Below are 72,089 nucleotides of genomic sequence, written 5' to 3' on the forward strand. Positions count from 1 at the left end.
CCCCCGTCCTGCACATCTGGGCAGGGTGGCAACAACCCACGGAAGTACCTCAGCCACCCAGTCCATGGGTCCAGTAGTCACCACACCCACTAGTGGAGGGAAAGGATCCCAGGCACATGTCCTGAGGGTGAAGGAGCCTGCACCAGGCAGCCTCAAGGGTAGGAAGCCTGAACCAGCTGCTGCCAGGAAGACCAAGGAGCCTGCCCCAACTGCTGCCAGGAAGACTAAGGAGCGTGCCCCAGCTGCTGCAAGGAAGACGAAGGAGCCAGCACCAGCAGGCAGGAAGGGCAAGGGGACCTGGGGCAGGGACTCTGATGGAGGCCCCACCACCAACCATGGTTGTGCAGCCATCCGGGGCTGGAGCCTCCCCGCACCAGCAGCAGCACCACCTCCACCAGTGGGCAGCCATACAAGGCTGCAGGGGATGGGCTGGAGCCTCCCCCCACCAGCAGCAGTAGTACCACCTCCACCAGTGGGCAGACAACCAAGGCTGCAGGGGATGGACTGGAGCCTCCCCCACCAGCAGCAGCATCACCACCACCAGTGGGCACTCTTCCGAGGCTGCAGGGGATGGGATGGAGCCTCCCCCCACCTGCAACAGCAGCACCACCACCACCAGTGAGTAGCCAACCGAGGCTGCAGGGTATGAGCTGGAGCCCCACCAGCAGCAGCAGCACCACCACCACCACCACCAGTGGGCCGCCATCCGAGGCTGCAGGGGATGTGCTGGAGCCTCCCCCCACAGGCAGCAGCACCACCACCAACAAGAGTGGGCATCCAACTGAGGCTGCAGGGGATGGGGCTGGAGCCTCCCTCCACCAGCAACAGCACCACCACCACTACCACGACTGAGCAGCCATCACCGCCGGCGGACGGTATGTAGTCCTGCCTCCATGGGCTGCTGTGCGGCCTGCCCCCTGCAAATCCGGTGGGTATGACACCCACCTGAGAAACTGTGACCTTGCACTCCCCAGGATCAAGAGCACAGGGCATGATGCCCCCTCCAGAACCAGTGGGTAAGACACCCACCAACCCCAGCCTCCCCAGGATCAAGAGCACAGGGCACGATGCCCCCTCCAGAACCAGTGGGTAAGACACCCACCAACCCCAGCCTCCCCAGGATCAACAGCACAGGGCACGATGCCCCCTCCAGTGCCAGTGGGAAAGTCATCCACTTGAGAGACTGTAGCCTTGCACTCCCCAGGATCAAGCACAGGGCATGTTGCCCCCTCCAGAGCCAGTTGGAAAGTCACCCACTTGAGAGATTGTGGCCTTGCACTCCCCAGGACCAAGCACAGGGCATGATGCCCCCTCCAGAACCAGTGGTCTTGTTTCATCTCCTGGCTGAGGTGCCCCCCCTGCAGTGTTCTCTCCATGTTGATGCAGGTGACAAGTGGGGCCTTGGACTTTGGCCTCTGGCCCTGTGGCCCACGCAAACGGGGCACTGTACAGTGTCCCTTGAACTGTACAATTGTAAATATCTGTTGCATTGCATGATTCTTATTTATACTGTGTCAATCTTATTACACTCACTTTAGTAAATTCATTTTGTCCTTGCATTATTCAGCCGATTTAGGGGGAGTAACTTGTTTTCTTGTGCATCTGGTTGTGTGTATGGTGTGTGAATGTCAAGTGTGTATGGTGCATGTGTGTCACTCTCTTTTTCCTTCCCCCTCCCTTTTGTGCTAGGCCGCTGTACTCACCATTGTCGTCTTCGCCGTTGTTGGTGTTTGTGGTGGAGCAGCACGTAGATGAGCAGGTGGAAGAAATGCAGCTCAGGCTCCATGGTGGAGTGGTTGTTACCTGTGTCTCCAATGGTGAGTCCTTTCCCTTCTGTGCAGTGTTTCCGCCAGGCTTTTGATGTTGTTGGTACTGTCCCGGAAAAGGTGGCTGATTAGCATGTCTTAATATGGTGGGTGGAACATTGACTTCCACCAAGCTAAAAGCGGCAACTGCGGTGGTGCCTGTTGTTTCCACCCTGGCGGTCGGTGTGATAAAGTGGCTGTCTATCTGAGTTCTGTCCCCCATGGTCATAATTTGGCGGTAATTATCGCCAGCCTGTTGGAGACATTACTGCCAATTTTATACCAACCGCCAGGTTTGTAATGAGGGCCATGGTCTGTATGCTCACACATATCTACATTGTAAAAGCTGGGTATAAAACACTTAACTAAGGAACACAATGCTCTGCATTGTAGCCTTACCTCTATGTCAATACAGTGTATGATGACTTTCTTGAGACAGTTCTCAGTCGTGACCACTCTTTACATTGTAAAAGCAACCCTATGTCCTGTACAACCATGTTATAACAGGTTTCTAGTTGTCTATGGTAGAGTTTCATGAAAGACTGCCTCTTTTTCATAAACAACTATACAGCCTCAATCCTTCAGTTCTAAGGCAGCATTGTCTCTTTGCAGAGACAGTAGTTGTCAATGCCTCTAGTGATATTCTCACCCTTCTTAACCGGCTTTTTATCTACAGAAATGGACTGTTTGGGTTTGCTAACAGCTTCATCTATACGGGCATCTCTATAAAGAATAAATGCTTTGTGGAGAAGGTTGTACATAGATACTAGGCCATGTCCAATGAAATTATAACTGGGTTGTGATTCTCTGTGTAAGATTTTTCTGTAAAGTCTCCTTCTTCTCAAACACCTCTATACAGAGTGAGTGAGAAATCCTAGCTGCTGTATTATATGGGGTTACAAACAGCACAGCAAGTTATTTGATGGTGTTGCTGAACAAAGTAAATGGTGTGTTTAAAAGGACTTATACCAATACTAGGCACTCTGCTACCACGTTTTAACAGTCTGAAGTTTGATTATGGTAGAATTTGACGTAAGAGTAAATCTTTCTAATACAATTCTATACAGAGTGAATGGCTCACTTTTATGGCAGAGTTTCCTCTCTACTAACATTACTGTACAGGGTAAAAGCTGGTTACAAAAAAGCTTTTGTAAGTAACTCACCCATCTACAAAGACCTTTTTCCCTGATTGAACACAGTGTATGGATGGGTTTACAAACAACAGACTCTCTACTAATATCTCTAAAAAGAATGAATGGTCAGAGAACAATATTTTGGAGAAGCAATAGGCCCGATGGTAGCAAATTTTAACAGGCTATAGATTGTGTATAGTGCAGTCTGATGAAAGACTGACTCTTTCACACACAACTATGGCCTCTCTGCTAACACCTCTCTACAGGGTAAATGCTGAGTGTGAAAGACTTAAGTAAACAGCCCATCTCTCTGTAGAGTCCTTTTCTCCGAGTGAACAGGATGTATGATTGAGCTTACAAAGATCACCCTCTCTAGTGACAACTCTCAAAAGAGTAAAGGAGTGCCAGTAGAAGGTTTCAGAGAAACACTAGTCCCTGCGCTACCACATTTTAAGAGAGTGCTGATTGAGTATGGTAAAGTTAGATAAAGTAAACCTTTCTGATACAATTCTATACAGAGTGAACAGCCCACTTTTATGACAACACACCCTCTCAACTGGTACCACTATAAAGGATAAAGGGTGGGTGTAAAAGATTTTTAGTGAGTGGCTCACCCCTCCAGAAAGACATTTTCTCTGAGTGAACATAGTTTACCGACAGCAAGCTTTCTTTTGAAAACATACATTTTCTACTGACACCTCTACATGGTAAACAGTGGGCATGAAAGGCTTTAGTAAAGAACTCATCTTCCTATAAAGGCCATTTCTCACAGTAAACATGGCGTTGATTCAGTTTTCAAAGAGCAATCTGTCTACTGACACCTCTGAAAAGGGCAAAGGATCTGTATGGAAAGCTCTAAGAAAGTACTAAGCCTTCTATTATCACACGTGAAGAGGGTGCAGATTCTGGACAGTAGATTTTGATGAAGGATAGGCTGCTTCTCTTATGACGTATACAGGGTGAAAGCTTTGTTTTTTTGACAACTTAGCATATTTGCTGAGGTATCTCCACATGAGAAATGCTGGGTGTGAAAGGCTTTAGTAAGGAACTCATCCCTCTATTAAGACCTTTTCTCTGAGTGAATAGGATGTGTGATTGGTTTTACAAATACAACCCTCTGTAGTGACAGCTCTGAACAGAATAAAAGGTGTGTGTAGAACGTTTCAGAGAAACACTAGGCCCTATGCTACCTCAATTTGACAAAGTATGTGTTTTGGTGGTGTCTGTTGCGTGTGTGAGTGTGGGCATTTGCATGTCTTGGGGCTGGGAGGTGGAGGTGGAGGTGTTGGGTGATGGAATAGTGGATGTGTGTGTCTGTTGAGGTGGTGTCTGTGGGTATGCTTTAGTGGTGAATATGTGTGTTTCTGTTGGGGTGATGTCTGCAGGTATGGTGGATGTGGTGGATGTCTATGTGTCTGTTGGGGTGGTGTCTGCAGATATGTGGTGGATGTCAGGGTGGTGTCTGTTGGGATGGTGGGTGTGGTGGATGTGTTGCTGCCTGTTGTGGTGGGGCCTGTGTGTATGCTTGATGTGGTGTGTGTGGGACAGTGATGGTGGTGGGGTGTCTGACAATGTGGTGGCTAATGTTGTGGGTATAGGTGTCTGTTGAGTGCCTACATGCCAGTGTGTCTTGTGATGTTTGTTTTTATGTGTGCTGCTTTTGTGTGTTGAGGTGGGTGTGTACAGATCTGTATGTGTACTTAGAATACGTAGGGCTAATGGGGGATTTGAATTTGGAAGAGGGAGATGGAGTGGGACGGGAGGTAGGGGGTAACTGGCTGCCGTCAGTGTGGAGGCCAAAGCCTGAAACAATCTCTGTAGGCCAGGCACTGCACTATGAAGGTCTAACAGGAATTAGTGTGTCTACACAGTTGGGTTGTTAACACCTTGATGGCATTTACAATGGCAGTGTGACCCACAGAGGAAACATGCCTCCTTAATCAGGGCAGCATGGGTAACAGGGGCTGGGGCAGAGGTGCCTGCAGCAAAAGAGATAATCACCCTCTTAGGTGAGTGGGCACGGCAAACTGGGTGGGGAGCAACAGACAGGGTGGTAATAGAACTGGGGGGCAGACAAAGATGGTACAGGGATATATCCGATGGGTCAGCTACCACCAGGCAGTATCCACTTGAGGAAAAGTCCAATGATGATGAAGATGTAGTTTTGATCTTCCCCGTGGCACTCCCCTCAACCTCCTGGCCACTGCGTCCCTCTGTGTTGGGGGTGACTTGGCCCAAGGTCCAGTGGCCAGACGCTTCTCCACTCGGCTGTGCCCTCTCTTCTTCGCTTCAATGGGCTGATGCTGCAAATACAAAGAGAAATATGAACATCACATGTCCATAATCAAACTTGAACAACAAGTGGCCCGACATGTACTTTATCAAATGCTGCATGCCATCTGAACTGTCAACAGTTGCCCACAGTAAATTCAGGATCTCAGACAGATGCAATTGCATGGCTGAAGTTGTGAAATCACAGTAACCATTGAACAAGCAGGAGACAACATCACTTTCAATGCTTTGCTTCGTGTAGCATACAACACTTACAAAGTGTCATACAATAGTAGGCAAATGCCAACTGCATTCCCACAAACCCCACACAAGGTCATGCAGAAATGTATTTGTCACATACATAACAACACAACAATAACAAATGATATTCCCAGGACCTGTTATTGCTGACAAAAGGTGACATGGAAATACTCATGTCACCCTGGAAACATATCAACAATGCTTACATCACCAAGTGAAATATATCCCAGTGGAGTCATAGAGGTAGTACTAACGTTGGTCAGATATGCCACATATTTGGCATGGCAATGTACACTGTAGACAAAATGTTGAAACTGTCAGGGAGGTCAGTCTCTAAAATCCACAACAAAATGAATCAGAAAGTCCCAGGGAAATCACCACTAATGTCTGGCACCCCTTACAATGACATACTCTGACTGCATCAGTAGATGCCATTCGTCTTTGGATGTTGGAAAGGCACAGAGATTTGCAAGTAGTTGTAGAAGGCCCTCAATATGTTTCCCAATGGACGGCTATATCATTGTCTCCATTCTTGTCATGAAAACCTATATGTCTGTAGATGAACGGTTGTGCCCAAACACGTGTGCCAACATAACTGCAAGTCACTCCATGATGCATGTCAACAGTCAAGTTACAAACATTCCTCATTTCAAATGTGCAAAGCACTTTGCTACATTACTCTACACCAATAGCATGGAAATGTACATTGTGTGTAAAAACTCTAGGCCTACCCGTTATGTCTCCCATTGCTACTGCAGTTGAACGTGCCAAATGGCATGCTATGACAGATGGGGGTATGTGTCAGGGAAGGATCAATGGTGACACACTCCTGTCTGTGTCACCACATGAAATGTAGCCCATTTGTAAATGTCCTATTCCACACACAGGTTGGCATACACATACATGTGAGCGAACAGAGAAATTGTCCCATCAACAGCTTAGAAATGTTTTACAAAAGAGAAAGGGACACATGCTAACATGTAGGCACAATGAATAATGGTAACATTGATGACATGTAAATCATGTCAATGGACATTCCCCACTAACCAAGGGAAAGTATTGATCTATAGCTGCACCCCAAAAATATCTATGCACTGTCACATGAATGATGACCATCTTCACATTGCCAACATTAATGAGGCACCAGCACCTGTCATTTGCTGAAGACAACTAGCCTCTGGTTGGCAGAAGCCAATATACTCATTTCACCAGATATATGGTTGATGACAGTGATCCATCACTACCTTTCTTTTACCCTGTAACAATGATGAGTAGTGCCCTGTTGCATAGAATTCGCACCCACTACAAAAACAAACAGTATTTGATTGATCAATGTACACAGCCATATGTTGTTCCTGGGGAGCAAATTGGTTTGTGTCTTAGGTCCCTGGGCCAATAGGCAAGGCATATCCGTATGCACCACACGATATGTCTATACAAACAATCACTCATCTACTGTTGTTGTGTAGCCATTTTAGTTATAGCTCCATGCACATTATTTTAACATACTAGGCCTGCCGCTGTACACTTTAACTTACATTTATTTTATTTGGCTGTGCTTTATTATTGTTATAATAGCCACTTTTACGGTATTGTTTTATTTCTCTCTATCTAACAGTTTTTGCCTAGGCCAGCACTCTGTTCCCAAACAAGTCATTCTTGCACACTATGTGCTTCTTCCAAGGCTGCAGCAAGATAGGTTGCCGGTGAACGTGGTATAAGTTTAGTCTCTGACATTCATAGAAAATACACATCCTTACGTAGGGACATTTTCTTAGAAGATCAGCTGTTTTATTATAAAAACACTGCCTTGTCCCTTACACGTTAGAAGGAGATTCCAGCCAGAGAACCACTACTGTATGCTGATTGCTGCATGCTTCACTACAGCTGTCTTTACAGACTTCAGGCCTTTTCTCAGGTATGGGGGATGATGTCCTCCAAAGGGAACCTGAAGGGCAGAATTAGAGCTGAACACGCTGTGCTCTATCATAGCCTAAGTAGGAATTAGTCTGTTGACTCTAGTGACATTATAGTAGCATTATTTTTATGTTTCACTCTCCTTGTCACAATTTTAATCTTGTCATGCTGTATCATCCTGGTTATTGCAGTTCACGCTTTGCTATCTAAGATGCAGTCGCTTTAACACCACTTATACACCTCACCCTGCAGTAGCAAATTCAGCAGGAGCCGAGGTTCGTCGCCTATATACTGAACTGACAGCGATATACAGACGATTAGTACAGTTTGTAATGCAAACATTAAATACAAACCCAGCACGTGCTGCTCCTGTGCAACCACATGCAGTGACGCCAGGTATTAACCCTGCGACTGTACATTCAATTATGGGTAAAGTACCCACCAAACGAGAGGACACTCTGCTATGGTGAGTTCAAAAAATAAATGTACTGGAAGCGGTATTTCCCCATATGGGACCTTAGGATAAACATAGAATTCTTACGATGTGCTTGCCATTTAGGATGGTCCCCACAGTAGATAACTGTAATACCTGGGGCACGGTATTTGCCATGCTCTATACTACCGCACACAGTACACCGACACTTACTAATTTACCAGAAGTGTTGAAGCAATCAAGATGATTACAGAGCTGCTCTGGGCCTGGACTTGGGGATGCAATTAATGGGCAATTTTGCCACAGTATCCTCCATTATTTTAAGTAGTTTTAAAGGGGAAGCAGCCGCACTGCCAGTGCGCATGCAGCTCCGTGATGCTCCTCAACAGGATCAGGAACGCGAGCTGCCCAAGATTATCGCAGAGACCTATTCTAGTATTGGTCGAGATAGTCTAGGGGCCAGACCAACTAAACCACAATTTCAGGGCAAATCTAATAAAGATTTTTCCAAGCAAGCTCCTAAGGGTAATAAGAAACACCGGGATAAAAAACAACAGACTCCTAAAAAAGAAAGGGGAGTATCTCCACATATGGAGACCCCGCAGAATAGATATAATATCCGAAATAGAGATAATATTAAAAAGTCTGATAGATATCAATATACTGATACACACCAATCTCATTCCTTTCAGGACTCATCGGAAAAATGCAGTGAGAGAGGTGGGCGATCAGAGCAAAGAACAGAGTACGTGAAACCGAGACAGGAATCACAATGCTCTTCAGAGGTTTCTGTAAAAAAGGAAGAGAAACCTCTCCAACAAAAACCCCAATTTCAAAAGAAAAAAGTGGCAGCAGTTGCAATACGACATGCCGCTCAAGAAGAGGGTCCTCTTGAAGAACAGGAAGTGGGCACTAGCGCTGCTAGACAGCGCGGCAGAGGTCACCATAGTTCGCCGGAGTCTTCTAGAGCATCTGGAGGTGAAAGCAACTGCGGACATGCGAGCCTCCATACCAGATAGGGTATATAAAGTAACATTACAGTTAGAAGGAGACATTGAATGCACAATAGATGCAATCTTTTGGGATCACGTGGTAAATATATATGATATCTTGTTGGCCAAACAAGATTGGCCACCTGAATTTGTTCGTACCTGCCCATATGGGGAAGAGGTCATTAAACCTTCTTTCTTGCCCCTTGTTCCGGAGGAACTCGCTGAATCCTACGCCATCAATTGGGCATTGGCGCAGGCACCTGTGTTATATCGCACCCATGTAGGATGGGATAAAGAATCCCCCTACCATGTAATACCTATTAAAAATCAACCTTACCCTTAAGCTCAGTATCCAATAAAACATGATGCTAAAGCACCCGTGAGAGAAAACCTCACACAACTAGAGTACCAGGGTGTAATTGAACCCTGTGTCTCCCCGATAAATAATCCTTTATTCCCAGTAGCTAAACCGGACCACTCATACAGAATAGTCTTAGACTACAGACATTTAAACAGTCATTCACGCACATATGCTATACAAAACTCACATAGCACAGCACTAATGAACAACATAGTGCGAAAATAATATAAAACAACACTGGACATTTCCAACGGCTTTTTCTGCCAGAATATAGCACCTGAGAGTAGACACTTAACAATTTTCAGTGCAACAGGTTCACAGAAAAATTCTGTTATTTACCTCAGGGGTACACGAACAGCCCAGGACTGTTCGTACCTCGTGTGACAGAAATTTAGCATGAAGCATTGTCCTATGTAGATGATATCTATATGACGGATGATGAATTACTACAACATTTAAGACGGGTAGCCCGCATTGTTGTGGGAATTGCTGAATTTGGCTACAAATTCAACTTAAAAAAAGAAAATTGCCTTCCTCAGCGTCCTATATCTGGGATGTGAGCTATTGAGTTAAGGGAAGAGCCTAGCGCCACAATTATTTGAAAAATGCGCACAATTGCAACCTCCAAATATGATTTAAAAACTCCAATCTCTATTGGGTTTCCTACATTTTGGCAGAACTTACATTCCAGATTATGCGTCACGCATAAAACCCTTATATGACTTAATATGTCCTGACTTTTCAAGTAAATTTTGGACAGTCGAACACACACTCATTCTCAGAGACTTGCAGACAGACATGCTTGCAGCACAACATCTACACACAAGGGACAACAAAACACACTTGGTCATCAGAGTAATTGCTGGTGCCACTGGTTTCACCTTTAATGAGGGTGAGACAGTCCTGATTGCCTGCAAATCACACTTGTACTCAGCAGCAGAACAACGCTTTGCTCCCAGTGAGAAAATTCTCACTGCTGTTCAAATGGCTGTCATTAAAGAAAGACCTCTAGCCCAGGGCAAATGCATTATTGTTCTTTCTCCCATCCCAGCCCTAAAGGCTGTCACAAAAGCCAGCGTTCCTAACACAAAGGCATTACATCCACGTTGGATTCAATGGGCCACATCTTTGACAGCCCCTGATGTAGACTACATTTTTGACCCAAAATTACAAACTCAAGAATTTGTGCAGTATGAACTGGAATACCCAGTTCCAGCAAACACACTGCCTATTGAAAAATATCATGGAGTCATGTACACCGATGGCTCTGCTCAACCTGCAATAGGCACAAAGCACCAATACTCCGCTGCTTGCGCAGTCATAAGTGGCTACATGGAGGATAATAAATGTTGTCCCCTACATACATTTACGCAAACTCTAGGGGATTGCACAGCACAACTAGAAGAGCTGAAAGCTCTGGTGATGGCATTGGAACATTTGGATCCTGCACAGCACACGCTGACTGTTTGTGATTTGTACTATTGTGTCCAGTCATTCAATGAATACCTGCATTATTGGTGCCAGAATGGATTCAGAGATTCTAAGGGCAACACCATTAAACACAGATTACTTTGGGGGAAAGTAGCGGATCGGAAGGAAACACTACCAAATGTCCAAGTTGTACATACACTTGGACACCAGCGCATTGGAATTGCACATGGCTGGGAATAAACTGGCTGATGGAGCTGCAAAGTCAGCAGTTGCTACGGCTACTGTTGCTGCAGTAACCCGCTCAGGAGCGAAACCAGACACAGACATATGGGCTGCCGTAAAAGCTACGGCTGATGGTATGCCCCATCCAAAAGCATTCCCTGCTAAATATATTTACCGAATGGGGGGCTGCCTAAACACTGAAGTGAAAATACTATGCATAGGGGTTTGAGAACTTCCCAATAAAGATATAAGACCAGAGTTGATTAAAGCAGCGCATGAGGGGGCAGCATCTGCCCATGCTGGTGTCGCGGCTACAATATCATTGCTATAAGCCATTGTTGGTGGCCAGGCCTATACAAGGAGGCCAAGCAGTATGTCCTTTGTTGTGACATCTGCCAACAAATCAAAGTTTCCACTGCTAAGCGCCCACCGCAGAAACCCCTTCTAATTTCTAACAAACCTTTACAATGTGTGTACTTGGACCATTGCTGTCCCCTAACACCGGATAGTGCATACAAATACATCCAAGTCGCTGTTGACTCCTGCTCCAGATTTCTATGGATGTGGCCACAACGCTCGGCTGACACTCAGACTGTTATTAAAGATTTGTGTGTCTTTATCAGTACATATGCATTTGCGGCTTTCCACTCGGACCAGGGCCCTACTTTTGCCTCAAGGGCTTTCAGGGACGCCATGGCTTCATTGGGGGTCCAATTCCAGTACACGTCTCCATTTCATCCCGGGGGAAATAGTGTTGTGGAACGATAAACTGTGATTGAAAGCAATCCTTAACAGCCAGAGTCTTAGGTACAGGTCGTAGCTGGCTTGATCACCTGTATGGAGTCCAGAGAGCACTTAACAATCTGCCTAGAAGGTCCCTGAGGGGTCGTACCTCATATGAGTGTCTCTTCGGAACTCAAATGTATGTTCCAGATCTTGATGGTCCTGTCATGGAGGCGGCAGAAACACCTTTTGACATAAATGAACGTGTCACTGTTTTACAGGAATTACAACAGTTCTGTGATGACAACTCTTCTACAAGTGCTGCCTCCATAGGAATTAAGGATGTACCTGTAACTCCTACCGGCTGGATTCCTAGAGTGGGGGATCTAGTACGTGAAAAAGTTGCTGTGAAAAAGGAATTTGGCCCTTCTTATCGTGCACCGGTCCTAGTTTTGTGAATACACAGGACCAGAACTGTCATTCTACCACCGTTGGCTGTTGCCAAAGAAAATCGTTTTGTCTCTATGGACAAAGTCAAACTACACCATGTGGCCAATCCTGCACAGCAGACCAAAAGGAACAGCAAGTAGTTAAGGCCATAGAGTCATTTTTTGCATGGGAACGCCTAGCTTGCATCTCATTATGGCATGGTAGGTCTCCACGTCCAAAAAATGTCTTTAACTCCATAAATGTGGCGCTAGATGGGTCTAGCACCAAAGTACAAATATGGAGTTAGTTTTGCACCGAATTAAAGTAAAGAAAAATGATGCTAATTTGGTGCAAACAGAGTATAAATATGCCCCTTAATGTTTTACTGACATGTCCTGGCGGGTGGTTATTGTGGCCAATAGATACCAATGGGTGACACAAACGTTTCATCAACTCCTCTGGGGGTTTTAGAACTAGTAGGCCGGACCCTCGCTATATATCATCAGAACATGCTGGTATAGGAACAACATACAGTGTAGGGAAACTATGCCAGCAATGGTTAAAGACTTCCTCAATAGATGCGGTTAGAGAACACTTCAGTCTTCTGTCTAATAACACCGACTTACAGGCCTTCTTGTTAGGCACCAGAAAACAACGCAGGAAATGTTTCTTAGTGAAGTATATAATGACATTTGGAAGCTTTCACAACAAGAAGCTGCTGCTGGTTAAGGCAAATAGACCAGGAAAATGTAAAGAAGGCATTAGCTGCTGTAGATAATGGAATTAAAACCCTATCTGACCAGATATATACCTTAAATAACATTTTCTCTTCTGCTATAGACATTATATAAACAGATATGTCTTCCTTACATCATGGACAGAGTCAGCTAAGGTCCAATATGCAGTTGGGTTGGGTACTTCAAACACTGAAGGCAAGTTGCGTTCCCTGGCAATATGTCAGCGAGAGGGACATATTTTCTTCTTTTAATTTAATGCAACAACAACAACTAATGGCTAAGAAAGAAGTGACTAATTGTTGTGTATTGCTAAACTAGTGTTGGGCTCGTGGGTTGGTGAGTCGAATGGGGGGCTCGTGGGTAGAATGTGGTGTGTGGAATGTGGCCTCGGGGTATGGAATGCGGGAGGTGTGGCCAGAGAGAGAAGGCGATTGGAGTGGTGCTGGGGACATACTATGAAGGTGGTTCTTTGTTTATCCTGAAATAAACGTGAAGTTCAATCATACCTTGTGCGACATCGTCTTTGAGACCACAACATAATTTTGGCGACGAGGATGGGATTCTCCGAACCACCTCCGAACCTACGCACAGTGTTTGTGAACCTGCTGGAGGCGGACGCAACACCATCAACAGATCTCCTGTGAAGGTGAGACCGATTCCGACGCCGCATTTCATCTTTGGAACGATTCATGGAGCAATTTTTGGGATGTGGCCTCCTCTGAGGACAGACTGTACGCGACCCTCTGTTGGAGCTCTGATTTAATTTTATACGCGCTTTAAGACTTATTTGGCATATAGCGCGCGCAACTTCTACATATTTTGTTTACATTCATTCCCCTGCCGCGAGCGCTTTCACGCTCCATTACACCTCGCATCACGCGCTCTACTGTTGTTAGCGCGCCCTCTCTTGTAACTGCCTGCGCGGAGTTTGTTTGTTTAACAGCGCGCTCCTTCAAGGACATCTATTACAACTAAGGACGGTTCGACATCTGGCTTTAGCGGAATATTAAACTTACCACAGTTATTTTGGAATCTCTTGGTGGATATTTACTCGTTCTAAGGTCAAATAAAAAAAAAAAAAGGGAAAGGAAGGTGAACTTCCTTTAGAAAACGGACTGGTGGTTCAAATATTGCTAATGAGAAGGCTGCAGCTATCGGCTGTACTTGCATTTTTTTTTTTTTCTGTTTTCATGATTCTTTGCGTTCCATTATTCAAGTTTTGTATGTTTTTCTATTTCAACAACTTTATTGTTCCTGCTCAGGCTACGTACAATAATTCTGACCTATTATTGTCCAGAACTGTCAGAAGTTTCTGAGAGTGTTATCTATACTCTTTTGTTTACTTTGACGAACAAATTTTAATCGAAACTATGCAATCGGTCTCTGCTCCTCCTCCATTTCTAGAAACACCTGGTGAACCACCGGTGTCTTGGTCTCAATGGTTTGATGCTTTTGAAACTTATTTAGGAGCTATTGGGGCATCACGATATAGACCTGAAAGGAAAAAGTTTTTATTATTACATTCGCTGGGATTTGAAGGCCGAGAGACTTTGAAACACCTTCCTGAAATTGAAGTGACAGAAAATGAAGAATTGGATGAATATCAGGAAACAGTAAAAAAACTTATTTTGAGATTTGACAAACAGCCTAGTCTTGTTGTTTTGCGCCACAAATTCTTCAAGAGGGTCCAGCTACAAAGTGAATCGATTGATGAATTTGTTAGTGCGCTTCGTAAGTTGTGTGCACAATGTCAATTTGGTGCATTCCGTGATCAACTAGTCAGGGACCAACTCATTGGGAATTGTTATGACAGACATATTCAACAAAGACTACTAACGATGGGGGATCCTTCACTTGAGGATGTAATAAAGCAGGCAAAGAGCATTGAGCTGGCTCAAGCTTCTCTTAAAGAACTTTCGTATCAACGCAAGGAAGAAGAGAAAGTTTGTGTCAATGTCGTCTCCTCACGCAAAGATCTCAAGACCAGCAATATTCAGTTTTTCAAACGCAGCAATATTTGTTTCAGATGCGGGAATGTTCCACATTTGAAAGACTCTAAAGGCTGTCCTGCTAAGAATGTTGTCTGTCACAAATGCGGCCGGACGGGCCACTTTGCTAGAGTGTGTCAGAGTTTCAAGAGTGACAAGAATGTTAAGATCAGCAGTTTGACTGATGCCAGTGAGGGGTCTAATCAATGTTTGGAAAACGAATTCCGTGACATGATTGTGGTTGTCACAGATGAACAAATCTTATCGAATGATCTTGAGAAGTGTGTGGACCCATATGTGGATATTCGTGTGGGGGGTAGAACACTTCATTTACTTGTGGATTCTGGTGCACGCATTACTATGATAACTTTAGACTTGTTTAGGAGAACATGGGGTCATAGGAAACTGTTTCCACCTGACAGAGCTCCTGTTTCCTATGAAGGAAGGAGGATTGAGTTGGAAGGTTTCATCAAAGATGTTTTAGAGTTCAAGGGGCGCAAGATCCGTGGTAAGGTGTATGTAGCTGTCAAGGGTCTTAATATTTTAGGGTGGTTCCACCAAGGCCTCTTTGGTATGGTATTGAGACCAGGTACCACCGAGCAGGTAATGGTGGTTAGAGACCATTGTGACATGAATTTGTCTACTCTTTATTCGATGTTCCCTAGTGTATTTGAAAAAAAATTAGGATGTATCAAAGGGTTTAAGCATGCTATCAAAGTTCAAAATAATGCTATACCCATAAAGCACAAGTTAAGAGCGATCCCATTCAGTCTGAGGGAGGACCTTAGATCACAATTGGAAAAGTTACAATCCTCTGGTGTAATTGAACCGGTTGAATCTAGTTTATGGTTGTCTCCCATTGTGGTTGCTCGTAAACGCAATGGTGAGATGCGCTTATGTATTGACTTAAGGAGTCTCAACAAAGAGATTTGTGTAGATTCCTTTCCTTTACCTAGGATTAGTGATCTGCTTGAGAAACTTAGTGGCGCGGTCTGGTTTTCAAAAATTTACTTGGCCTCGGATTACCACCAGGTTGTCCTTGAAGAGGACTCAAGGCATTTAACAGCTTTCAACACTCCATTTGGTACTTTCCAATGTCGTAGAATGCCCTTCGGTCTTGCTTCGGCTGCTTCAGTTTTCCAACGTATCAAGTCACATCTGCTGAAAGATGTTGAGGGTGTACTGGTATTTCAGGATGATGTATTGATTTTTGCCAAACAGTTACTAGATCACAACACAGTGCTTAAGATGGTATTACAAAATTTTGAGGAGAATGGGGTTGTTGTAAAAGAGGACAAGTGTGAATTTTGGAGAAAAGAGATTGAATTTTTAGGACACGTTGTTTCATCGGAGGGAGTCAAACCGAGACCTGGGCTAGTGGATGCTGTTCGCCATTGTCTTCCCCCTAAAAATAAGGATGAGCTACGCTCTTTTGTAGGATTGTGTGAATTTTATTCTAGGTTTATCCCAAATTATGCCTCCAAGATGAAATGTTTGTCAAATATGTTGAAGAAGAGTGTTGAATTCAAATGGGACAAGGACTGTCAGGACACGTTTGAGTTGGTAAAATCCGAAATGACTGATGCCAAAGCATTACGTTCCTATGATCCTGCATTAACATGTAAGATTATGGTTGATGCCAGCAAATATGGATTAGGGGCAGTTCTAGTCCAGGACACGGAACATGGTGAAGTCACCATCAGCTATGCTTCTAGAGTTTTGAGGGAGGCTGAAGTGAATTATTCGGTAATAGAGAAAGAGTTGTTGGCTTGTGTCTGGGCAAGTGAAAAATTTAGGAGTTATATATGGGGCAGAAGATTTGTCATTGTGACGGATCATAAACCTTTATTATACATTCTCAGTGGGGATAAAAGCAACTACACTACCCCACGTATTGCCCTTCTTACCACTAAGTTGTTGCAGTATAATATAGAGGTTAAGTTTTTGCCGGGGAAGCTCAATGTGAGAGCAGATTTTCTTTCTAGATTACCTATGGATGAGCTGGAAGATGTTGACTCTGAGGATGATAGAGAGGATTGTTTTATTGCATCTGTGGATCTGCCAATGTCCAGAGCCTATAACAAAACTGATTGGGAGGTGGCCTTTGCAAAGGATCCCATTTTGACCCAGGTTAAAGGGTTTGTAGTCAATGGGTGGCCAAGAGAAAAGAATGTTCCCTTACCGTTGCAACCATTTTGTAAAGTTGCGAGTGAGATCTCAATAGAAGATCAGATACTGTTGAGGGGTGAAAGGTGTATTCCTCCGCATGATTTACGTTCTGGTCTGATTAATTTAGCACATGAAGGACACTTTGGAGTGACTATGACAAAAAGGAGGTTAAGGGAGAGTTATTGGTGGCCATCTATGGATAAAGAGGTTGATATGGTGGTCAAGGGGTGTCTTGTTTGCAATTCGGCAGAGAAGGGATTGAAAGTATGTACTCTGCCGTTGCATCCTATTGAAATTCCTGCAAGACCATGGTCCAAGCTGGGAAAAGACATGATTGGACCATTTAATTTTCTCCCTCACAATTTACGATATGCATTTGTTCTTATGGATTACCACAGTAGATGGCCTGAGGTTCGTTTTTACGCAGTTCCTTCAGCGTCTAATGCTGTTAATTTTCTTAAAGAAGTCTTTTTGCGAGAGGGCTTTACTGAAATCCTTATATCTGATAATGGAGTACAATTTGTTAATTCTGAAATGGAGAACTTTTTAAAACAATCTGATATTAGGCACTTAAAAAGTTCATTATATCACCCCCAGACAAATGGTTTGGTCGAAAGGATGAACCAGGTGGTTGGTGACTGTATAAAATGGGCTAGGCACAATAATTACGACATACTTGAAGCAGTGAGCACCATGTTGTGGGTTCATCGTTTCACACCCCATTCATTAACTAATGTGTCACCTTTTGAAGCTTTAAAAGGTCGTAAACCAGCCACCGTTCTCTTCCCTTCTTGGTTCGTGAGTTCGTTGAACGGTAAAGGACTGTGTGGAAGGAAAAGGGTATTTGAGTGGGAAAAGGTGAGGTCAGGTCAAGAACGTATGAAAAGGAGATATGATATGATCAAAGCTACTAAGTTATGCATGGTTTGCCCTGGAGATTTGGTGTGTATTAAAAAATGTGTGTCTGTCAAAAAAGGTGATGACAGTTTTGGAAAGCCTGTCAGGGTGAAGAAAGTTTGTGGGATTGCAATTATGGTTGAAGATGGTCGCTGGTGGAATGTTTCCAAAGTGGTAAAGCTATCTGATGGTTCTGTGTTGAGTCCTTGTAATGACATTGACAGGTGCAAGAATGGAAGTCCATTGTTACATGTTCAAAATTCCCATGACTCAGATATTCAAAGGTCTGCCTTACATTATAAGGGAAGATCTCCACGCAGATCTTCCCGTGAAAGGTTTTTACCATGGAAATTAAGACCTGATCAATAGTTTTTTTTTAGTTTTAGTGTTTTTTGCTCCCCTGGAGTTCTCACTATTTTCTTTTAGTACTTATTGTATTGTTTTGTTTTAATCTAAAAAAAAAAAAAAAAATAAGGAAAAGGGAGATGGTATGTTGTGTATTGCTTAACTAGTGTTGGGCTCGCGGGTTGGTGAGTCGAATGGGGGGCTCGTGGGTAGAATGTGGTGGGTGGAATGTGGCCTCGGGTATGGAATGCGGGAGGTGCGGCCAGAGAGAGAAGGCGGTTGGAGTGGTGCCGGGGACATACTATGGAGGTGGTTCTTTGTTTATCCTGAAATAAACGTGAAGTTCAATCATACCTTGTGTGACATCGTCTTTGAGACCACAACACTAATGTCATCCCAAACATCGAAAAATTAGAAACGTTTACTGTGGCTGAAATACCACCTCCTGAATGGTTACTACACGGGGTTATTAATCTGCCTATTTCCACACTACCATCCACATCCTGTTTATAACACATTCCGGTGGGCAGATATGAAAAACTGGGAGATAATTACATCCATGAGGAGTGTGAGCTACCCTTCACATACAAATGTCTCAGTGGCATGAAAGAAGTCTTTCTTAGCAGTAGTGAATGCGAGACTTCTGTCAGCCATTTGATGGTTTGTAAATAGCTGTCCTTGCCTGGGGCGTGTAATGCGTCTGCAGCAAACTAGGTTTGTTATCTGAAGGGAGTTCCAGTCCCCTTGATTAGACCTACGTTCCAGGGGCTTTCAAATGGCAGCTATGTCCTCCTCAATGGTGAAGACTGTTGTGGGAGGTGAGCCGGAATAGTTCATGTTGTTTTGGTCTCTAAGATTGTTACATTCTCCAGGAAGTTACTTTTTCCTCCCACTAAAATAAAAGAGGAAGCAGACATTTGGCCACATATTGCTACTTCTAATGTGAATTTTGACAAGTTGAGCAGACTCAAGGCTTTATTGTTTCAAAAACATCTGCACGCGAGACCTATGCTCTTCAGGTGGCAAGGTCGTCACAAAGATACAGTCCCTTTTATGTACCAACTTTCCGAGACACTTTGGTGAACTCGTGGGACAGATATTTAATGTGTCCAGTACTACTGGAATTGCAAATTTCTTTAAGGCTGTTGGTTCTGGTTTCGTTCACACCTTCTCCTTCATATTCGGTTTAATACCATTAGCCATCCACTCAATATTCTCCAGTATTTTCTAGGGATTTCCAATAACTTTGGCTATGATAGTTGGCATTTTGCTGTTGCTATTTTTTATGCGCAATGGCTGTCCCGCCGCAACAAGGAGGAATGAAAGCGCTCCCATCAGTGCAGCTGTGTCGTGAACGCATGATGCAGTATTTTGGAGCAACACTCCTGGAGCAATTGGAGTGTGACTGGTCCCTGTCATTCAGACTGGTTTTACACTGTGTGCAGCCTGTGTTTCGGTGCCGTTGGTGCTTTTTCAAACATGTACTGGAAGTTTGTCTTTCTACGCAGCGCTTGCTTTCATTGGATGCTGATCTATTGATGTTCTCTCCAAGGGCTCATTACCAGACATGCTCGTTGAGGGTGAGTTTGCTATACAAAGCTACTTATGAGTTGCCCTTCCTGGAGGAGTCGGCTCTTAACTCATTATCGGTCACACCACAGAATGCTGCCTTGGCTGAGGCTCAGGCTATGGAACGCGAATGCTCCTTGGTCCTTCTCGTGATGCCTTTCCAACTTTAACATCTGCCGAAGTGGAAGATTTCCTGTCCTCCATTGTCCCGGAGTCGATTGGAAATTCTAAAAATAACTCAGACTCTTGAAATTCAGTCCCTTTTATGCCACATGTTAACTGTTTTAAATTGTCCTTTTCTACGCTCCTGTGTCGTTTTAACTTGTCATTATTGACATTTGTACATATATATATCTTAGGTTGAGCTTAGTATCTTTTAAGTATATTTAGACTTTGAACAACCTTCAACCGACAAGGGAAGGGTGTTGTGTAGTCATTTTAGTTATAGCTCCATGCACATTATTTTAACATACTAGGCCTGCCACTATGCACTTTAACCTAGATATATTTTATTTGGCTTTGCTTTATTATTGTTATAATAGCCACTTTTACGGTCTTGTTTTATTTCTCTCTATCTAACTGTTTTTGCCTACACCAGCACTCTGTCCTCAAACAAGACATTCTTGCTCACTCTGTGCTTCTTCCAAGGCTGCAGCAAGATAGATTGCCGGTGAACGTGGTATAAGTTTAGTCTCTGACATTCATAGAAAATACACATCCTTACATAGGGACATTTTCTTAGACCATCAGCTGTTTTATTATAAAAACACTTCCTTGTCCCTTAAATGTTAGAGGGACATTCCAGCCAGAGAACCACAACTGTATGCTGATTGCCGAATGCTTCACTACAGCTGTCTTTACAGACTTCAGGCCTTTGCTCAGGTATGGGGATGATGTCTTCCCAAGGGAACCTGAAGGACATAATTAGAGCTTAACACGCTGTGCTCTATCATAGCCTGGGTAGGAATTAGTCTGTTGACTCTAGTGACAATATGGTAGCATTATTTTTATCTTTCACTCTCCTTGTCACAATTTTAATCTTGTCATGCTGTATCATCCTGGTTATTGCAGTTCATGCTTTGCTGTTTAAGATGCAGTCACTTTATTAAAGCATTTTTGAAATATATACTGCCTCTGTCTGTCATTGTGTATGTGAGACTAATGTAACTGAGAGAAATGGATCAGACCTGAGTGACCACGGCTGCCCTGAGAAACCAGTTATGTCATGCGCTTGGCTGCCCAATCATCCCTGCCCTGGGGTAGAGATGAGGCACTGCTAGATAGCCTGAGCAGAACCCGGATTGGAGCGACAGGTGTCACCTGTAGTGGGTTAGACTCAGTCTCCCACACCGCAGGCGATTCTGCCACTCAAAATCCAGTAGTCTCATTAGAATAATGAGAGCCTAGGAGACACAGTAAAGCGCTTCAGTTCACGGCAGCAAACGCGCTCAGTAAAGAGCTTCAGTTCACTGCAGCAAACGCGCTCAGTAAAGTGCTTCAATTCACAGCAGCAATGCGCTATCGATAAAGCGCTTCAGTTCACAATAATAATGCGCATTGACTTAGCGCTTCAATCAAAAGGAATAAACGCGCATTGGTATAGCGCTTCAGGTCCCGAGGAGAAAAAGGCACTTGGGTCACAATATTTGAAAGCACTTCAGTTCATAGAAAGTAAAGCGCCCTTGGCTCAATACTTAAAGCGCTTTTCATGTACAGGAGAACATTTATCCAAAAAGGGTTTCAAAGATAAAGAAATCACAGTTTCATTGTTTTTGGATGCATGGTGTGTGAGATACATATTAAGAAGCTTTATATTGTTTGTAAAGACCTCTTTAAGTGTTTTACGAGTCTTCTAAACTGAGATCTAATGTTTAGAGTTTTATCAATGCATAAGTGGTTCTATGATTGATATTTAAGAGAGTGTCCATGGTCTAAAACGCTGGTCTTCTTGGGACTCTGAGGTCTCTGCTCATTCTGGTGTTGTGATTCACAGAAGGGGCTATTACCCAAGCACAAAGAGTATCATTCTGGTATTATGGAAATGCATGTACGCAAAGGCTCTAATGGTGAATTAGATTGTCATTAATGAGTATATGCATGCTTGTTCTAACCTTTTCTTTTTCAGATCTCTCTCCCAGCTGTTCCCTACCTTAATTCCCTTCCCCCGCCTGGCTTCATCATAACTCTGTGCTATTAAATCTTTCTGAGTCAATGACGCCGGGAGGTGGGCCTTCTTGTTCAGCAGCATGCAGATCCCGAGGAAAAGACACCGTGACACTACTTCAGAGGGTGGGTTCTGTAATATGTATCTGTACCACAAAACAGTCCTTTGGACATCTGTGTCTGTCCCACAGAGATGGCATCCAAAATTCAAAGACATGCATTGTATAATTTCTGCTATGTGACGAAGGTATTGACTCATATATCATGGCCTCCCATGAATCAACACACTGTCTGCACTGTGGGACTGCCATTTGTGCAATATGTCTCTACAGGACAAATATGACCTGTGTGAAGGTGACAATAGGGCTGTGGGAGTAAGGGACCTGTCATGAGTCAAATACATACATTGGCAATAATGCAAAATGCACATGTGGACTAGTTTAATGATTTACCTCTGTACCCATTCCTAATCTAGTCAAAAGACTGAGGCATTAAGGGCATGCTTTGCCGCTATAGCATCATATTGTACACATGCCAGGATGTGCTGGTGTACAGGGAGTGGGAACAGTGCCACAGTTGCTTAGCCACAGTGACTCTCTCACAGCCTCTACTAGGTCCCATACTGGGAAATATATTTGACAGGTCGGTCTCTGCAGGCTGAGCAGACAGATCCTACATGACACTCTATTTCTATCACTTCCATGCATGACAGTACATCATGTGGCCATCAGCAATTTAGCATGTAGTTTGTGTATCACCCAGAGGGGCAAAGTGAGTCATGATATGCCTTACACCCAACAGTTTTGGAAGACTAGGAGCCTCATAATGGGCCACATGTAGCAAGCTTTTTGCACGTCGCAAACAGCAAATTTCACTGTTTGCAACATGCAAAAAGCACATTGCAATGCACAGAACCCGTTTTGCGTTCGGTAACCCGGTTACCGAATCTCAAAATGGGTTTGCGACTCTCAATTAGGAAGGGGTGTTCACTTCTGAATTGCGAGTCGCAGTGCAATGTAGGATTGGTTTGTGAACGTGGTCGCAAACCAATTGCATATTGCACCCATTACAAATGGGTGGTAACCCATTCGCAAAAGGGAAGGGGTCCCCATGGGACCCCTTCCCCTTTGTGAATGGCACTGTAAATATTTTTTCTGTTCCGAAAAAATGAAACGAAAACGTTTTTCGTTTTTGTAATGCATCTCGTTTTCATTTAAGGAAAATGGACTGCATTACAAAAAAAAAACTGTTTTCTTGAAAAGCAGTCAGAGACATGGTGGTCTGCTGTCCGCAGCAGGCCAACATCCCTGTGAGGGCCGCCATTCGCAAGGGGGTCGCAAATTGCGACCCACCTCATGAATATTCTCCCCTTGCGAATCGCAGATGGTGTCAGGGACACCATCCAACATTTGGATTTGCGACTCGCAAATTGCGAGTCGCACTGACTCGCAAATTGCGGGTCACAAATCTGAATGTTGCTACATGTGGCCCTAAAAGTCTTGCAGTCCTTGGACTTGCGGTGGTACTCAGACTACGGTCGACGGGGGCAATCTGAACGCCATATTATAACCATATGGGAATGGGCAGGGCAGGGGCCCCCATGAACAGCCATTGTGCTTTTCAGTGCCCGAATTACAGGCAGTGACAAGTGCAACGGGTGCTGTTGTACCTGAAACACCGCAACATTGCTGCCGGCTCTATTACGAGCCGGTGTCAATGTTGTGATGAGTATTCTAATGGGCCAGCGGGCAGAAACACTGTTTCCACCCACTGGCCCAGCGGAAAAAGCATAATTGGGCAGGCAGGTGGAAAACCGGAGTGGCAGTTTTCCATCTGAAAGAGTTTGGCGGGCAGCCTCCGTCGCCCGCCAAACTCAAAATGAGGCCCTAGATGTGTTTGACAGATCTGTTGCACTGTATACATTGCTCACATAATTCTCAAATGACTCATATAAGATGCATATACAGCTCATGCTGTCATGCATGTCATGTTGTCTGACATTTACAGTAATCATGGAGAAAGAGATGTCATTGGATGGCAGTGATGTTTCCTTACCTAGCTGTGTGCATCCAACATAAGGAGGATCTATAACCCACAAAAAACACACAAAACACAATGGGGGTCATTCCGACCCCGGCGGTCAAGGACCGCCGGGGCCGGGGATGCGGGAGCACCGCCAACAGGCTGGCGGTGCCCCGCAGGGCATTCTGACCGCGGCGGTTTGGCCACGGTCAGAACAGGAAAACCGGCGGTCTCCCGCCGGTTTTCTGCTGCCCTCAGGAATCCTCCATGGCGCCGCAGCTTGCTGCGCCGCCATGGGGATTCCGACACCCCATACCGCCATCCTGTTCCTGGCGGTTCGCCCGCCAGGAACAGGATGGCGGTATGGGGTGTCGTGGGGCCCCTGGGGGCCCCTGCAGTGCCCATGCCAATGGCATAGGCACTGCAGGGGTCCCCGTAAGAGGGCCCCACAAAGAATTTCCGTGTCTGCTCAGCAGACACTGAAATTCGCGACGGGTGCAACTGCACCCGTCGCACCTTCCCACTCCGCCGGCTCCATTCGGAGCCGGCTTCCTCGTGGGAAGGGGTTTCCCGCTGGGCTGCCGGGCGGCCTGCTGGCGGTCGCCCGCCAGCCCAGCGGGAAAGCCAGAATGGCCTCCGCGGTCTTTCGACCGCGGAGCGGCCATATGGCGGTTCCCTCCAGGCGGGCGGCTCCCGCCGCCCGCCGGGGTCTGAATGACCCCCAATGTGACTGAACTTTACAAATGGTACTGGCCAGCAATACCTACACATTGTACATTCCACTGATGCCAAATAGACTGCAACCACAGGCACATCAGAAGTCTAACTGGCACACAGGGGCACATTGTAGCCTGTGAGGAGGAAAAGGATGGTGAAGTACAGATAGAATTGTACACCTTAGGTTCTTACCTGCTACTATGGTGAGCCTTAGAAGTGTTCATACAGGGGTGGGACCTCAATAACAAGCCTCTCCAGATCCTCTGGAATGCCCTGCTGGATGTGGCATGATTGCTCCCAGAGGCGACACACAGCAGCTCGGGTATTTAGGGGCCCCCAGAACCAAGCAAGAGAGATTCCTGCAACCTGAAGACCAGCAGCTGGTGGTGTTGCTGTTAGAGGTCAGGAATCAAGTGAGTGAATCTGCAGAACATGCAGTCACGTCTGCCACATACGATGTCATCACTGCCAGTAGATACAGCCTTTGGTCCACAACCACCACTGGCACCACTGGCAACAATGTTAGCCTATGGCTTTGTCCGCCGCATTTGCAACTGCCTACCGCCATGACGACTTCCGCCGACTGTCACGGGTGGTTCTTAATGTCCAGTGTAGTAGGGCAGGCATCTGCCATTTTGGTGGCCTAAATCACATATATCAACATGCTTATCATGTAGGTCCTTTAATGCAACCACCATTGTAGTATGTTGCAGGGCACAGATGGCATTTAACAGTGGTGCACAGTCCACCACCACAGTCATTTTTGCAGTCAGAATATAAGGTCACATTTCGAGAGGCAATTGTGCAGCACATATTTGAGTTTGGTCCAAACCCATGTTGTGGACACGTGTTGAAAACCATGGAGGTCACATGTGACCCTTGTGTTGTTGCCAGCTGCGATGTGTACTGGGTGCCATGTCTATACAGAAACGCTTTGTCAGATGAAATGATTGGCATGCATCATGTATGTTGCTATGGACACACTGACTAATGTTACAAATCATGTCTTGTCACACATAGGTACTCTGGGAGAGGGAGAATGCGACAACCTCCTGTCTACTGTCCACTGCCAGACCTTTAGACCACGGAGGAATGTCATTTTATCATGTTCTACCGCCTGGATAAGCAAACAATAGTGGACTTATGTCATCAGTTGGAGCCAGATCTGATGGCAGCTATTAATTAACCAACTAACATGTCACCCATTGTACAAGTCATGTCAGTACTGCACTTCCTAGCCACAGGATCGTTCCAACATACAGTGACCTTGTCACAGTGTCCTTTCCTCAGGATCTGCACATCGCTGAACAAAAGGCCCACCTTCCGGCGTCACCAACTCAGAAAGCTATTATAGCACAGAGTTATGGTGAAGCCAGACGGGGGGAAGGGAATTAGGGTAGGGAGCAGCAGGGAGAGAGATCTGAAAAGAAAAGGTTAGAACAATATGCATTTACTCATTCATAGAAATGCAGCTTATCAATAGACTCTTAACTAAATGTGTCTCCGAGATATCAGATGGAGACCACTTTTGAAATGAGGGCAAAGCCCCTTCTTTGAAACATGGAACAAGAATAAACTACGACCTCAGAAACAAGAGATGGCAAGAGCTTTGGATTATGATTACACTCAGAATATCAATCCAGTAACATCTTTTACTACTGTGAATTGAAGTGCTTTGATTGCCGTGCCAAGAGCGCTTTATATCTGTGAACTGAAGCGCTTGAATTGTAGTGCTAAGAGCGCTGTACATCTGTGAACTGAAGCGCATGAATTGCTGTGCCAAGAACGCTTCACATCTATGAACTAAAGCGCTTGAATTGCCGTGCCAAGAGCGCTTTACATCTGTGAACTTAAGCGCTTGAATTGCCATGCCAAGAGCGCTTCACATCTGTGAACTGAAACACTGGAATTTCCATGCCAAGAGCGCTTTATATCTGTGAACTGACGCGCTTTAATTGACGTGCCTAGAACGCTTTGCATCTATGAAATGAAGCGCTGGAATAGCCGTGCCAAGAGCGCTTTACATCTGTGAACTGAAGCGCTTGAATTGCCATGCCAAGAACACTTTAGATCTATGAACTGAAGCGCTTGAATTGCCGTGCCAAGAGCGCTTTACATCTGTGAACTGAAGCACTTGAATTGTCGTGCCAAGAGCATTTTACATCTGTGAAATGAAGCGCGTGAATTGTCGTGCCAAAAGCGCTCTTCATCTGTGAACTGAATTGCTGTGCAAAGAGCGCTTTACAACTGTGCTCTGAAATGCCTTTGATCGCTGCGCCAAGACCGCTGTACTCTAGAAACTGAAAACGATTTGCTCGTTATGCTAAGGGGCACTTTACCTTCTGGACTTCCTCCAAACTTGAATTCACCAAGGCTTTACTGCTACGAGTACGACCTACTTGTTTTTGAATGCACCATGGAAAACAAGGATACTTCGGTTGGATGACACTCTGCCATTCAGGAACTCTGCTCTTCTCCAGAGAAACCCCCACGAGGTCTGGCTGCATTGAAGTCTTAAATATAGTGAGCAACGTGCTTGGGTGTGGCTGGGCTTTATAGGTCTGCCACACCCCAACATGGCTGCTGCCTCTAAAACATGGGAATTGTAGTCCCTTCATAGAATAGCGCTGATAAGTGCATCTTGTCCACCAATGTCCTGACCCTGCAGCTCTATGGGCTTTGCCACAGGGCAGACGACGTTGATGGTCACCTTTGGAACAAGAGGGGATGACAAGTGATGCGCATAAACCGCAGCAGAGTCGGTCAGCAGAGTATCGGGTGAGACCTGGACTGCACCTGGCCTTATTCCTGACAGACCTTATCTGCTGGTATGTCCCAACCTATGTTCAGTCTGGTGTTGATGGATGTCCTCTCAGCAGTGTTGAAACATCTTGACAGCTATATCTGGTTTCCCTGACGTGAAGATTTATCCAATTTGAAGGATGACTTTTATGATCACTGTGGCGTGCTGCATGCTTCACAACATCGCTCTGTGGAAGAATATCCCGTACATCCCAGAGGAGGGGGAGCCGAAGTGCCACCCGGTGAGACTCCTGAAATGGCAAGTAAGGATGACAGTGGTGAAGAAAAAGCAGCTGACTTGCGGGAAGTTCTCATCAACAGCTACTTTTCATGAGTGTATCTCATGTGATGTAATGACTGTGACTGTACAATGAACTGTAGTTGTGAGAATGTGTGGAGTTTATTGTTTTAGAAACAGCTAGGGAGGTGATACTCTGCAATACTCATCCAACGGTTGCTTGATGAGATAGCTTTTGAAACATCCCCACCTTGATCATGTTGCTTTGTTTGTGTCAGTTTCCTTGCAATTACATTTCTTTTCCACATGTTTCTTATGTGATTTGTGTAATATGTATGTTTTCAAGCCTACACTCTGTGTTTTGTCTTTTAACAGGTACCTTCACCATTACATTGACATATGGGCATTTCAGAGCTGTGAAATTAGCAGGTATATGATGCTGTTCTGATGTCCAAAGTGAACATGGATTGTTCCAGGTAATGTCGGTCACAGATTTTGGGTGTATGAGACCTGTGCCAAGACAGCTTGCACAGTTTTTGGTTGGAAGGTCGGAACTACTCATTTGACTTGTTTGTGTGCTGTGGTGGGCCAACTGCATCATGTGTGTAATCATGTGTACACAAAATATGTAGTCATAGATTGTAACCAAATCATTTGACCTTCACATTCATTAAACACATTTTGTATGACCGGTATGTAATTGTAGATATGTTTTATCATGGTAGGCCACAGTGCCTGTGCCACAACACTGACATATGTTTGTGTCACACAACCAGATTCATGGTAACTGTGATCAGGGACTGTGATCAGGGACTGTTGTACTGCCATGTGTCTGTGTCTTGGATTATGTGATGTTAGATTACTTTGGTGTGATATGTATTAAGGCACAATGTGGAGGTATTATCCACTTTAATGTTTGCCTATTCTACAGGACAATATCTGACAAATATTTTGTTTCTGTGGTCTGGGGGACTGTACATTGGAATATTTACTTTGAATCACTATGAGTCACAAATTCTTGTTTCTAAAAGTCCAGACATATGGACTGCCTATGTGCTGTACACTGGAATAAAATGTTTGGTGTGACCAGACACTTGACCTAATGTGTTGGTGTGTAATGGCTATAATTCTGAGCAGGGCACTGTACCTGTAACACTTCCCTCAATGTACTAGTTTCTTGTGTCTACATCATATGGTTCACATATTCTTACATAGCAAAATGTGGAAATTAAGCAAGCAGACAATGAGTTTGTGATAGGTTTATTTACTAGAATGCTAATGCAGAAAATACATTTTGGACAGAAAGGAACAAAATAGTAAAGTTAAGGGGTCTGTTATTGTGAATGAAATCATTGGAGTAGATGTCACACCAGTGGGAGTTCAAAGTCCTGAGTACTCCTCCCATTGGAACTGGTAGGTGGTTGAGGATCAGTCAACAGAGTGAATGTGTGGCAATCAAAGGAGGTCCTTAAGGAAGAGATCACTTGCTGGCAGTGGTGGGTGTCTTGCCATCTGGACTTCCTGTAGTCTTTGCTTGATGTCCCCACTTGCGTGGGGAGGAGGGATCTGCTGCTACAGAGGCAGGGGAGACTGGGTTTCATTATTCCATTGTCTGGGCCTTTCTTCCATTGGCTGCCACCAATTTTGAAGGGCCTGCTGTTACTGAGCCAAAGGAAGGGGGGGGGGGATTGGTTATGAAAAGTTCTGCTCAGGGCTGTGTGAATGTCCCTCAGTACCCCTGCTAGGGAGGCCATGTTGATATTGTGGGCCTCAATCGCATGTCCCTATGCATGTCCCTTTGAACCTTCTTGATTTCCCGGAGTTCGTCAAGACCTGGCCCATCATGCCTTGGGACTTTGATAGATCGCCAAGACATGGCTGATGGTGTCCTGGCCAAGATCAGCCACAGTGGCCTTACCCTGCTGGCCCACAGCATTCATCCCACGCACCCTACCCCACAGGTCTGTGCCCTTGCTACAGGGTTCCCTCTCCAACTGGGTCCTGGAGCCTCATTGTCTGAAGTGTTGCACTGCAACTCAGGATCAAGCACTGAAGGGCATGAGATGATAGACACTATGCTCTGCAGGTTGAGGGGTGAATGGCTACCTGTGATGTGGAGGCAACCCGGCTGGGCAGTGTTGATGTTGCAACAGTGAGAAGCATTATTGGTGTCTGACCAGGTTGCCCAGATAGGCCACAACCGTCCTCCATGTCCAGACATCCAGGGGTGTCTTCTTCACTGAGGGCTTAATCCAGGAGGTGGTGTCAGTCTCTTCTGTGGTCTCTGTGTGTCCAGCGGCAGCTCCACCTGTTGATGTGAAAAATACAATGTTATTAGTTGTATAGTAACATCTACTGTCAACGGTTTTGTGTTACAGTAAGCAGATACTTTGTACAAAAGTTAAATTGCAGTTAATCCTATTGTGGCAGGACCCATGGTATTGGTTGGACTGACGTGACATTTGTGGAGCATACCAGATCTTTTTGACTAAAACAACTGCTGAAATGTGCAGATAATTAACACTTGGGAGGATGGCCTGAGAATGCCATCTTGTCAACAATGCAGGCAAAACAGTGGCTATGCAAGATGTGGCTTTGGTCATTTTGAGGCCTAGTTGATTGTGATGCAGGCAGAACCAGGAGTTTGTTGTTTATGTGACTGGAGTCGTCATGTGGTAAATGCAGCGTGAATATGTCTGCTGCCAACACTGTTCTTGTTATGCATCTTGAGGCCTTAGGGATTATTGTTTTTCACACTGGGTAAGCTGTCCTCCCTGTCCTCAATAGTTTCATCTTGGGTTAGCAGGCCAATGGAGCTGGGTAGACAGACACATCTCTGAGTTGAGCATTATCTGTGTCTTGGTCACTCCCAGATGAGTAAACTTCAATTGAGAGTTAGCAAGCAAGGCTCTTTGGACCAGTGACAACTGGTCTGGTGTTTGGAGTTAGAGAAACAGTGCCTCCTGGGAGTTGCAGTCATGTCGCTCTCTATACTACACGCACTTGACAAATGTCATCCTCCCAGGTGAGTAAAATTCATTTGAGAATTCACTATTAGATGGATTTGGGCAAGTGAACACTTGGCTTGTAGTTGGAGTTAGAGAAACAGGGCCTATTGGGCTTTGCATTCTGGCCACTGCCTCTACTTCTCCACCACTATGCAAATGTTATCCTCCCAGGTGAGTGCACTTTAATTGATAGTTAACAGACATGGGTATTTGGGCAAGTGAACACACGGTTTGTGTTTGGAGTTCCAGAAACAGACCCTCCTGGACTTAGCAGTCAGGTCACTCTCCCTACTTTACAAACAACAGTATTTGTAGAAGAGAACACTGGGCTGGTGGTTGGAGTGATAGTAACAGAGCCTCCTGAGAGTTGCAGTCATTAAACTCCCTGTACTAAACACACTATACACATGTTATCCCCCCAGGTGAGTACACTACATGTGTGAGTTACCAAGCAGGGGACACTGGGCTGGTAAATGGAGTAACAGCACCAGAGGCTCCTGGACTTAGCAGTCATGTCACTCCCTGTACTACACACACTATACAAATGTTATCCCCCTAGGTGAGTCCATTTCAATTGATAATTGTAAAACAGATGTATTGGGGTATGTGCCAACCTTGCTGGTGGTTGGAGTTACAGTAACAGTGCCTCCTGAGAGTCACAGTCTCTACAACACACACAGACAAATGATATCCCACAGGTGATTCTATTGCAATTGATAATTGTGAAACAGATATATTGGGGCATGTGACCACTGTGCTGTTGGTTGGAATTATGGTAGCAGGGCCTTCTGTGAGTTGCAGTCTGGTCCCTCTCTCTACTATACACACTTGACCAATGCTTTGCCCCCAGCTAAGTGCAATTCAATTGAGAGTTCACTAACAGATGTCTTGTAGCATTTGACCACTGTGCTAGTGTTTGTAGTTACAGGAATAGTGCCTCCTGGGAGTTGTAGTCATGTCAGTCCCTGTACCACACACTTGACAAATGTTATCTCCCAGGTGTGTACCCTTGAAATGATAGATAACAAACAGGCATCTTTGGACAAGTAAACACTGGTCTGATGTTTTAAGTTATAGAAACAGTGCCTGCTGGAAGCTGCAATCATGTCAGTCTCTGTACTACACAAGCTATACAAATGTCATCTCCCAAGGTGAGTACACTTCAATTGTGAGTTGCAACATAGAGGTCTTTGGACAGATGAACACTGGACTGATGAGTGGAGTAACAGTACATGAGGCAAAAGGTGAGATATGAGCATGCATTGTTGTGATATTTTGTGTGCTGTGACTTACCAGACTCCACTCCTCCAGGTATTCCTGTCAAGCCCTCAGGATGCAAGATGGCCAACACCTTCTCTTCCCAGGGAAAGAGATTTAATGGGGCACTGGGAAGGCCACCACCATTCTTTTTGGCCTGCAGCTGGTGCCTGGAGACCAGAAAACAGACCTTGTCACTGAGGCTGTTCCACCTCTTCCTGATGTCCTCCCTTGTGCAATGGGTGGTGCCTACAGCATTGACTCTGTCTACGATCCTGTTCCTCGTTTCCATTTTCCTACTGAGACGAGTATGCTGGACTTGTGCTCCAAACAATTGTGCCTCTACTCTTATGATTTCATCAATCATGACTCTTAACACATCTTCTGAAAAATTGGGATTTTCGGAACGTGACATGATGGAACAAAATAAAATGGGGGACAGTGACTTACGAAGCAGGGGGAGTGCAAAAGGGTGTGAAGGGTCAAAATTATGTTCAGGGTGTTCAATGGGATGGTAAAAAAAGGAGTGCCTAATATATGAACTCTGTGGACAAAAAGTGTTCTGGCTTCTGTGTCTTGCTGTGAAAATGCAGCAAAGGATTCTGGTGTGTGAAGGAGTATGTTTTATAGTGTCCTTTGCAGGTGTGTTCAGTGTGGCAATGTGTTTCAGCTGTGTTGTTTTCAAATTCATCCAAAGTGAAGTTGTGTATTACTGTGCTGACAGAGAACCGCTTTGGTTCGGGCCGCCATTGGCTGACCACGATGTGGGACCGCCACAGCGACTATGTGTTTGTGATAAGGACGGAAGTTGGTCATGGTGCTGTCAGCACTGGAGGTCAGACCATCTATTTCCAGGCTGCTGTGCTGCTGGCGTTCTGCCTTTTTTGGTTGTTGGTCCTCCCTGTATAACTCATAATAGGGCAGCCTGAAAGACTGCCAACTTAGCAGTCTTTTCAGGACCGCCAACATGGCAGTCTGACCGCCAAACTCGTAATGAGGCCTGAGTCTTTCTTGTACAATTCTATACAGTGTGAATGCTTCAGTTTAACAAAAACATGTCCTCTCTGCTAACACTTCTGTACAGGGTAAAATCTGAGTGTTCAGCATCTATGATTGGATTCACTAGAGCAGCCTCTCTAGTGTCAAAAGACTCATACATGGTTATACAAACCTTTAGTGAGGAGGTAAGCTCTCCACAGACACCTTTTTTCTAGTAAACAGGGTTAATAATGGGGTTTGCAAAAACACCCTTCACAGTAACACATCAGTACAAAGTAAAGGCTCTATGTAAATGTTATAACAAAATCACTATGCTCGCTTTTTTCACTTTATAACAGGGTACACAATCTCTACAGTACACGTTTAACTTTACCTGCTTATCTTAGTACTCTCTACAGGGTGAATACTTCACTTTTATGGTAACAGATCCTCTAGGCTGAGACCTTCTACTGAGTGATACCTGGATAGCATAAACCTCATTGAAAAAGTCTGTCCCCTTCAAACAATTTTTATAGTTGTGAATAGGCTTTATGACTGTGTTTGCTATGTCCACTCTCCAAAATCATACATAGTAAGTAGAATGCTGCCAAAATACATCAACAACTCCTGACCGACACCTACAATTTAATATAAAAATATCTCAATAGCCAAGTATAGACTCACCAACAGGTCACATATGGAATTAGCTAAGGTTCAATAGGAAGCACTGCTAATTTTTACATGACACTTAGGCCCTCATTCTGACCCTGGCGGTCGGTGATAATGCGGCGGCCAACCCGCCAACAGGCCGGCGGTCCAAAATATGCAATTCTGACCCTGGCGGGAACCGCCAACACAGCCCGCCGCATTAACACTCCGCCCGCCACGGCGGAACAAACAAACAGCGCGGCGGTCCCCGCCAACAGCCAGGCGGCAGACAATGTACCGCCCACCCTATCACGACCCACCAATCCGCCACCTTTTCCGGGGCGGGAGCACCGCCGATAAAAACACGACGGAAACAGACTACGGACGGGAAAACGCTCACCTCTACGCACTCCACACGAGATTCCGGCAGTATGGAACCCGAGTTGCAGGTCATCCCCGCACTCCTATACCTGCTCCTGTACCAGGAGCACGCCCGGCGGCGCGGAAGACATCGGTGAGTACTGCACCTACGACACAGGGGAGGGAAAAGAGTACCGGCACACACCCACCCACCCACACCCACTACAACACACACATCAATGCATTCCCACAGATCACTGTCACAACCCACAAACCCCCCCCTCCGAAATAATGCAAAGACCAAAAGAAGAGATCATAAACGGGCAGATATATTGAAATATGGACACCAGTAATCCCAATAAATAAATAAACTATGTACAAAATATATACAGCTACTAAATGTAGTCCAACCACTGTCCGTGGACCACAGGGGTCCTGTGCAAAGGGGCAAGGCCCAGTCCCACGACAAGAACTCCACGGAGAGAACACTGCAGGGGCATCAGAAAGAAAATAGGACAGGCACCTCAGGGGGAAGGGAAGGGGGGGCACCTCAGCCACTTGAGTACACGACGCCAGATCCACGAGGGGACTCCATGACCACTGGGCCATCCTGGGGAGAGCAAAGCCACAGTCCATACATTCCATACAGTGGGTGGCCTGCCCACTGGGCCATCCTGGGGAGAGCAAAGCCACAGTCCATACAGTGGGTGGCCTGCCCACTGGGCCATCCTGGGGAGAGCAAAGCCACAGTCCATACAGTCCATACAGTGGGTGGCCTGCCCACTGGGCCATCCTGGGGAGAGCAAAGCCACAGTCCATACAGTCCATACAGTGGGTGGCCTGCCCACTGGGCCATCCTGGGGAGAGCAAAGCCACAGTCCATACAGTGGGTGGCCTGCCCACTGGGCCATCCTGGGGAGAGCAAAGCCACAGTCCAAACAGTCCATAACAGACTCCACTGCCACTGGAGGAGGCATGCTGGCCAGAGGACATCCTGCAGCCCTGCCCGAGACAGATCCTGCCCTGCCACGTCTGCCAAAGGGCCAGCGGTTCTTGCCTTGAAGGGCCCATTTCAGCGCTTCTTGCCTTGAAGGGCCCAGTTCAGCGCTTCTTGCCTTGAAGGGCCCAGTTCAGCGGGTCTTGCCTTGAAGGGCCCAGTTCAGCGGTTCTTGAGACGGCGGTCCCCAGCGGAGCGGTGCTGGAGACGGCGGGGCCCAGTTCAGCGGTGCTTGAGACGGCGGGGCCCAGTTCAGCGGTTCTTGAGACGGCGGTCCCCAGCGGAGCGGTGCTGGAGACGGCGGGGCCCAGTTCAGCGGTGCTTGAGACGGCGGGGCCCAGTTCAGCGGTGCTTGAGACGGCGGGGCCCAGTTCAGCGGTGCTTGAGACGGCGGGGCCCAGTTCAGCGGTGCTTGAGACGGCGGGCCCAGTTCAGCGGTTCTTGAGACGGCGGCCGGTCTATGGCCAACTGTTCATTGCCTGGTGGTGCCCTCGTGGGCAGCGGGGATGGTGCTCCTTCAATGCCCACCTGGGCTGTGGGTGGTGGGGCCCTCCTGGCCAGCTGGGCTGGGTCCTCCCTGGCCAGCGGCTATGGGGGTGGTGTGCTCCTCCTGGGCAGCAGGCCTGCAGCCTGACCTCTCCGACTTGCTGCCCTTGCCCTCCTTAGTCGGGAGTCTGTGGCCCTTTCCTCCCTTTGGAGCTGTGGCTGGTGACTGTGTCTGGGTGGTGTCCGGGGGGGATGTAGAAGCCGGGCTCCTGCGGCGCCCCTTCCGCCTTCTGCTCCTCTTCCCAGGGGGTGGGCTGGCTGTCCCCTTGCTGCTGGGCGAAGATCCAGACATGCGGGCTGGTGGGCTCCAATACCCCTGCACCCTTGTCAAGGGGGCTGCAGGGCTGGTGGTGGCTGAGGTGCTCTTCTTACCCCGACGAGAAGGAGGGGGGGGGCTCAGGGTAAGGAAAGAAGTTAGCAGTGGCGAGGAAGAGTTTCTTGGGACAATGGAGAGTGGTAGGTACAGTGGGAATGGGAGTGGAGGGAGAGGATGTGGTTGTAGGTGAGTCACGTTTGCTGTCTTTGGGTGCAGGTGCAGGAGGGATAGGCTGTCGTGAGGTGGATGGCTGTTGGGTGGGTGGGTGGCTGCGTTTGTGTGGTGTGGAAGAGGGGGTGACAGACACAGTGGGTGAGGACACAGGGGACGTGTAAATGGCAGTGGGGGTGGTGACTGCACGTGTGCGGACTGGACTGGAGGGTGTGCTGGTGATGGAAACACTGGCTGATGGTGAGGTGAATGGAGGTGTGAGTGTAGACGTCACAGGGAGGGAGGAGGGATACGAGGAGGTGGGGGTCACAGAGGTGGTAGTGACTGTTGTCATGTCTGCATCGGAATGTTGCGTGTGTGAATGTCTGCGTGATCTGTGGTGCTTATGTTTGGATGAGCTTCTCTTGGGTGTTGAGGTGTGTGCAGGCTGGTCTGATGGTGTGGGTGGGACAGGCAGAGGAACAGGAGACTGGGAGGAGGGAGTTAGTAGAGGGAGGCAGGAGACAGGGACAATGGCTGCCGTCAGTGCTGAGGCCAGAGCCTGGAACGATCGCTGATGGGCAGCCTGACCCGAATGAATGCCCTCCAGGTACGCATTGCTGCGATGAACCTCCCTCTCCACCCCCTGGATGGCATTCAAAAGGGTAGTCTGCCCAACAATGAGCGTCCTCACGAGGTCAATGAGCTCCGCACTGAGGGCAGCGGGGGTAACAGGGGCAGGGCCTGAGGTGCCTGGGGCGAAGGAGATGCCCGGCTTCCTGGCAGAGCTGGCACGGGGCGAACGCTGAGGGGCTGCTGGGAGGGCGGAGATGGTGCGCTGGGTGGCGGCTGTACCTGTAATGGTGGGGGGCACGGATGGTGCCACCCCCGCAAGGGAGCTCCCTTCCGAGGACGTGTCCGTGTCGCTTCAGGGTCCAGTCGTCCCCGTTGTGGAGCTCCCCTCGCCCTCCGTCTCACTGGTCCAGTCAGACTCTGTGGCATGGCCCTCCTGGGCCATGTGAGATGCAGCTCCCTCCTGCCCCGATACCACTTCTCCTCCGCCTGATGATGCTGATGCACACAAGCACAGAAAGACAAACAAAAAGGGGGGGGGAGAGAGAAATAAAGGGATATTGAGTACATGGATCTCCGGTACAGTTAGCGGACATGACAGACACAGATGCCCCCTGCACTAAGTTGTGCACTTGGGGTCCGCTACGCATTCCGTGGAACATGCCCTACACGCCTAGAGTTGACAACTGCACCCATGGATGACACGGCCCAGGGATGGCTGTACTGACACACTACTGAGGGTGGTGGCTGGGGACACAGGGGCTTACGGGGGTGCCCAGCCTACAGATATCGCCCTGGCCTAGGGGGACCCACAGCCCTCCTCCCCCACCCAGACACCTCCACTGCGCGACAACAGAGTAGATAATGCTTGGACTCACCCCCTTGTGTCTGCTGTGCTGCCCTCACGCGCCCATCCAAATCAGGGTAGGCCACCGCCAGGATCCGGAACATCAGGGGGGTCAGTTGACGGCAGGCACCCCGCCTACGTTGGGAGGCCATCCCCAGCAGAGACTCAGCGGTCTTCTTGGTCCCGCGGCGGATGTCCTCCCACCTCTTGCGGCAGTGGGTGCCCCGTCGATGGTGGAACCCCATGGTCCGGACTTCCTTGGCGATGGCACGCCAAATCCCGATCTTCTCATGGGCGCGGACCTATGTGACACGTACAGGGAGGGAGAAATACCACGTTCAAGTTTGTCTGCATTTTCGTTGCCAGTGGCCCAACGCCCCCCATCCCCGCCAGGCCCCCCACCATGCCCCCCGCCATGCCCCCCGCCAGCCCCAACATGCCCCCCATCCCCGCCAGGCCCCCCGCCATTCCCAACATGCCCCCCATCCCCGCCAGGCCCCCCGCCATGCCCCCCGCCATGCCCCCCGCCAGCCCCAACATGCCCCCCATCCCCGCCAGGCCCCCCGCCAGGCCCAACATGCCCCCCCATCCCCGCCAGGCCCCCCGCCATGCCCCCCGCCAGCCCCAACATGCCCCCCATCCCCGCCAGGCCCCCCGCCAGCCCCAACATGCCCCCCATCCCCGCCAGGCCCCCCGCCATGCCCCCCGGCAGCCCCAACATGCCCCCCATCCCCGCCAGGCCCCCCGCCAGGCCCAACATGCCCCCCCATCCCCGCCAGGCCCCCCGCCATGCCCCCCGCCAGCCCCAACATGCCCCCCCATCCCCGCCAGGCCCCCCGCCAGGCCCAACATGCCCCCCCATCCCCGCCAGGCCCCCCGCCATGCCCCCCGCCAGCCCCAACATGCCCCCCATCCCCGCCAGGCCCCCCGCCATGCCCCCGCCAGCCCCAACATGCCCCCCATCCCCGCCAGGCCCCCGCCAGCCCCAACATGCCCCCCATCCCCGCCAGGCCCCCCGCCATGCCCCCCGCCAGGCCCAACATGCCCCCCCATCCCCGCCAGGCCCCCCGCCAGGCCCCCAAGCCAGCCAGTGGCCCCAAATCCATATTGAAATAAACTCACTTGTTGGTCTGGAGGACCGTAGAGTAGCGCATACTGGGGGAGGACCCCATCCACAAGTTTCTCCAACTCCTCTCCAGTGAAGGCAGGGGCCCTTTCCCCAGTCGCAGCAGCCATTGTCCCTTCCAGACCGAGGTCACAGCAACACTTGCAGTATAGGTCCTCTCCTGTGAAAGTTCAAGTCGCAAGTGGATAAGTAGATAGAAAATGGCGGTCACGTCCGCGGCGGTGCGTACCGCGGCGGTGCGTACCGCCACCGCCGGCGCCCTTCGCCATTGGCTCCTGAAACCCATAGGCTTCAATGTTAACCAATGCGGCTTCGCGCCGCGGTCTTCGACCGCTGACCGCCGCGGTGTGCCACGCCAGCGCATTGACCTCACATCCCATTGTCACACTTCACAGGTCAGGCAGCCGCCATTTCGAGGGTCCACATGGCTCAATTTCAACTGCGTCACACAGGCCTAGGCCTTGCATAGCCACTCAGACACGCCATTCACTGCATAGAGAATCGTTTACTGTGCTAGCTGTGAGTACGTACCTGTGGGTTGCTTGACTGTGTGCTCCATGTTGTCCTTCCTAGGCACCGTCCGCTGGGTTTGGCGAGGAGACGGATGAATCCTCCCGTGTACCGACCGCTGGTGGACCTGTCGACAATGGAAGAACGCCACATTATCCTGACCTACCGTCTTGACCGTGCCACTATCCATGAACTGTGTGCCCAGCTGGAGCCTGACCTGATGTCCCCCATCCGCCAACCCACAGGGATTCCCCCTCTGGTGCAGGTCCTGTCAGTACTCCATTTCTTGGCAAGTGGGTCATTTCAGACAACAGTGGGAATTGCTTCTGGGATGTCTCAGCCCATGTTTTCGAAGGTGTTATCCAGAGTGTTGTCTGCCCTGATGAAATACGTGAGGAGCTACATCATTTTCCCTGAGGTGGGCGAATTGGCTACAGTGAAGGGTGATTTCTACACCCTTGGACATATTCCCAACGTCATTGGTGCCATTGATGGGACCCATGTGGCTTTGGTTCCCCCAAGAGACAGGGAGCAGGTGTACAGGAACAGAAAAAATTACCATTCCATGAACATCCATGTGGTGTGTTTGGCTGACCAGTACATCTCGCATGTAAATGCCAAATTCCCAGGGTCAGTGCATGACGCCTACATCCTGATGAATAGCAGCATCCCTTACGTGATGGAACAGCTAGAGAGACACCGTGTATGGCTATTGGGGGACTCTGGGTACCCCAACCTGTCGTGGCTACTGACCCCAGTAAGGAATCCCCGGACCAGGGCAGAGGAACGGTACAATGAGGCCCATGGGCGTACTAGGAGGGTGATCGAACGCACCTTTGGCCTCCTAAAGGCCAGGTTTAGGTGCCTGCATATGACCGGTGGATCCCTAATGTACTCACCTAAGAAGGTGTGTCACATCATCGTGGCCTGCTGCATGCTTCACAACCTGGCTTTGCGCCGCCAGGTGCCTTTCCTGCAGGAGGATGGTCGAGACGGTGGTGTTGTGGCAGCGGTGGAACCTGTGGAGAGTGACGAGGAGGAAGACGACGGGGCTGAAACAGACAACAGGGACAGAATCATTGAACAGTACTTCCAATAGGACACAGGTAACAATTCAAACATTATTTAGTAAATGTGAACTACTCTCCTGCATCTCTGCTGCCTGTCTATTTGCCCCAGTGTATGATGACTGAGTTGTGGCTTTTCCCTCCCTATTTCAGATCTGGGGTCCCCACTACGAGTCCTGTGCTTCGTTTCCCCATGGACTACAGCTTTGTGGCAGCTGTTTGTTGACTTCACTATGTACAAGGACATATTTGCACTGTCATGTCAATTACAAAATTTTGAAATCACAGCCAGACTCCAGATAGTTTTGTGCAAAATAGGTGTTTATTTCAGTGCTCAAAATGGGATGGGTGGTTTCAAGTGGGTGGGGGCTATGGTGAAGGAATGTCCATGGCAGAGTCCAGAGTAACAGTCACACAGGTGCATTGTCCAGAGGCCTGTGGAGAGATGGAGCATGGGCAGTTCAAGGATGGACAGGGTGACAATGTGGGACAGTGGGATGACATCAGGTGGTATCCTTTGCTGGCGGGGGTCTTGACATCCTACTCTGTCTTCTTGCGAGATCTCAGGGCCCTCTTGCGGGGTGGTTCTTCTCCTGCAGGAGGTGGGGGTCTGGTGGGCTGCTGTTGTGCAGGGGCCTCCTGTCCACTAGCGCCGGCGGAGGTGGTTGGCTGTTCTTGGTCCAGGCTAGAGGCAGGGGCCCTTTGTTGCTGTTGAGTGTCCGTCCTGGTGTTGATGAGGTCCTGCAGCAGCCCTACCATGGTAACCAGGGTGGAGGTGAGGGCTCTGATGTCCTCCCTGTACCCCCGATAGTGTTCCTCCTGCAGTACCTGGATCTCCTGGAACCGGGCCAGTACCGTCGCCATCGTCTCCTGGGAGCGGTTGTATGCTCCCATGATGGTGGTGAGGGCCTCGTGGAGAGTGGGTTCCCTGGGCCCGTCCCCCCCCTGTCGCACAGCTGCCCTCCGAGTTGCCCTGTTTCCCTGGGCCTCTGCCCCCTGGCCGGTGTGCCCACTACCACTGCCCCCAGGTCCCTGTTGTTGTTGGGGTGGTGGGTTATCCTGGGTGCCCTGTAGTGGTAGACACACCGCAGATTGACGCGCCCTGGAGACAGAGGCATGGGCCCGCTGGGTGGGAGCTGTGCTGGTGTTCCCAGAGGGGTTTGGGTCTGTAGTGGCCTGTGCCTGTGTGAGGGGAACCGACTGTCCAGAGGTCCCCGATGGTCCGGGCTGGTCATCGGTGTCCAGGTCGACAGAGCTGCTGTCATCGCTGACGGCCTCTTGGGTGGGGGGTGTGGAGAATTCTGGGCCCTCCGTGGCGGTGTGTTGACGGTCGGGTCCTGCAGGGGTATAGAGGTATGGTTATAGTTTCAATGTGTGCCATATGGGTGTATCTGTGGGTTCCCGTGTCCCCAAGTGCTGGCATTCGTGTGTGGGGGCTTTGGTGAGGGTGGCTTGTGGGGGGGATGTGTATATGCATTGGGCATGCTTTGGTGATGGGTGTCCATGCTTAGTGGACGCATGCAGGCCTAGGTTTTGGGATGTGTGGGTTGTGATGGTGAGACATTGGCAGGGAATAGGTGTGCTGGGGGTGGGGTGAGGATGGTGGTGGGGGTGAGGATGGTGGTGGGGGTGAGGGTGGGGGTGAGGATGGGGGTGGGGGTGAGGGTGGGGTTCGAGGATGGGGGTGAGGGTTGGGGTATGATTTGGCATGCAGGTGGGGGGGAAGCAGTATTGAAGCTTCAACTTACCAGTATCCATTCCTCCGCCGACTCCTGCGAGGCCGTCAGGATGCAGGATGTTCAAGACTTCCTCCTCCCATGTTGTAAATTGTGGGGGTTGAGGTGGGGGTCCGCCAGTCTTCTGCACGGCGATGTTGTGCCTGGATACCATGGAACGCACCTTCCCCCGTAGGTCGTTCCATCGCTTCCTGATGTCTTCCCGATTTCTGGGGTGCTGTCCCACAGCGTTGACCCTGTCGACAATCCTCTGCCATAGCTCCGTCTTCCGGGCAATGCTGGTGTATTGGATCTGTGTGCCGAACAGCTGGGGCTCTACCCGAACGATTTCCTCCACCATGACCCTGAGTTCTTCGTCTGAGAAGCGGGGGTGTCTTTGGGGTGCCATGGGGTGGTGTGTATGATGTGTGGGGTGGAGTATGTGTAGTTAAGTGTGTTGAGTGTGGTGGTGTGTGTTGTTTTGTGTGTGGATATTGTGTGGGTGATGGTGTTGAGTGGCTGTGGCTGCTAGTTTGTGGATGGTGGTGTCTCGCTCTGGCCTTCTTTCTGAATTTTTGGTCGTAGGGGTTTGTGGGTGATGTGGGTGTGTGTTTTATATTGTATTGTGTGTGTGGGAGTGGTGTGTGTATGTGTATCAGGTGTGTGGAATTCAAATCGGCCAATGTGGCTGAGTTTTGTTCGTTTGTGTGTATTCTGACCGCGGCGGTGTGTCCCGCCAATGGAAAACCGCGTTTGAAAGACCGCCGCGTGGATTCGTGGGTCGTAATGGCATGGGCGTATTTCTATTGGCGTGACGGTGGAGGTTTTGTCACCTCCACTTTTCCGCCGACCGCTGGTCTGGCGGTCTGTTGTGGCTGTCGGATTTTCGGAGGTTTGGCTGCTGCGGGTCAGAATGACCGTGGCGGGTTTCCGCGACCGCGGCGGGATTATGGAGGATTTCTGACCGGCGGTAGGCGCCTTTTACCGCCGAGGTTAGAATGACCACCTTAATTTTTTTTATATTATGAAATTTTAATAGCAACAAACACAGTGAAATAAATATGAACAACAAAGACAAAAGCCCATTTACCATCAGAACAACAATATTTCTCAAGAGTTTTCAATATCCATTTCTTGTCATTATTTCCCATAGTAAAGATTTGGGCAAACACATTATAAATATTAAGATTATCAGTACTCTCATAATAGGCAAACACTTACAAACTCTTTTTTAAAGATATTATGTTGTTTAAATACTTAGGGGGTCATTACGACCCCGGCGGTCAAGGACCGCCGGGGCCAGGGATGCGGGAGCACCGCCAACAGGCTGGCGGTCCCCCGCAGGGCATTCTGACCGCGGCGGTTTGGCCGCGGTCAGAAGAGGAAAACCGGCGGTCTCCCGCCGGTTTCCCGCTGCCCTGGGGAATCCCCCATGGCGGCGCAGCTTGCTGCGCCGCCATGGGGATTCCGACACCCCATACCGCCATCCTGATCCTGGCGGTTCGCCCGCCAGGAACAGGATGGCGGTATGGGGTGTCGTGGGGCCCCTGGGGGCCCCTGCAGTGCCCATGCCAACGGCATGGGCACTGCAGGGGCCCCCGTAAGAGGGCCCCACAAAGAATTTCAGTGTCTGCTGTGCAGACACTGAAATTCGCGACGGGTGCAACTGCACCCGTCGCACCTTCCCACTCCACCGGCTCCATTCGGAGCCGGCTTCCTCGTGGGAAGGGGTTTCCCGCTGGGCTGGCGGGCGGCCTCCTGGCGGTCGCCCGCCAGCCCAGCGGGAATACCAGAATGGCCTCCGCGGTCTTTCGACCGCGGAGCGGCCATTTGGCGGTTCCCGCCAGGCGGGCGGCTACCGCCGCCCGCCAGGCTCAGAATGAGGCCCTTAGTCTCACACTCCATACTTTAGTTATACTATGTTTTTATATACCTGAGATGTGGCTGTATGTTGAAGAAAGCTGATTACACCAGTTCCATTTACTCCAAAATCAAATTACGTCTGCTAAGCACAAGTCAAAAGGATTACACTTGTTTCATTTCCAGGGCACCAAGGCAATCTCTGGTGTCTGTGATTATGCAACAGATATAGATGACTTAACCTTCAACCCATCACATCATAGCTTTTTTGAACTCTGTAGTGAGAAGGTCAACTATTGGTTGAGCCCAGTAAAACCTCAGTCTTGCATACTTTGCACAACAAATGTATCTCTTCCACACCACATGTACTACATGTACCATAATCCCCTTTAATACATTTTATAATCTTTTAATTTAAATTAATTATTAACATAGAAAAAATGTGGTGTATTTCTATTGCTTTGAGGTTGTTTTAACGAGTTAATGACACTTCTACTGTGCTAGTACACACTTTTTACTTTCCCTGTCCAATTCAGCTCGCAAGACTCTTGCACAATTGTAAAAACAACTCATGGCATGGACACTCTTTTAATTTCCATGTGACTCTTGCAAGAGTCTTGTGGGATCATAGAAGCCCACACAACAAGCTTTACCTTCAGAAGCTTGTAAATAACTCTTGCAAGACTCTTGCGAGATCATGGCAGAATTTCAAACTCACCCAATAGTAAAACTCATATTCTATAACCATTAACTGTGCAACATACAAACAACAGATGTTCACAACCTAACCTACTTTCTGTCAAAAATCTACCCATAGTATGTGTACTTTTACCTCTTCCTATTTTTCCCTCTCATGTAACTCCATATTCTTCCAGAATATTTCTCATTCTACTGTGTGCTCCTGTCAAGACTGGCATCCCCATACAGCATTGCCGCTGGATTTTGGGACACAGCTTCATCCAATGGGCTAGAGAATATGCCATTAATTGTGCTATTGGCATAAATCATGAATATTTAAACTTGGACATTACTTGGATTGGACACTGCGGTATGAAATGGCATAAATTGTTGCTAATGGTTGACAGCATTTTGGATTGTAAGCACCCAGGACTCATGATAGTGCAATGTGGTAGCAATGACCTAGACACAATCGAAGGAGTTGCTCTTGAAATTCAAATGAAGGAGACCTTTTCACAATTAATGTCTCTCTTACCTTAGCCTTTGCGTACTCTAATAGATGTCAAAGGCAAAAATGCCTATGGTCAAAACAGTTTTGTCATAAGATGGATAAGTCTTGTACGCATGTTAATAAAACAATTTCTGCATTTCTTTGCGACCATGGCATGGACTCTGTTTAACATAACAATATCTGTTTTGATATGCCAGGTGTCTACAGGTGAGATGGAATGCATTTCACTGCAGAAGGAAACATGGTTTTCCTTAAAAACATCAAAGAATGCATCGATTTGTATGTGTAACTTGACACTATACACTATAACCACAAAGGCCCTTTTCAGAGCTACCCCACTCCTTCATTATATGATTGTTTTGTGTTATAAATCATTTTATTTTGCAGAAAATTCACACCCACACCATTTTCGCAGGAGCACATAAACAGCTACCTCCACCTTTACATTTGTCCAGCTCCTGTGAGAGTCTCACAAGCTTCTACTTCTAATCTATAAAAACAATCTGCAAATTATACAGGTACTGCTGTCTGCAATAGGGTGCAGTAAGGAACTTGGTTCTCCATGAATACCTCTCTCCAAGGTGGTGGGTGTGTATAGTAGAGTGTACGGATGGAATTGCCTCTCTACCTAGAGCTCTTCCCAGAGTGAAAGAAGTGCATAGTAGGGCACGGACTGAAACTACTCTCTCCTCAGAGTAATAAAAATGCATAACAGAGTGTGGGGAGAGGCTGCGCTCTCTGTTGAGACCTCTTCACAGCGTGTTGTTTAGGTGTAGTACAGGGTGTCAAAGGACTGGCCAATCTGCTGACATCCCTCTTAGGTAAAAAACATTAGAAGTAGAGTGTGGGAAGAGACAGACTAGTCCTCTCACACCTCTCCTCAGGGTGATTGCTGTGAATAGTATCCCTTTCTCCTGGAACAGAGGTGTGCATAGTAGGGTGTGGAGAGGGATTGGTCTCTCTTTTCCTACACATCTCCCCAGAGAGACAGATATAAGTACAAGTTCGGTAATGTCATACAGGATATCATAGAACCTGTCATGTGTGATGTAATATGTGAAGTCAGAAGCAGTGCATGGCGGGGGTGCAAATTATAGCTCTAACTATAAATGGTGAATTTCAGTGTTTTGTTTAGTTCAAAACATTAATGTTATTACTGAGATATTCATGTAACTATAACATCACTTTAACCTTTGCTTTTTCCTGTAAATTTCTATGTTTTATTCTTAAAAGAAAAACAGAACTTTTATCATACTTATCTATAAGGTTATTTTAATGGTTGCATTTCAGTTAATTTCTAGTTTTTCTTTACATAAAGTTAAATTGTATTACCCTACATAAAGACTATTTCTGCCACAGACTGCCGCAGGCCTTGTGACCAGCTCCCCATAGGCAGCCAACCTGTGCATAGCAGTTGGTTGGTATCAGGGCCTGGCCTGTGGCTAGGCCCTGTTGCCAACCCACCCGGAGACAGCCAACTTCCCTGCAGGCAGCCAATACCACTTCTGTATTAAATGAGGTTGGCTCCTGGGCCTGACTTGCAGCCAAGCCCTGTGTCCAACTCAGTGCAGGGAGTCAATCCAATGCTGTTCACAGTTTTTGACTGTGCATAGCAGGAGCTTGACTACAGGGCGTGGCCTTCTGCCAGACCCTGTGGCCAAACTCACAGCAGGCTACCAACCCAATGCCATGCACGCCCTTTGGCAAGAGCAGCTTAGGGGTGGCCTTCGGGCCCTGGGGACTCCATTCCCTAGGGCCAAAACATATATTATGGGGAGGTGGGCATGCAGCCCCCAGCTTGAGCCTTGAAAGGCACCAGAGACCCCATTCCCCAGGGCCAAACACAATTCAACAGGGGAGGCTTCTTGGGGCTTCTTGGGCCACCAAGGGCATAATAAAAAAAGAGGCAGGACTGTGTGGCTCCCTGGACTCCCACAGGATCCTGGAAGATATTGCTGAATTTACTTGTATTTTGGCCCTGGGGGATCTTCTGGGTCCCCTCACAGGGCTTAAGGGATTGAGTATCCCTACTCTGCCCTCTCATGCTTTTTTTTAAACTTCAGGACTGGGTACTAAGGGCCTCATTATGAGGCTGGAGGCCTTCACACTGCCAGCCTTGTGTTGGCAGTTGGACCGTTCCACTCTAGTCGGTCCAACCACCACATTACAAGCTGGCGGTCAGACTCCTTCAAGACGACTGTCTTGCCAAGAACTTGGTTCCCAATTCGTTCGAAGCCTGTCGGAGTTGTGGTCAGCCACGGCGGTGCTGAACTCAGTGCCACTGTGCTGATTACAACTCAGCTTTCCACCAGCCTTTCTGAGGCACCCTGCAATGAAAAGGCTGGTGAAATGTCAATAATGGGGCCCCTCTGCCCAGCACCGTTGGAATGCACCCTGCCAAGACCAATACCGTTGCACTGTTCCCACTGGTCAGCCCGGTGGGAATGTGGTGATACAATGTTCCCACCAATCATCCTGGCAGAAACATTGTAGTACGATGGGGGGAACGCAACCAGCATGACGGCAGTGTCCTCCCAGTGGCTTTGACGGTCCTGCGGTGGGACCGCCACTGTCATAATGAACTCCTCAGTCGCTGAGCCCTGTAATGGCTGCCAGCAATAAAATGTTCATGTGTTGGCAGCCAATCAGAGTGCTACTCATGCTGGAATGTGTTTCCATTAGAAGCATAGTGGGCGAAGAGAGAAAAAAATCCCTAGGCCGATTAGAATCCTCTATTCTTTATAACTGAGTTCAAGAGAATCTTGTGAGAGTCCCTCATACCTAATCGTACAGGGGCTGTATTACATAAAGTGCCCTGGAGGTGCAACAAGCATTTGTGCCCGCTTTGTGAGCCCCTGGGGCATGTTGATATTACAAGATGGGCCACAGATCCTATTCAGCCCCATCTGTATTACTGATAGAGCTGGCACACAATTAGCACCAGTGCTATCATTAGAGGGTGGCGCATTTACCCTGGGTATGGTCCCATGCAAAAGTGGGAATCGTTTTGCCTGTGGGCTTGCGCTGTCTTAACGACATGGGCTCACTGAAAGCACGCCTTCTAAAGGCAGCCCTTGGAGGTGTCCAAAGGGGTCCCATGGACCCCTCAGACATCCCTTTGAAGGAGGGTGAAGTCACTCGCTGCACCTGCCTTCAAGGGGATCTTTAATCCCCCTTCAAATTGCAGGTGGGTTGCTGTATGCACAGTGAAACACAGAACCACTTCAAAGCAGCCATTCGATTTTTCAACTAAATGCGCTTCTCTCCAGGCAGCATGAGTTTGTAGCTGCACTAGGGGCAGCGCATTGAATATAATATGGCACACTCTCCTTGTTTGCGCCGGGTGCACCTTTTGAAAGGTGCACCCGGCGCAAACAAGGAGAGTGCACCGTAATCTGTAATATGGCCCCAGATATACAAATGTTTTTGGAGCCCAATATCTCAGGGTTACCACAATATACTGTGGCTATTATGTCGAGGGCACTATGTATGGAGGTGTCTGAGTTACAATAATTTGAGAGCGTTGAATAAATTGTAAATCAAAAGTACAAGTATAAGTATACGTTTAGAAATTTACATTTTTGTGTACTGTAACTTTTCTTTGTAGCTAAATAATAAATACATTTATATACATTTAAAGTTGGTGAGTAAGTTATAAATGGAATGTATACCTACAACTGAAAATTTTCTAATGTTTGTGTATTTTGTTTGATTTGTATAAAAATAATAAATATTTATTTTCTAACATTAAGAAAGGTTTAATCTTTGTTTGTTTATTGATTATAGGGATAGATAGATAGATAGATAGATAGATAGATAGATAGATAGATAGATAGATAGATAGATAGATATTTGAGTTTTGAGAGGGGTTCACTTGATTGGTAAAGGTAGAGCCCCTAGGGAAGGCTTTGTAGTTTAAGTAGTTAATGTCAGCATGTCACATTTGATCTAGATAATTCTACACACCATAAATGTGGATCATTTAAAAAAATGATGACTGAAATACAAGTTGAAGAGCTAGACATCATCATAGTGATATAATTGGCATACTACATTGATTTATTTCCCCTTTCCCAACCATTGTATATATGTACCATTTGTCCTATTATCTTATAGTTATATGTGATGACTCTATTGCTTTTTGGAACAACAAGGGGGAAAGGGGCCCCCATCGCATTCCCTATTGAACACTGAAGTATGGGGTTACAAATCCTCTGCAATTCACTGCAGACATTGGGTTGTGATATAACAATTTGATTTTGCCAATGAATGAATCACCCAATCTCATCCTAGCCATCATGAGAAATGAAAAGAGAGTTCTATTCCGCACAGTCAAACACTTGTTCAATGCCTAATGTTGTAACTAGTTTCATGTATGTGTTGTGTTTGTCATATAAGATGATAAAGGTTTCTTAAATGGGAAGTAGACAAGTGACATGAAACAAGCCCCCATCTGAGCTGTAAGAATAAGCTCTGGAATATGTTTTCCTAAACCTATCACTTAATGTTTCACCCTGTATCTTCATATCAGAGTTAATAGTGGTGATCTGCCTGTAGTTGATACATTTTAAGAGGTAATTGTATGTTGGCTTTATTGTCTTTGTCAGAGAAATGACCTGGGTCTGATATTCTATACAATACTAGACCACACTAGGCTTGTTAATTTTATAAAAATTTTGAAGAAGCCATCTTCCCTGGTGCTTTAGGTCTAAGTCATCAGTAGCCACCACTATTTCTTTCTCAGGAGTTTCCTTCTCAAAGGGCAGCCTTTGGTCATTTCTCATGTACTGTAGTGTAAAGTGCTCCTCAACAAGATTTTCCTCAGTGGTGTCTGGGTAGATCTCTGATGTATATAGCATCCCCTAATAAGATGCTGCTTCCTCCATTATATCAAGTGGATTAGTAAACTGTCTATTTCTGTTGTCCCGGATAGCAGGTATGGCTCTAGATGTGTTGAAGTCATATTTGCTTTAATAATTGCCATTAATGTCACATATGTTGGGGAAGCATTATTCCAATTGAGACGTTGTGCCAATTTCTCTAATCTATGTATTTCAGTGTTGCCCTGGTGTTTAGTTAGTGCTGCTTCTATCATTAAATCACCTCAGCTCCAAAGCAGGCCTTGCCAACTGCCACAAAGGCTGTGCTGATATAACTGTAACATGACTGTTTTCCATACATGACCTAAAGAGGTAAAGTAGCTATTTTTCCCTCATGGGTCTCTTTACTTCACTATATTCATATGCCCTATAACCAGAAGGCCTGGAGACTTGGGCAGCATGTTAAGGTTAAGTTCTGCCTCAATTAGATCATGGTCTGAGGCATATCTAGGTAGTAATGAGGATGATAAAAGCCTCTCAGGCAAGATTACAAAAAGAAGTGTGTTCTAGCCTAAGTTTCATGTCCACATAAAATCACATGGATGTAGTAATCTCCAAGGTTTCATTAGTGCATGGTCAATTCATTGAGTATAAAGTTGTCTCACTAATGATGAGTATCAGGTTTGCTCTAATGAGCTAAGATTGGATTTAGCACTACATTCTAGTCATTGCCTAGTAGTAATTTCCATTTCCCAAAGGTATGTCATAGTTTAGCCAGGGAAGATTATCCCCTGCCAGGACATATATTACGCCTACTATCAGGGTCTTGTCATTTACTTTCAACTTTGAAAAAACAAAACTACCATCTTCATCCATCCAGGTATTGTTGTCACCCGATGTAATTTCAAGTCACAATTCCCAAAAAGAAGTGAGGGGACTAACCAACTTAGGCAGTATGCAAATAACATCATGGGGCATGACATCATGCCACATGATGTTGCATGTGGCATCACAGGAAGTAACATCACAGGAAGTGCCATCACATCTCATGACTTCACACAAAAATGACATCAGATCTTAACACCTCAGACATATGTTAAGAAATTCTATCATGAGTATTTTTAAGTGCATTACAAGATTTAACACATGAGATATTGTGTCAGGGTTGTGCCAACAAAGTGAGGCAACTCCCACATAAATTCTGGACTATAGCTTCTATTTTTTTTTTAACTCTGCTACAAAGAAATTTGCAGCAAGGAGAAATGTGATAGTAAATATATCCTACTTAATTGTTTGCAAAGTCTATATTTAGAAATATCTTATGGGGTTAAGGCACCTGCTGAAGAGTTCTTTGTATGCCCAGTAAATCTCAGGGAATAATGATAATGATAAAATAAATCTGGATGTTTACACATTTGTTGCAAAGGTCTGTGTGTTGTTTAGGTATAGTTTTGAATCAAAGTAGCACAGAGGGTAGTATGACTCATACAAAGCACATCATGTAACATGCAGATGACATTATTTTATTTTATGTAGCTAGGAAAGTGGGTTACTGCTTTTAACACAAAGATCCTTTTGTTACTTGCAGTTCATAAACTGTAATCCTTCTAATATAGCACAGAGAGCTGTGAGGGACATGTGATCTTTCATATTTACACACATATGATTTATTGTCAATGTATAATGTTTATATGTCATTTAAAGCTCTGACATCCTGCATTTGCATGAGTAGTGATATGAAATAAATAAAACAAAATAGTAGTATTTAAATTGTTATTTCTGTAAATACTGGGACAGACCAACACACCTGTTCATGCATATCTCTTATATAGAAGGGACTGAACAAAGTCAGAAGCATGCCTCTCTTAAGTACCTGTGAAGTGATAGGTTCGGTGCCTTTTTTTCCTTTCCAATGCATTTAGGTGTGAGTCTCAAGATAGCTCCCAGACAGGATACTCAAATAAAAGAGGCCTGGTGGCCTTTGTTTTGGGCCAGCATATTATAAGAAAGCCCCCTCCCTGCCTGCTCAGAACGAAAGCAGAAAGCATGCAAGCACTGCTTAAAGTATCTGGGTATCTGAAATCTACACCAGGACAAATTCAGCATATTTTAGTGGGGCCCAACTTCTTAGCAGGGTAGACAGTGTCCATTTTTCTGTGGCTGTTGTCTAACACCGGTACCCGGAGTTAGTTGGTTCCTCTGGAGGAAACCAAGAAATTAGCCAAAATACAGCAAAAAAATGAGAAAAGTGCTGCAGAAGAAAGCATCTGTTTTTTTCCCTGCAAATGCCATCAGCAAAGGATTTGTGTTACTAAAATCGCCATCTTCCCAGGCAGCCTTGAATCAGAAAACCACATTTTTCAACACAGGTTTGGCATTTTACTAGGACATACCCCATTTTTACTATTTTTTGTGCTTTCAGCCTCCTCCCAGTTAGTGACAGAAATTGGTATGAAACCAATGGTGGATCCCAGACAGCTAAACATTTCTGAAAAGTAGACAAAATTCTGAATTCAGCAAGGGGTCATTTTTGTAGATCCTTCAAGATTTTCCTACAGAAAGTAACAGTTGAAATTACAAAATATTGAAATTGAGTTGCAAAAAACAGCCCGTTCTGATTATGTTTTCTTCTGTAACTTTTTCCAACTATAATAGATTTTTTAAAGCAATATACTGTAATGTGTGTTGGACCCTCCTGGATGTGAGGCGATTTTGGTCGTGTAGGTTCATCAAGAACCCAAGCTACTCAGAGCCAATAAATGAGCTGCACCTTGCAATGGGTTTTCATTGTATGCTGGGTATACAGCAATTCATTTGGTAAAATATAAAGAGTGAAAAATAGGTATCAAGGAAAGCTATGTAATTCTGAAATGGGCACAAGATAAGGAGTTTAGAAACAGTGGTTATTTGCACATTTTAGAATTGTGGGGTTGTCCTCGTACTAGCACGAGGAATTACACAGCATTTCTCAAAATGGTTTCTTTCTTACACACTGCCTTACATTTGGAAAGCAAAAATGTAGAGAAAGACAACTGGCAATAACATTTGTTCTTCTATCTGTGTTCCCTCCAAGTCTCCTGATAAAAATGGTACCTCACTTGTGTGGATAGGCCTAGTGCCCTCAACAGGTAATGCCCCAAAATGCAACATAGACACATCACATTTTTCCATTGAAAAATGATATGTTTTTTGCAAAGTGCCTAGCTGTGGATTTTGGGTTGTATCTCAGCCGGCACATAGGGAAACCTACCAAATCTACCAAATCTATACATTAGTGAAAAGTAGACACCTAGGGAAATCCAGAATGGGGTGACTAGTGGGGTTCTCACTGGGTTCTGTCACCCAAAATCCTTTGCAAACCTCAAAATTGGGCTAAAAAAAACAGGGTTTCCTCTCATTTCGTTACTGCAAAGTTCTGGAATCTGAGGGGAGCCACAAACTTCCTTCCACCCAGCAATCCCACAAGTCTCCCAATACAAATGGTCCCTAACTTGTGTGGGTAGGCTAGTGTCTGCGATGGGAAATGCCCCGAAACACAACGTGGACACGTGACATTTTTTTAATGAAAATGGACAAGTTTTTTGTGAAGCACCTAGCTGTGGATTTTGGCCTCTAGGTTGGCCGGCACCTAGTGAAACCTACCAAACCTATACATTTATGGAACATAAACACCTATGGGAATCCAGAATGGGGTGACTTTTGGGGTCCTCACCAGGTTCTGTCACCCAGAATCCTTTGCAAACCTTTATTGCTGACTAAAAGCTGTAGTTGAAACACGTTGGTTGGAGTCTGTGTAATTCCTTACCTGCTGCTTTCTGCTCCTTTGGGGAAAACAAACTGTGATGCCAGCGCACATTGCGGCACGCTGATGTCACAGAAGGGCAGATGGTGGACGGGGGGGACACAGAAGCTGGACGGGAGGGACACTGAAGCTCTTCTGTGTCTCCCGAGTAGTTTTAAATTAAAAAACTCCTCTGTGCAATGCAACAGAGGATTTTTAAAGCCCCTCCCTGGCGTCGGCCACTGGTCATAACCCGCACCAGGGAGGGTGTGCGTGCGTTGGCCAATGGCTGAAACACCACTGAAGAGGTTAAGGGTGTGATAGGCATTCTCTCTGCGATAGCAATGTGAAGAGGGTAATTGAAAAATGCAGGAACTGGAAAAAAAGAGCAGGTACTTCACATCCTATAATTTATGTATAGAAAGTGGCTGGTGCAAACTCTAAAGTTGAAACATTAGATAGGCCTTACTGTACCACTGACTTAATGTATCACCTTATTTTCTAGTTCCTGTCCTTCAACAGGTAGTCTATCATACTGCCTAAGAGTGAGGTCTTTCATACAATATCTCTTGAAATGGAAGGAATATCATGGGATGGGGTATTGAAAAGCAAACCTATCAATGTGCTACTAATTAGCTTTGTTCTCGTATGTGTATCTGGCACATAAATACACCAGGCCCTCGGGTCCAGGCCAGGAATCTGTCTGCCCCCCTTTAATACATTTATCAGTGCAGTTCTCTTCACAGTATACCCAAATCCTAACAATTGTTGCAGGACCATGATCCCAAAGTGTGCATCATTTCCAGAGCCTCATGCAACTTGGAAAAGAACATCACACCTTACATCAATCATTAAACTCAAACAGTGGTCAGTGTGATAAGACAAGTGATATTATCAGACAAGGCAAACCTCAAAATATGTAATCCCTTTTCCAACCACATTGACAAAGCACTTTATTGATTCTAGCATCAAGTTGAGCAGGATTTATCATCAACCATGGAATTGTAGCACATACTCAGTACATCAGCTATCTGTAGCAGAACCAAGTGTCAACAAAATCAGTCCTTAAGAAGAAATGTTCATTTATTTATAGCAGTGAAATGTTTTCTATGCCTGGGTGCTACATCCTTCTCCCACATCTGCATCAGTTTTTCATGTCTATTTCTCTGTTCTTGGATACTTTTTAGAGGTTTTTCTCATTCTTCAGGGAGTGATGATTGTGAGTGAGGACTTTCACTGTTAGCTCTATTGTGTCCGAAACGTTTTCCAGTTTTGGTCCTCTTTCTATTCTTTTGTTAGTCTGTCCACAGTCGTGACTATTATTGCTGTGTCCAGTAGACCATATTGAAAAACAAGTTTATGAAGACAGGATCTAAGTGCCAGAAACCTATGCCTCCTTGAACTGGTCTCCTTTCAGTAGTCTGCTGGGAGATAAATAACGTAGTCTTCAAAGATGTATAGCCAATTCTTGTTTGCTGACATAATAACACATCACTGACTAATACCAATGCATATAATATTGAAATAAATAAAAATATTGGAAATTAAAATGCATAACAAAAACATCTGTGAGACTATGAATGAAGAAATCTGTTTGCCAGTAAATTTAGCAAACAAGCCAAAAGAATGTATGACATCCTACAATTTAAAATGAGACTCTTCATAAATAGGAGTGGATTACATAGAAATTTTAGCCAAAAGCATGTTATACTATCACAAAATAATAAATTTAATATTTTGTTACCTCAGTCTAAAAATTAAATACAATTCCAATGTTAATGAAGACTGAGATAATAAAATGATACATAACTTATTTAAACAAAAAAATGTAACTATCACCAACCAACAAGCTAAAAAAACCAAACTCAATCCATCACAGAAATTATTTGCAACAAATAAGCCACAAAATTTGAAAAAACAATCAAATAATATTTATGAAACAATAAAATATCACATTCCCACCCAAAAAAATGAAACAGATAAACATACCATTCTGTAGCTGCAGATCTTTCTCTGCATCACGTAGTCAAAAACAGTAATCAGTAATCATGCCAAGTGCATGGGCAGTGCAGGGCCCCACCTGCGGCCACCTGCACCAGTTCTCCGCCAGCCTTTTCGAATCACTGGTGGAGAACGAAGTCAGATTACGACTGCCACGAGCGCCGGGATGACTAATCCTGGCAGTGCTGGTAGTCCGACCGCAGCGTGGCTGCCGCGGTCATAGTATGGCGCTCGGACCACCAAATTGGTGGCGGTCCGACCGCCATCCATGAACCTGGCAGTCATGAGAGCACCAGGTTCGTAATGAGCCCCTTAATCATCAAAGTATAAGTAATATAACACAATGGTGGTCATTACAACCTCAGTGGTCTTTTTGACAGACCGCTGAGGAACCGCTGTGCTGAAGACCGCCAGTGCAGGCGGTTTTCCGCTCTGCGAATTATGACTACTGTCAGCCCTCCGTCCTTTTTTCGGACGGAGAGCCGCCATCATCCATACTGGCGGTCGCCGGGGAAGTGGAGGTTGCTCCACCTCCACCGCCCCATCATCAGAACAGCGCCCACCGAATCACGTTCCGTGATTCGGCTTGGCAGTGTTCTGGTGATGGGTTGCTGGCGGTGGAGCAGCCCCCATGGATCCCGTCCCCTCCAGGAAGTTCAACAGACAAGGTAAGTTGATCGTCTGTTAGGGGAGGGGGTGGGAGGGTGTTGTGCATTGTGTGCGTGCATGGGGGTGTGTGTGAGTATGTAGAGGGGGTGTGTGAGTGCGTGTTTGCATGAGGGGGGTGCTGTGTGGTTGAAAATGTGCACATGTCTGTCTGTATGTCTCTCAGTATGTGTGCGTGCATGTCTGTATGTATGTGTGCGTGTATGACTGTGTGTGTAAGTTGGTATGTATGTTGGTATGCATGGGGGTATGTGTATTGGTGGTGTCTGTATGTGTGTAGGGTGGGGGTTTGTTGCAATGTTCGGTGTAGGATTTGGGAGGGGGGCCCTTCCACCTTTGGGGGGTGGCAGGGGGTGGGGTGGGGGGAGGACTCAGTGGTGGGGTGGGGGGGTGGGGGAGACCCCTCTCAGTGCCAGGGAAGGGATTCCCTGGCACTGATAGTGCCTACCGCCATGGATTTCATGGCGATTCCAAACCACCTGAAATCCATGGTGGTCAGCAGGGTCCTGGTGCCGCCGGCGGTCTTGTCCAGTGGTCGTCTCCGCCCTGGCAGTCGGAATGGAGAAGTGGCGGATGACCATGCCAGTAACCGCCATGGTCATAATTCCATTTGTTTTCCGCCAGCCTGTTGGCGGTAATACCGCCACTTCTCCACCGACTGCCAGGGTCATAATGAGGGCCAATGTGACATAACATAACAGGACAATACTAAAATGGTACATGAGAACTTAAAACTACAAACTGGCAAAAACACTACTCTTAATACATCTAAATATACAAAACACTCATAAGCAATACTACAACTAACTTCTGGACCTCCACTCAAAACCCTAAAATTTTTTAAAAAGGACTTACCTGTTCTGACAAATATCAGCATCTTACGTCTACCAGGTACCAGGAAAATAGACTAAAAATAACTCAAATAGATTAGCAGTAAAAAAAATGGCTGCTAAATAAGCCTGAAAAAGACAATTTCTCATTGAAATTAATTGGAAATAAGGTAGCAATGTTAAATAAATATATAAGAAAATGTAAAACATTATTGAACATGTAAAGCATGTCAAAAATGTTTGAAGGATGTAAAAAATTGCAAAATATAAATTAAGTAATAGTATGAAAATATATACAAATATTTAGTATATATTGAAAAACGTATGGATAAAATAATGTTGAAAATATGTATATAAAGCAATTTAAGAAATGTTAAAAATGTGTTAAACAATAAAACATAAAAATGGACCGTGTACAACTCACAATAGTAGTTAAGTAAAATGTACACTTTTTATTAAATAATAAAAAATCATTACAAATGATTATTTACTTAACAGGGAGGTGGCCAAGCAGGTGAGGATGGCGGACATGCATTAGCAGTGCTCCACACCATTCACCCCGTATCTGGGCTGAATCCTTGGACTGGGCATTGCATCTACTCCACTTTTCATCTCTAACTGCTGCCACAAAGGGCCCTCCTGCTATTCAGGGAGCAGACAGTTGTTACAATCACCTGACCTACCAGGTGCTGTCTGGATCATACACTGCCCTATCTAGGGAAGCCACATTGTGGATGGTGTAATATGCTGAGGTGCGCCTGACTGAGTTGTAACCACCCCAACTGAATGCCTGCACATTTCTGTCACTCAGAGACTTGCTAAGAGGTGCGCTACCAGCTGTGAGGCCCTCGGTGTCCATATTGGGACACAGCCACCGCTCCGCACGTTGCTTGAGGTGGCCATTTAGCAGCCTAGTCAGCCGGGGACCCATGCCAAGCCCACTGCTTCTGTCTGGAGATCTCATCAAGGGTGACGACCTATGAGGCAGAACAGTCCCAACCCTTGAAGAACTCTGTGCCCTCTCTGGCTGTCATCCCATCCAGTGCTGCTGGCTTCTCGCACATGAGAGATAGGCCCATGGGCGGTCACAAATGCGGGCACCTCCTTTTCATGCTGTGTTTGCATTTCCAGCCTCTGATGATTCTGCAGATATCAGCTTCACCCCTCTGAACCCCTTGTGGGACCCCTGATACTTGGCTTGAGGCAGGGGCCTCCTCCACAGCTGCAGCACTCGATGGAAGCCTCCAGACTGGGTAACCTACACAGTGGCCATTGAGGCTAGAGCACCTGCTCTGGGGACCTGACTGTGGGGATCACCTATACCAAGCAGAAATAGATATATTGCTGACTGCAGATCGAAGGGGACCCAGCAGACCTAACAATCCCCCCACTGCCCTACATCTTTAGACTGGGAACTTCACACTACCTGTCTCCCCGCTCATTACCACTAATACAAGCTGTCTGTACTGGATACCGGCAGCCTGCACTATAGTCTGCATTTGAAAAAATTACTAGGGGGAGACCCCATTCCCCGATTGCACTCGTTCTTTGACTTCCTAGGCCTGACGACAAGGTGCAGACCTGGCAGGGGATCCTCTTGGTGCCTATCCTGGGACACACTGGTACTCCCACCTAACCTCAGGGGTCCCTGGAACTATGGCTTGCTACGTACCCCCTGGGGCTCTCAGAGATCTGCATGCAGTACTGGAAACCTGGAGTGACTTCCATAGACATGCACACCACTCCTGGGCTCTCAGTATCCAAACTGGGACACTTCCTGGGCACCACTACCTAAAGAGGCAGGTCACCATCTTGTTCCCACTGGAAAGCTTCAAAATTAAGTTTAAACAGTGTAGCATCTCCCTCAACTCCCTACTCTGTCTGAGAAACCCCTCAATATGTCACACGTACCCAAAGACACTGTTGTAAGTGTAGAAATTTCCCCCCACCCCATAGCAGTCACACACAGACCCACCGTGGACCTCTGTCCTGCTGTTCCATCTTCACTAGTGCTAAATGCCTCTCATACTTGACACCAGGTTCACATTCCTTGCCGGCACTGGGAAAAGCGAAATCTACTTCCTGTCATACTCAACTATGGGCCACTCAAAACCCACCTGCAAGAACGGGCCCACATACTAAAGGAGAAAGCTGATGATGTGGAAGGTCACTCCTGCAGGAAAAATGTTCTAATCCTAGGTCTAACTGAAAGGTTGAAGGGAAAAGACCCATTGCTGTTCTTGGACACATGGTTCTGATCCTTCATATCAGCTTCAGACCTCAATGCCATCTTGTCCCTGGAGAGGGCACACCAAATCCCGGTACATCGCCCCTTAACAGGTGCCCCACCTGAAACTATGCTGGCCAAGCTCCTCATTTTCATGACCATGATGCCCTCTAGTGAGCAGCCAGAATTCATGGCCCCTTATGGCTAGAGGATGAGCACATCTTGCTTTTTCCTGATTATACATTAAAATTGCAGTGCCAAAGCACTGCCTTTTTTGAGATCAAGAAGTATCTCAGGCAGCTGGGGGTCCAGTACTTCCTACTATTCTGTGAAAGGCTCAAGGTCCTTCAGCAAGGTGAATCCCATATCTTTACAGATCCCCAGGAAACGTGGTAATATATATGTATTCACTCAGACACCTCCCTGCAGTGAAATAACATTGAAACAGCCAGACCACCCAGACTACATCGGAAGCACCGGGGCTGCTCTCAAAAGAATCCCCTTCCATTCTCCATGAGGTCACCTTCTCTAAAAGCCCTAGTAGTGGAGCAAATAGTTGAGGACCATAGACAGGGTCTCTGAGCTGCAACACACTTAGGGTCAGAAGCCGGCCCATCAGACTTTGACAGCGGCCCTCACATCTTCTCCTCCAATGGAGGCTCTGACTCTTCATCCTGCTGCTACACAGAATACATCACCCCTCCCACTGCTGACACCCCAAACAGCAGAAACCACAATATGATTACCTTATTAGTCCTTCCATCATTTTAAACTCCTTGTGATTTTGTAACTATTTGCACAACCCTCAAAAACAATTGATCCTGCAACTATTTTTCTTCACAACACTATACACACATTGCTGGGCACAAGACAACCAAATTGTTACGCATAGGATGAACTACGTCTACTCCCCTCAGCTTTCACTATGGCCACCCCCAACCACTATGATTGATTATTTCTGACACCCTGTTTGGGTGTTTTGCCTGTGGCAGTTGGCTTTAAAAGTTACTTGTTTGGCAGGCATCCCGACTACCACCTATTTCTGACCTCAGACCACAGAGGCTAAGAGAATGGTACTGATACTACTGACATAAAGTAATAGGCACAGTCGCAAGGCAGAGTTTGTACCCCTTCCCTTGGCCCCCGTTCCACAACCATCTCACTGCATTGAGAATGGCACCACTGATCATCACTAGAATACTCTCACTCAGTGTTAATTGCATGCACACAGCATGCAGGAGTCATTCTATATAGTCCCCCTCAAGAGGCATCAGACCCACATCGCCTTTCTCTCAGAAACACATACTACTTTAACTGAACTACAGTATCTTCAAAAACACTGGTGTGGGTCAGTATATGCTACCACATACTTTGCATACACCAGGGGTGTCATGATCTGGGTTCGGCCAGTGATTTCTTTTCAGACCTCGGATATCATAGTTGACAAATAAGAGAGATCTCTCCTACTTGAGGGATGCCTCAATGGCCTGCCTGTTTTATTCAGGAGCATTTATGCTCCAAACACTTATAAGACATATTTTAGATGACACTGTCAGCAATGCTAGACTCATGTCCCATGGACCTTGGGAGGGGACTATAACCTGGACTTGTAATGCACTGGAACAGGCTAAATGCCACCATGCCTTACTTTTGGAGTTCTTGCTGCGTTTTAACCTCATGACCTATGAAGCTAAGACCCATAGAGAGGGTCTTCTTGCAAGATCAATTCAACAGGAGCAAAAGGAGGTTCCCATTTTTGAGTTGATCTCACCTTCAGGTATGGCTCTCTGTACACAATATGACATTATTTCATAATTCCACTAATTCTACTCCCACATCTATAAGGCAACCTTGTTGACCCCTAAAAGGACCACTGACTCTTTCCTTACACACCTCACTCTCCCAAGTATCACTACGGCTCAACGAGACACCTTAGATGCAATCATAACACCGGTGGATGTTTTTAAACAAGCAATCCAAGACCGTGCCAGGAACAGGACTCCAGGTCTTCATGGCCTCCCTTTAGAATATTATGGCACATATGCTAATATTTTAGCATATCACTTAGCTGCCGCATACATTGAGGCCCTATGACTGGGTGGATTACCGCCTCCCTTTGGGAGGCCTTGCTAGTCTCCATCCCCAAACTAGGCCAAAATCCTACCAATGCCGCCTCTTGTCACCCTATTGCCATATTGGGGGCAGACTACAAAAGCCTGGGTAATATCCTATGCATCTGATATGCCCAGGTGCTACCAAAACTCATACACAAGGACCAGAATGAGTTTGTCCCTGAGCACAGCACTTCCTACAACCTTTTCTGCCTGTTCCACATTGAAGATGAAGTCCAGGGATGGTTCCCTTTTGTGATGTGTCTGGTTCTGGACCTAGAGAAGGCATTTGACTCATTGGACTGAAGCTATCTTTTTTGGGTCCTTTAGTGAATGGGCATAGGCAACTGCCTTCTGCCCTACACCTGACTCCTATATACAAACTTCCTTTTTCGAGTCCGGTTGGGCTAATATTTCTCCAAACCTTCTCAGTCGAACACGTCACCCGGCAGTAGTGTCCTCCCTCATCCTTTGTCTGCATGATGGCAATGGAATCACTTGCCTTATGGCTTTGTTGAGATGGTACACACGGGGACCCCCTTGTTGGCAGGACATACCTAGTCATTGTACACTTTTATTGTTCCTCCACGACACCCATATAGACCTCACCCCCATACAAAGCTCATTGCAGTCATTTACCAAAATATCTGGCTTAACAGTCAACTGGAACAAATCCTCCACTTCACAATGACCTCACCCCACTAGAGATTATGTTGGGTGGAGCTCCGCTCACTTCGCACAACTCTATTGGTCAATACTTAGTAATTCGCTTATACCATACCCCGTCTGATCTTTTCTATGACAATCTGTGCCCTGTACCGGTATCACTGAAATGCCTGGTTTCTTTCTGGAAAAAACTCAAGCTGGAAACAACTGGGAGGATCGCACTATCAAAAATGGTGATCCTACCAAGATTTCAGTACTATTTCACTAATCTACCGGTGATACCCCCTAAGTTTTTTTGGATACTCTGCTAACTGAACTTATATGGAGAACTGTTGATTGCCTTGAAGAAGTTCCAAGTACCAACCTGAGAGGGCGGACTAGGTGACCCTTCCTTTGAGGCCTATTTTTTAGTGACCCAACTGCAGTGGATGTCTCAATGGAAAGCCAACCACAATCTTGGAGAAACTTGCCACCACTCCCCACTGCTTTCTTCCACTATTAGAGATCTCCTACTCCCGGGAGCACCACCAGACTTCTCCCCACACTCGCTGCAAGAACAGATAGTATTAGAAATTGAGTCTCTAGTTGGCAGAGATATTCACCTTTGTCCCAATAGGGACCACTATCCTAGTTAGGGTAAGTTACACACAATCCAAATTATCCTGTGCCCACCCTCTGGTAGCTTGAAATTGAGCAGTCAGGCTCAACTTATAAGGCAATGTTTACAGTATTTGTGCAATAAGCCATACAGTAACACAGTGAAGACACTACAGAAATACACCACGCAGGTTTAGAAAAATATGGGATATCTATCTGGTTAAACTAAGGTAAAAAGATAAAGTTTTAATAAGCACAAGTTGAGATATCACTTTTTCAAGATTAAAAAGAGTCTTCAATATTAGAAATCAATAGTTGTCTCTTGTTTCCACAAAGTACCTGGTTTGCTTAAAAAATAACACACATGGACACCACAGAGGAGGAGCTGTGTGGAGAAATAGGGAGTGCGTCAGAATTTCCGGTGCGGCACAGACAACGTGCTTTTCTTTCCACGCTGCAAGGGGCGTTGTGCCAATTTCCGGCGCGCAGTCTTGGTTGTTCACTGTGATGGGGGATCTATTTGACACCCAGGGACAATGTGATGAAATCCTGGGCATGTGGGATGACGTCACAGGAGTTGCGTCAATCCGGTCTTGCGATGCGTCAAATTTTCGGTTGCACAGCAGGCGCTGCATCGAATCATCACAGGAGTTGCGTCATTCCTGTTTGGCTGTGCAGTGATTTTCTCATCGCACGCCAGGCTGTGCGTCATTTCCGACAGTCTGTGCGTTGATTTTTGGCACACAAGGAGTTTCCTGAAGAGATGAAGTCTTTGTGGCACTGATACTTCGGAAAACAGAAGTCAAGCTCAATCCAAGACCTTGGAGTGCACTTCTCAGCAAAGTCAGAGAGCAGCAAGGCAGCAGGGCAATAACAGGGCAGCAGTCCTTCTCAGCAAAGCAGTCCAGAGAGTCATTTGGGCAGCCAGGCAGTTCCTCTTGACAGGTTGCAGGTTCAGGTCCAGAAGTGTCTGAGTTGGTGGGGTCTGGGACTCAGTTTATATAACCCAAAATGCATTTGAAATGGGGGAGACTTCAAAGAGTGATTTTGAAGTGGACAAGTTCCCCTTTCAGCACAGGTCTGTCTGCCAGGGCCCCAGTAGGGGTTTTGGCAGCCAATTTTTGAGGGCAGGCCACCAGCCTTTAACAAATGTAAGTGTCAGGCCCACCACCCTTCCAGCCCAAGAAGACCCATTCAGTATGCAGATGAGTGCAGGTGTGACTGAGCATTCTTTGTTTGTGTTTTTTTGGGTGAAATGCACAAAGAAGCTGTCAACCAGCCCAGCCCAGACGTCAATTGGAGACAGGCTGTAAGGCACAGATGGAATTTCAGTGCAGAGAAATGCTCACTTTCTAAAAGTGGCATTTCTAAAATAGTAATATACAGTCCAACCTCACCAAATAAGCAGAATTTTCTATTACTATTCTGGCCATACTAAATATGACCTGGTTACCCTTTCTGATCAGAATCTACCACTCAAACAGTATATGAGGTTTAGCCTTGATGCTATCCTATGAAAGGAGCAGACCTCACAGTAGTGGAAAACGAAGGTAGGGGTTTTCCACTACCAGGACATATAAAACACACATGTCCATGTCCTGCCTTTTACCTACATAGCACCCTGCCCTATAGGTTATCTAGGGCCTACCCTAGGTGTGATCTATCTGTAGAAAAAGGGGAGTTTAAGGCTTGGCCAGTACTTTTAAATGCCAAGTCGAAGTGGCAGTAAAACTGCACACAGACCTTGCAATGGCAGGCCTGGGACATGGTTAAGGGGCTACTTATTTGGGTGGCACAACCAGTGCTGCAGTCCATTAGTAGCATTCAATTTTTAGGCCCAGGGCACATGTAATGCACTTTACTAGGGACTTACAAGTAAACCAATTATGCCAATTGGGAATGAACCAATCTTACAATGTTTAAGGGAGAGAGCATATGCACGTTAGCACTGGTTAGCAGTGGTAAAGTGCACAGAGTCCTAAAACCAGCAAAAACAATGTCAGAAAAGTGAAGGGACGGAGGCAAAAAGTTGGGAGATGACCACCCTAAGGCTGTCAGGTCTAACAGATAGTCGGCAAATGCTTGATTGGAATCTGCACTCTAACACAACACATTTTTTCATATGGCCTAAGGTTTCCTTTGCAAGGCCCCCTCCAGTCACATATACGGCCCGAGATCTATACAATGCTCCCTCACAACAGCCGGTTATCTGTTTTTAGACAGCAACCTTATTTCCTTTGAATAGCTCCAAACAGACTTTAACCTCCCGGCTGGGAAATTTCTCACTTGACACCAATTCCATAATATATGTCCTACATTATGGTTGATCAGAGATGAAGAGCCCTCTACACACGCAGTACTCAGGTGCTTCTCACCATAGGAGAAAGCAGTCATCTGAGCACATCAATCAATCAAAAACATATATAGAGAGCGCTACTCACCCGTGAGGGTCTCAAGGCGCTTGAGGGGGAGGGGTCAAGGGGGGGCAAGGAGGGTCACTGTTCAAACAACCATGTTTTGAGGTTCTTTCTGAAGAGCAGGAGGTCTTTAGTTTTGCGGAGGTTGGTGGGGAGGGAGTTCCAGGTTTTGGTGGTGAGGTAGGAGAAGGACCTGCCTCCTGTGGAGGTGAGTTGGATGCGAGGGAATGTGGCTAGGGCGAGGTCGGCTGATCGAAGGTTGAGGGATTTGTGTGCGTGGATGAGGATGTGATACTCTTTTCCATGGGGAGCCACTGAAGGGATTTGAGGTGTGGTGAGATTCGTTCCTGGCGGGGGAGGCCAAGGGCGAGGCGTGCGGCTATGTTCTGAATTCTCTGGAGAAACTTTTGAGTTTGAGTGTGGTGCCGGCGTAGATGGCGTTACCGTAGTCTAGTCTGCTGCTGATGAGTGCATGGGTGACTGTCTTCCTGGTCTCTGGGGGAATCCATTTGAAGGATTTTTTTTAGAGTGCAGAGTGTGTGGAAGCAGGAGGAGGTTACAGCATTGATTTGCTGTGTCATGTAGAGGGATGGGTCCAGGATGATGCCGAGGTTGCGTGCGTGGTTTGCGGGCGTGGGTGCGGGGCCTAGGGCAGTGGGCTACTAGGGGTCATCCCATATGGTTTTGTTGGGGCTGAAGATGATGATCTCGGTTTTGTTGGAGTTAAGCTTGAGGTGGTTAGTTGTCATCCAGTTGGCGGTGTCGAGGAGAGCAGCGTGTAGGTTGGTTTTGGCAGTGGTGGGGTTGCGGGTGAGGGAGAGGATGAGTTGGGTGTCATCTGCGTAGGAGAGGATAGTGATTCCATGTGATCGGAGGATGTTGGCTAGGGGGATCATGTAAATGTTGAAGAGTGTGGGGCTGAGGGAGGACCCTTGGGGGACTCCGCAGATGATCTTGGTAGCAGTGGAGTGGAAAGGTGGAAGGCGGACTCTCTGGGTCCGGTTGGTGAGGAAGGAGGTGAGCCAGTCTAAGGCTTTGTGGCGAATTCCTATGTTGTGGAGGTGTGTGCGGAGTGTGTGGTGGCAGACAGTGTCAAAGGCTGCGGAGAGGTCTAGGAGGATGAGTGCGACGGTCTCGCCTTTGTCGACTTTGGTCCTGATGTCGTCAGTGCATGCGATGAGGGCGGTTTCCGTGCTGTGGTTCTTACGGAACCCGGATTGTGAGGGGTCAAGAGTGTTGTTTTCTTCGAGGAAGTGGGATAGGCGGGCGTTGACTAGTTTCTCGCCAAACTTGGCGGGAAAAGGGAGGAGGGAGATGGGGCAATAGTTGGAGAGGGTCTCGGGGTTGGCTTTGTTTTTTTTAGGAGAGTGTTGATTTCTGCGTGCTTCCAGGGGTCTGGGTAGGTGGCAGAGTCGAAAGAGGAGTTGATTATGTTGCGGATTATGGGGGCGATGGTTGGGCTGGCTTTGTTGTAGATGCAATGTGGGCAGGGGTCAGAGGGGGATCCGGAGTGGATGGAGTTCATGGTTTTTTCAGTTCCTTTGAGTGTGGTGGGAGCCCAGGTGGTGAGTGTGGTGGGGGGTCATGAGTGGGGGTTGAGTTGGGTGAGTCAGGGGTGTGTGTGGTATGAAGCTGTTGTGGATGTCCAGGATTTTGTGGTGGAAGTGGTTGGAGAGGGCGTCACATAGGGGCTGTGTGTGTGAGGGGTCTATGCTGCTTGCTTTGGGTTTGGCTAGTTCATTAATGATGGTGAAGAGTTCTTTGCTGTTTTGAGAGTTGTTGTCAAGGCGTGTCTTGTAGTGATCTCTTTTGGAGGTGCGTATGAGTTGGTGATGGGTGCGAATGGTGGCTTTGAGGGTGGAGAAGTTGGTTGTAGAGGGTTCTTGTCGCCATATTTTCTCCTCTTGGCGGCATTTGCGCTTGGAGTCTTGGAGTTCGGGGGTGAACCATGGGGTGTTCTTGATGTTGCGGGTGGCGATGTGTTTTCTGAGGGGGGCTAATGTTTCTGCGCAGGTAGTGATCCATTTCGAGAGATTGTGTGCTCCTGTGTTGGGGTCGTTGGTGTGGGGGGGTTGTGAGCCAGTTGGGAGTTCAGGCGTTATGTGGGGATCTTGTCCCACATGCGGTAGGGTGTGGTGTGTTGATGGTGGTGTGTGGCAGGTTTGGTGAAGGAGAAGTGGACGCAGTGGTGGTCAGTCCAGAGGAGTTTGGTGGTGTGGGTGTAGGCTATGTGTTGGCTTGAGGTGAAAATTGCATCAAGCGGGACTCCTGCTGAGTGGGTGGGTGCGGTGACCAGTTGTTTGAGTCCAAGGTTGGTGAGGTTGTCTATGAGGGAGGTAGAGTTGTGGTCTTGTAGGTTCTCCAAGTGAAAGTTGAAATCACAGAGGAGGATGTAGTCTATGGAGATGAGGGCGTGTGAGCAGATGGTGTCGGCGATGGTGTTGCAGAAGGCGGGGCGTGGTCCTGGTGGTCTGTAGATTAGTGTACCTCTGAGGGTGAAGTTGTTGTTAATGTGGATTAGGAAGTGCATGTGTTCTGTGTTGTCGATAGTGTCTTGGGAGCTGGTGGTGACTTTGATGGTGTCCCTGTGTAGGATGGCGATGCCACCACCTGGCCTGTTGAGGCTGTCTTTGTGTTGGAGTTTGTATCCCTTGGGGGCGGCAATGGCTATGTTGGGTTCCGAGGAGGGGTTGGTCTAGGTTTCCGTGAGGAAGGCGATGTCAGGTGAGTGTGATGTGATGAGGTCCCAGAGTTCTATGGCATGTTTGTGAAGGGAGCGGGTGTTGAGGAACAGGCAGTTGAGGTGGTTGTGGTGGGGGGGTGTTGGTGTGGTGCATGAGGGTGTTGTTGTGGTTGTGGGGTGGTGTGCTGCGGGGCTGGTTGGTGGGGGTGGGGGCAGAGCAGGTGTGTGTTGCGTTGGGGGTGTTGTGTGTGTTGTCGGGGGGTCGCTATGGTTGGTGTGAGGGATGAGGAGCAGGAGAAATGTCAGTTGAGGCAGGTGAAGGGGTCATGAGTGTGTGTGGGGCTGGAAAGGGTGCAGGTGGGGCGAGGGCCTGGGTTGAGTGAGTGGAGGGTGAGGGGTGAGTCTCAGGGGGTCAGGGGGACTGGCGCTGGGCCCGATCTTGGCGCGGACGGGCGCTGACGGGCTTGCCTTTGGCGCACCTTCGGCGGGCCTGAGGCGCATCCGCGCCGCGGCTGCCATGAATGGAGGTGAGGGAGGGGGTGGCAGATGGGAGGAGGGAGGGCAGGACAAATGGGAAGGTTGAGGGGGTGGGGCCACAGGGGAAGCAGCGGCTGGGTAATTTAAAGGGCAAAAGGAATGGACGGTGAGGAGGAGGGGGGAGGCGGGAGGGACTGCAGGGGACGCAGCGGCTGAGGAATTTAAAGAGCAAAAGGAAAGGAAAGGAAGGTGAGGAGGTGGCGCTGGGCGGCAGAGCGGGGAGCGACCTGCCTGCTGAAGCAGGGTCAAGCACATGGCTTTATAGGGCGATCCGCAGCCACACCAGCATTTCCTTAGGAAAAGCGGCTGGTGAATCTAAAGGGCAAAAGGAACAGACAGTGAGGGGGAGGCAGGAGGGGCCGTAGGGGACGCAGCGGCTGGGGAATTTAAAGGGCAAATGGAACGGATGGTGAGGAGGAGGATGGGGATGCGGGAGGGGCCGCAGCGGCTGGGGAATTTAAAGGGCAAAAGGAACGGACGGTGAGGAGGAGGAGGGGGGAGGCGGGAGGGGCCGCAGTGGACGCAGCAGCTAGGGAATTTAAAGGGCAAAAGGAAAGGACGGTGAGGAGGAGGAGGGGGAGGTGGGAGGGGACGCAGAGGACGTATCGGTTGGGGAATTTAAAGGGCAAAAGGAACGGACGGTGAGGAGGAGGAGGGGGGAGGGGCCGCAGTGGACGCAGCGGCTGGGGAATTTAAAGAGCAAAAGGAAAGGAAAGGAAAGGAAGGTGAGGAGGTGGCGCTGGGCGGCAGAGCGGGGAGCGACCTGCCTGCTGAAGCAGGGTGAAGCACATGGCATTATAGGGCGATCCGCAGCCACACCAGCATTTCCTTAGGAGCCCTTCCTTCCACATGGAAGGAAGATATAGGTAGGGTGCTAAAATCAGAATGGGCACAGCACTGGTGTTCTCTCATAGCAGCTCGAGAAACACCATGTTTAAAAATATTCAAATTCATATCCTCCACAGCACCTATTTGACCCCCGCACAGCTCAATCAGTATTATCCCACTGCAGACCACCACTGTCCATGCTGTAACTCAGGAAATGTGAATTTCCAACACATGCTATGGTCCTGTCCTACTCTGGCCAACTACTGGAGAGATGTTCATTCTTCACTCTGTGAGATCACTGATCTCACTGACAAATGCAGTTGGGAGGCATGCACCCATGGTATTTTTAAACACAGTAAGAAACGCACTGTCCACACTCGTTCTGCTAGCCCAGTCTTGTTGCTGGGAAAGAGAAAACACATGATGCATTTGAAGGCCCCCTTCGCTCCACCACTGTCAGCTTGACAAGGTGCAGTATGCAAATGGAGAGGGGCAGGAGGAACCACCCTCCGCTATTAAGAAGCACACCACATCCTCAGACATCCCTTATCCACGGAAAGAGACACACTTTTGACACTCATCCTGCACATTATGTCCCCAGACAATCTCTCTCTGTGACACCTCTCCTCCGTGAACTCACCAGAGGCATTACCCCCATACCTAAGTACATGACCCACCTACCTTCTTGTATATCACCCCTTCCTTCCCCATTGCTAACACTTTCTGCACAATCGCACGATGGACCTTCCTTTCAACTCACTCTTTCAACTCTCCTATATTGTGGCTGAACTACCACTTGCCCAGCAGACCAGCAGTCTGTACTCATTCACCGCATCTGCCTATGAACCCTCCCCTTCCCAAGTTCTAGTTTAGTGGTTATCAAGTACCCTTTTCATGTACACTTTGACACTGATGGAAACTATATTAGTGATTGTATCTCTAGAAAACTCATTATGACTCAATATCTCCTTCTGTACTTTGTTTTTAAGAATGCTTATTGCTCTCAATGATAAGCTTTGTTTCTACATGCAAACCTTTAATAAAAATGTAAAAAATGATTATATACATAATCGTAAATAGATGTTTATTTTGAAGTTGAAATATGTGTACAAATTTACATTAAATACATTTGAAACAAATAAAATAAAAAAATGTGTTAAGATGTCTTTATAAAAAATATAATTATTGATAGCATTGCTTGTATCCATTCAAGTTCTTTTTATATGTCTAAACACCAATAACACTAAGAAAATAACACAAATTATTTCTACTACGTACAGATAACACTAACAAACTATTTCTTACTAAAATGTTAAAATTAAATAATCAGACCCCATCACAAACTATTCTAGAAAGTGTTGGACACTAAAAGGGTGTCATTTAATATTCCAACTCCAACCTATACCAATTTGGGGAAGCTGCTGGACACTAAAAGAGAAACATTTACTTGTTGTGCTCCAATCTGTACTGATCTGAATGAGGTGTGGAACACTAAAGGGGTGTGGTGAAAATTCTATTTTCACTCCAAACTAAACCAATTTAGTAACAGTGTTAGACGCATAAGGGGTAACATATGCTATTCCCACTCTAAATTAAAACAAATTGAAGAAAGTGTTGGTCACAAACAGGGTTTTATTTACTATTTCCACTCCAACCTATACCAATTTGAAGAAGGTTTTGAACACTAAAAGGGTAATATTCACTGCTCCCACACCAATCTATATCAATTTAAAAAAGGTCAATCAATCAATCAATCAATCAATCAACTGGGATTTGTAGAGCACAGCTCATTACTTGCAAGGGTATCTAGGCGTGGTTCTTCATGCTGAAGGTGGGATCTGTGAAAAGTCAAGTCTTGAGTCCTTTTCTGAATTCCAGGAGAGAGGGTGTGGTTCGGAGAATGGGAAGGGGAAGGTCCTTACAGGACTTGGAGGTGAGTTAGGAGAAGGAGCTTCCTCCACTGTTTCTTCTGCAAATGCAACGGGTATGAGTCAGTGCAAGAGAGGCAGAGCGCATGTGTCTGGAGGATTGATGGAAGTTCAGGCAGTGGTTGATGTATGCTGGTCCTTGGTTGTGGAGGGCTTTGTAGGCTTACATCAGCATCTGGATGGGAAGCCAGTGGAGGTTCTTGAGGTGGGGGGTGATGTGGGTCCATTAGGGAGGTTGAGGATAATTCTGGTAGCTGAGTTGTATATCGCCTGGAGTCTCTTCAGAAGTTGGGTGGTAATTCCTACTGAGTGCATTGCCATAGTCCAGTCAGCTGGTGACCAGGGTTTGACTGACGGTTTTCCTGGTGTTGACAGGGATCTATCTGAATATTTTTCGGAGCATGTGAAGGGTGTTGAAGCAAGCAGAAGAAACTGCATTGATTTGACTTTTCATGGTGTGGTTGCTGTCCAGGATGATACCAAGGTTGCGGGCGTGGTCTGTCAGTGTAGGTCCAAGTTGGTAGGGCCACAAGGAGCCGTTCCATGAGGAGGTGTTGTTCCCAAAGATAAGCACTTCTGTGTTTTCCACATTGAATTTCCAGCAGTTGGTCTTTGTCACGGTGACAACTGAGGTGGTGCCTGCGGATCCTGTCAATGTGAGGTGGATGACGGTATGGTCAGTCCAGATGAGTTTCATGACATGGCTGTACTTGACTCTGTTGCTGACAGTGAAGACCAGGTCAAATGTGTGTCTTGCACTCTGTGTTGGGTTGGTGAGCAGTCGAGCCAGGCTGCTGTTGTTCATGCTTTTCAGTAGGTTCGTGGTGTTCGTGTTATGGGGTCATTGAGGTGGAAGTTGAGGTCAACGAAGAAGATGTAGTGCTTGGAGTCAATGGTGTGTGGGGTAATGAAGTCGGTAATGGAGTTACAGAAGCCAAGGTATGGTCCTGGGGGGTCTGTAGGCAAGGATGCTTCTGACAGTCATTCTGTCATCAGTTGGGAGTTGAAAGTTCAGGTGATCCATTGATCCATGATTTGTTTGGTGTTATCTTCAGTGGTGCTGCAGCAGATGGTTTCCTTGTAGATGATGGCAATGCCACCTCTGTGTATGTTAGTGTGACCCCCGTGTATTATCTTGTAGCCATTTAGTATTGCAGTGGTTATGTCAGGGGTGGAGGAGGAGTTGAGGCAGGTCTCTCTGATAAAAATAACATCGGGTGAGGGA

Source organism: Pleurodeles waltl, chromosome 10 (assembly GCF_031143425.1).
Source record: "Pleurodeles waltl isolate 20211129_DDA chromosome 10, aPleWal1.hap1.20221129, whole genome shotgun sequence".
In the NCBI taxonomy this organism is placed as follows: Eukaryota; Metazoa; Chordata; class Amphibia; order Caudata; family Salamandridae; genus Pleurodeles; species Pleurodeles waltl.